Here is a 72,089-nt window from a genome sequence, read left to right as displayed (position 1 = left end):
TATAAATTCAACTCAATTAAGTACATATTGATTAAGCACTTAACATTTCACCAGCACATTCTTCAATCACGTGGAAAATATGGAGTGTTGACAATAAAAATCATAAATAATATAAGATACAATATAAGTTAATGTGAAGAACACATGGCACAAGCCAGTACTTTATGAAATTAATGGGTTCAGATGGAGTAAGTGGAGAGTAGGTTTTCCAACTAAATACAATGCTAAGGAGAGAAGTCTTAATTTGTCATATTTAGGGAATCATAAGAAAATTGGTCTGATTGAAGTGGAGGGCATGTATTAGGGAATGTGGGAGATACAATTAGATAAGAAAGTAAAGTTAGATTAGTTGAGGTTTCTTAAGATGGCTATTTAAAATTGATTTGACAGAAAGGAAAAATTATAGGTTCTTGAGAAGGGATGTGGAGTATGTATTCAGACCAAACTATTTTCAGAAGAAAGTTTGTGGGGGTTGTCTCCCTCCCGATCCCATCTTGTTTCATTTATTCTTTTTCTACCCCCCAACCCCCACTTGTTGCATCTTTACTTTCTCATATCAGGGAGATCATATGATAGTTGTCTTTCTCCGATTGACTTATTTCACTAAGCATGATACCCTCTAGTTCCAACCACGTTGTCGTAAATGGCAAGATTTCATTTCTTTTGATGGCTGCATAGTATTCCATTGTGTATATGAACCACATCTTCGTTATCCATTCATCTGTTGATGGACATCTAGGATCTTTCCATAGTTTGGCTATTGTGGACATTGCTGCTATAAACATTCGGGTGCACGTGCCTCTTTGGAATACTACGTTTGTATCTTTAGGGTAAATACCCAGTGACTCTTAATCTCACGAAACAAACTGAGGGTTGCTGGGGGGAGGGGGGTCAGGAGAGGCGGGTGGGGTTGTGGGCATTGGGGAAGGTATGTGCTATAGTGAGTGCTGTGAAGTGTGTAGACCTGGCGATTCACAGACCGGTACCCCTGGGGATAAAAATACTTATATGTTTATAAAAAAATTAAAAAAAATTGTTTTAAAAAGATGAAATGGGGGTTTCTTAGATAAATATAAAACTTAGGAGTTAATTAAGGGTAAAAATGGGAACTAATTAAGCTTAGAACTGGCTATTAAAAAATGATAGATTTAATATTGAATATAGGGTTAGATGGTGGAAATAAATAAGCTTAAAAGGGGTTATATATGGAAATAAATAAGCTTTTGTTCACAGAGCGCTAGAAAATTCAATCTAGTTTATTCTGTCCAATAGTTAAAAATATGTAAGAAAGTAATGAATACTCAGTGTCATTCTCTTGTTCTTTGAATTCACCTATTTGAGGAGAACTAGAAGGTCTTTATCACAATGAGGTCCAAATGAATTTAGGTCCTGAGGGACCAAGGTCAATATAATAAGACCAATGTAATAAGATTCTCCCTGTATATATCATGAGATATATATGAGGTATACATGATGTACATACTCTAAGAAAGTCTCAAGGGGGAAAAAGTGAATGGAATAAGTCCTTTTAGAAGAGGCAAAATTAAAAAAACAAAAAACAAAAAACAAAAAAAACTCATTGCAAGTTTAAAGGGTACAGAAAAAGACACCAATAGAAATGGACACAAGAATTAGGGGCCAGGCTGAAACTGGAGAGCAGTGAAGTCAAATCAGGAAATTGGTTTGGAGAGAAATGATGCCTTAATGGTGGTTAGGCATATGAGCGGATTTAAAGGTAAAATATGTCTTGGTGCCACATTCACAACAGTGAATGTTTCCCAAAAAATGCTGAAAAAGATTTTATTTATATTTTATTTTATTCCTTTAGAAAGTATGAGAACACAGTGCAAAATTTTTTCTTATCTGTTCAAAATCTTGACAGACTTGGATTGATATCTGTCAAGACATTTCCATTTACAGAATTAGCCATAGTGCTTCTGAATATTAACATCAGAAGAATTTAACATTAACAGGAAACTACAAAATTGAAGTGAAAACTATTCATTTCAGTTACAAGAAAGGTATCATTCAAACTCAGAGACATTCTTAGGAATTAGAGATTTCTCATATCTAGCTATCTAAGTACACAATTGATTTTTTTTCTGTGTTATTTGCCAAACAAGACTGATACATCACAAAATATTGTATTATATGAGTAAAATTAATGACAGGAAAATACAATGAGACAATGTTAAGAGCTGTTGGTCATATCATGTCTACCCATCTTTTAAAAAAGAGGAAACAGTATAGAATATACTTAGGTGGTACAGTTTGGTCTTTTCAACCGCCCACACAATATGAATGAAATTTGTTGACATGTATTAACTAGGGTTCAGTTCTGGAAACAGAATAAGGTCGAGGTTCTTTAAATAGACAGAAATTTACTTGAGAAAATGAAAAGCTTACAAAGTAATTGGAAAGGCTAGAGATAGAGGCTCTAGGCTGGGCATTGAGGAACATTTCCAGAATTTAGTAGCAGAACTACTACTCCTTCTTCAGTCAGAAAGGTGAAGAATCCACATGTCACCTCAGAATTTACTGAGTTCAGAGACACAGTACTGTAGCTACCAGTAAGGAATCAAGAAACCACCAGTGCGTGGCCACCGCAATAACCTCTCAAATCCCACAAAACAAGAACTTGGATGCTGGAAACTATCATGCAAAAATCGTGTCTTCAGAATCTCGATTATTGGCAGAAAACAACACAGCAGCAGGAAGATGACCTCCACTTGACTTCTGCCTTTCAAATCTCAACAAGTGCATCTAATTGGCTGAACCTAATTTGCATCTGCAGCTTCAATTGCATAGGAATCTGGGGACTCTGAAGTGCAGAAATGCACACTATAAAGTGGAGAAGAGTTGCCAGTTGGCCCCATCCACAATACTGTGATTCAAAGACTTCAGAAATTTCTCATCCAAGGTCACAGAACTAGCGAGTGTTAGAGCAACAAACTTGAATTCAAAGATTCTGGCGACTTGCCCAGTGCTCTTTCCACTACATCAGTCTACAGCACTGATTACTCTCTGAAGACATTTGCCAAAGGAGACATATTTTCAAATCTTGTGCTAATTATATTTTTCACTGAAGCATTAATTCAGGCATCTGTGAATACTGTTACCTTTTAGTCTTATGTCAAATCTCTTTCTTCTTCCAGACTCAGACTTAATCTTATTTTACAGTACTTACAGTTAAACCAACACTGCAAGGGTTTAATACCTTTGAGTATTTTTCTCAGCAGGCTTGCTGCTTAATCCATTTAATGTCAGAACAACACAGACCTTCTTATTAAAATGGGAGAAAGGACATTATTAGAGACTACATCAGTGGTTTTCTTTCTGCGGGATAAAACCCACCAGTATGGCAATATTTGTTCCTTATCTTTATTTTAATTTGTGTTTTCTGCTGTCCATGTAAGAAAAACGTTTAAAAGGAAAAGACCTGGGGTATCAAATCCTCTTGAATTTTAATCATACATAAAAGAAAAACAGAAAAATGAAAATCCTCTTAAAGAAATCTTCCTAAGCTTGTACTTCAATATTAAAATTAAAAATAGAGAACATGTAAATAAAACATTTGGAATAAGTGGAAAATTTATAATGCATCAGTAATATCTCAGTAGTATCAATTAAATTGTAACTTTCATGCCAAAAGCTTTTTAAAGGAACTTTGGAAACATTTTTATTTACACACTTAATGATCTAAGTACAGAAATTTCTTACCTATACATTAAAAGAATATAAATTGCTAGATATGGGTCTGTTTAGAACTAACAACACAATGTTAAAATGAAAAGAAGGGGTTAAATTCATGTTACTATGTAAAAAATTCAGTTCTTGCAAAGTTAACATGTAACTCAGAAATATTCAAGGATAACTAAAAAGTCAAAGTTTTCATTTTATATCTTTTGTCTAATTTCTGTCTATAGTGAAAGTTCTTTATCAGGATTCAGATGACCATTTTTACTAATATGGCATGTGTTGACTTTATTTTTTTGGTGATGGCAGTGGTGGCAATTTGTTTCAAAGAATCGTGTGAAAAGTTGGCAGAAATCTGAGCGCTCATGAAATCTTAGTTTAAGCAATATGGAAAAACACAACATCTAATAAATTAAATATTTGAAAATCCTGGTTTCTGAAGATAAGGATTGTTTGCATTACAAAATAATCTAGTTGGCATTTCTTTAAATACTGACCAATTCCAAAATAATTGTTTGATAATTGTTGGTTGCTCTTTTTTAGAAACAGATTTGCTTTCCGTGATTCTCTATTTGTTGATTTAGATAATCTCCGAAAGGATTCAACCCCAAGCAGGGACTAAAGGAATTGAAGAGATCTGTTCAAAACTGGGAATGAACTGAAACCTTCCAATCGGTTTCCATCAGGACTCCTTACCTCTTATAAAGGCATATGGGAAATCCATCTATGTTCAGACAGGAAAGAAACTCAACTAAAGTTTTACAAGAGAAATTCTTTCCCCCTGCCTTAGGAGGGAAGGGTGGAGAGCCTGCTATTATACGAGACTCTCCACCCTTAGCCATAGCCCCTTGATTCATTATGTAACCAGATCTCCTTTATCATTGTCAACTTACCAGTCAGGTGATGGCAGATTTTTATTATGCTTGGTATAAGGTTTGACTGAGGGTAGTCCTAAGAGCCTTACTTATCATTCTTGTTCTGCTAGCATTAATGTGAAAAGATTTAGCTTGGTGTGCAAGCTAACATTTTTCCCCAAAGATTTTTTTAAAACCTATTATTTTAGCATATAAGACTTATAGATATAAATCGTGACTATTGATGCATTATAAAGTCATATTCAGGGAGTATATGCTATATAATTGATAAAAAAATTTCAAATTTATAGCATAAGAACAAGTAAAACAATATTTGTGAGGTATTAGAAATTTAGAATAGACTAGGATGAGGATAGAAATGAAATTATTAGCATTTTAGTATGTATAACTAACAAATACAGTAAAATGATTTGTAGTTAGCATAAACCAGCTAAATTCTTGGAAAGCACAACTAATAACATATATGCCTCAGGCCACAGATGCTACAAAATGGGGATCTTAGTCTTCGAGGTTTGTTCTCACACTGAAGTGCAGAAATTTCATATGAGTCTTTTTTCACTTATCTTCCATCTGTTTCCTGGACTATCAAGACTTAGAACAAGATCTAAAGCTTTATCTTGGGAAGAGCTGAGTGATTAATATATCAGTCTTGGCTTCATCTCTCACTGAAACTATTATTAGGCTTCAAATAATTATTTTGTTTCTGAATTCTAAACTTGAGAGTAAAAGGTTGTTTTTGTCCTTTCTCTTTTTATTGTGAAAATTTTCAACATATGGGAAAGTTGAAAGAATAATACCACAAATAACTATATACCCTTCACAGCTGTATATGTGTATGTCTAAATATGTGTATCTGTGTGTGTGTGTGTAATTTTCTTTCTTTTTTTTTTTTTTGATAGATCATTCTTGGATAAGTTACAGACAGGATATTTCACACTTAAATGTTACAGCATGCATTTCCTGAGAATAAGGATCTTCTCTTACATACAATACAACTATTATCGCCCCAAATCTTGATACCCACGCCACAACCTACACCATGAAATCAAAATCTGTGTAAAGAAACTCTAAACATTAGTATTTTTTAAAGTTCCAGGTAATTATGATGCATAACAAAAGGTTAGAACCACTGTCTACAGATGAGTAAATCCAAGTTAAACGTTTTCCAGAAAGAAAACACTGTTTTTTTTCTTTTTAATTATGCATAAGAATAAGCTAGTCTTTCAAGTTCAGCAGGTCTAAATTATAGATTTTAGATAAGATTGGTACAATAATTTATATTTTCTTAAGTTTTTCTTAGCATGTTTAATATAACTTTAAAAATATGTCTTAAAAAATAAAAAGTAAATAGAAATATCTCTTTAATATAAATGTATTTGATCTTCATTTCAATTTCTTCTATATGATCATTTAAAATGCATAAAATACATATTATTGTAGGAATCCAAAATATATTTATCTGTAAATTTAAATGGCTTTAAACAAAAATATTTATATATTTGTATGTTATTTAACAAATATTATAAATCAGATACGAATCTTAGCATATGAAATATAAAACTTCTTAACCTATCCTGTAGTCAAATTTCACATTTGTAAAGTTCCAACAAGCAAAAGTCAAAATCTAAATGGAATGTTTGTTAAAAATAAAAAAATAGAGGGGCACCTTGGTGGCTCAGTGGATTAAGCCTCTGCCTTTGGCCCAGGTCATGATCTCAGGGTCCTGGGATCGAGCCCCGCATCGGGCTCTCTGCCAGGCAGGGAGCCTGCTTCTCCCTCTCTCTCTGCCTGCCTCTCTGCCTACTTGTGATCTCTTTCTCTCTCTCAAATAAATAAGTAAAATTAAATAAATAAATAAATAGATAGATAAATAGAATACATGTCAATGTTTTAAGAATGTTCTTTCATATACCAAAACTCTTATTGTTTCTTACAATAAAACATTATCCCTAAGTAAACAAAAATAATTTTCACTCATAACAAATTATTCCTACATTTTCCTGTTGGTGTTAAGATCGGTAGTGGTCCAAAAGGTATTTCAAAAATTCTTTAATACCTGTTAATTACTTTTTTGTTTTTGGCTCAGACTTATGACATTGTTGTGGAATAACTAAGCAAGGAAAGAAGGCATAAAACATTTAGAAATAGCCATTAGATATTTATGTCTGCTTTCTGATGTTAGAATCAAAACACTTGATATATATACTGATTATTTTTAGAAATGAATCAAACTGGTTCACAGCGACTTAAATATTTTTTATTGGAATAGAAGTCATAAGACTTGCATTCTATGCTATGATAAGCAAGATATAACTTTATCTCTCTGGGCCTGAGGTTTCTCCTCTGTTAAATGAAGGGTTTAGCTCTGTTACAGATTCCCAGACTTTCCCAGTTCATGGTATTCTTAGTGTGTCAGTAATTTTTTCACAGCATCACAGGGTAAAAGAAATTTCTTATAATTCCATTTATTAAGCAGTATGTCCAAACTTATTATGTATGTCTATCCTAACCTCTTAGTAGCTATTTTAAAAAAATAATGCACATAGTTTTTAAAATTTTTATTTCATTCTTTTTTTAAAAAATTATCTTTTTTTCAGTGTTCCAAAATTCAATGTTTATGCACCTCACCCAGTGCTTCATGCAATATGTGCCCTCCTTAATTTTATTTCATTCTTAATGAGATGTGCACATGTGTCAGACATGTTACACATTCTTAAACCTTGGAATTGGGCTGGTAGCCACAACCTTCATTTCCTATTTCACAGTCATTTTCTTGAGGTCCTTGTGTTTTATAACTACAACTTACAAAAACCCAGCATCACAAAGATATGATGTCATTGAGTGAAAGAAGTACTGAACTACATGGGTACTTGCATGGTGTCCAACCGATGTCATTGTGTTGGCAAAATGAAATGAATGAATACATGTACTGTGACAGAATAGGGTTAGCATTCAACTTAGTTATTTTCCTTTATTCTAAAACAGCTGCTATTTATAATACCATTCCTAAAACTTAGTTTGTTTTCTTATAATACTTAGCAAGAAAAAGGAACTCATAGACCTATAGCTGCACCTGAAACCTCAGAAAGTAATCTCATATAAACTAAGTAAAAGGCTAAAGTCACTTCAGATGAAGCAGTAAAATATTCATAAACTCTTCCAGGCAAATTATTTATTATAAGAAAGAAATCATGTTATTTCATAAAAATTGCTCAGAAAATTTTAAAATCTGACTGATGGCTACAAACCACACTTTGAGAAATATGTTCAACAGTGGTCATGTTAGAGGTAGAAAGTGATAGTTTCTAGAAAATGGCTACTCTTTTTTTTTTTTAAATTGAATTATACTACAAAGACTGATTTCATTGACATACTAAGCAAAAATTGTCAAAGCAATGAATGGTGTTACTATTAAAGTGAAATAAATTCTGATAATCTTATTCTTATGATCTATTATACAAAGATCAGTTACTAAACTAAGACTGTAATATGTATAGCATCACAGAATTTCTGCATAATGAAAATAGTCCTGAAGTCAAGCAGAAAATTACAGTATGGAAGCAGGACAGAATAAGAGAATGATTATGCCAAGCAACTAATAACTTTAAAAAGGGTAGACATTTTGTAAAAACACTAAATTAATATCAGTTCATGGGATTTAGTACATTTAATTTATCTCTTTTCTAAAAGAAGCTTTAAGCTACACAATAAATAAATTAAATTTCAATATGCATTTTTACCCCTGAGGTTCTTATGCTAGGAGGAAATTATTTATTCACACTTTATACATTTTAGATAGAATGGTGATGGACAGGAATACAAGGATGAAGGAAAAAAAGAGAAGGTAAAATAGAGACATCAAAGTTCCCTATATGCACTGTCATCTTTGGTTCCCTCCTTTGCCTTAAACTGAAAGTTAGCTATGGCTGAGGCTATTATCTTCAGAACGGTGCCTAATTATTTTCTTTCATCACACATCCAGGATATAGGGTTGATGTCCACCTAGTTCCCTGTTGCCATTTTCCAAATTACTTTTACTTCCTAGACTTGTAAAATTAAAACAAAAACTATCAACCACACAACATACCTGGCTTGTTTGTAGATCCTGCTAGAATACCAGCCTCATCACATCTCCTTCATCTTTCTGATCAAAAATTACCAGCCTACTACATTTCCCCCACTGTCCTCCTTTCCCCCAGCTTCTGTGGAGTAGTGGTTCTCAAATTTTATGTACACTTAAATTACCTGAAAGAACTTGTTCAATTCAGATTCAGACTCAGTAAGGACAGTAAGGACAGCCAGAGAGTCTGCCTTTCTTATAACTCTCTAACAAGCTGTGAACTTTACTATGAAGAGTAAAGCACTGGAGGAGCTTTTTCCACTATTACCTAATCTTCTATATACTCCTAATTCCCCTATTCTGCTGTGGCACTCATTCCTTTCGTCTTTACTATTTTTTTTTTAAAGATTTTATTTATTTATTTGTTAGAGAGAGAGAGCACAGGCAGAGGCAGAGGGAGAAGCGGACTCCCTGCTGAGCAAGGAGCCCGAGGTGGGACTCGATCCCAGGACGCTGGGATCATGACCTGAGCGGAAGGCAGACGCTTAACAAACTGAGCCACTCAGGCGTCCCTGTCTTTACTATTTTTAATATCTTCCATTGCTCCTTATCTTTCTTATACAGTCAATCTCAATCCCTCCTCTCTCTCAATCGCTTGAGTATCTCCCATTAACTAACACACACGCACACACACACATTTTACTCCTGTCCTAGCTACCATCCTAGGTCTCTCCCTTTCACAGCCAAACTTAAAAAAAAAAAAAAAAATTGTCTGTGTTTGCTTATGCCTTTTTTCATCACAAATCCAATTCTGTGTCCACCAACATAATGCTCACTACCAACATAATGTTCACTAAAGTCATCAATGACTCCATACTGAGAAGCCAACAGACATTTTCAGTTCTCATCTTATGTGACCTTATCAACATCATTCAATACTGTGAACCACTCCTGACATTTTTCCACTTTGTTCTCCATGACATGGTGATCTGCTTATTTTCCTGTTACCATTCTAGTGATTCTTTCAGTTGGTTTTTTAGGTCCATCATCTTCTATTTAGCTATAAGATATTAAATAGAAATTCTTTTTTTTTTTTTTTTTTTTTTTTTAAAGATTTTATTTATTTATCAGAGAGAGAGAAGGGGAGAGAGCAAGCACAGGCAGACAGAATGGCAGGCAGAGGCAGAGGGAGAAGCAGGCTCCCTGCCGAACAAGAAGCCCGATGTGGGACTCGATCCCAGGTCGCTGGGATCATGACCTGAGCCGAAGGCAGCTGCTCAACCAACTGAGCCACCCAGGCGTCCCTTAAATAGAAATTCTTTAGAGACTAGTCCTTCTTTCCTAGCATATATTTGTATTCTAAAACCTCCATGCTCTGTCAACTAAATGCAAATAACTTCTAAATTTATGTCTCCAGCTTAAATGACTGCTTTGAGTCACAAACTTGTATATTCTATGGCCTACCTGACATCTTCCCTTAGATATCTCAAAGGTACCTCAAACATCAGAGATCCATGCTAAATTAATAATTTCCCAAAAATACATGCCATGTAACATAGCCAGATACATAGTCCAGAAAACTATTAAGTTTTTGATATTTCCTCTTCCCTCACTGTCATATGCCCACTCTATCCTCCAAGACCTCCCAAATATCTATGGAATCTATTCAATTTTCTTCATCTCCACCATCCTCTCCCCTAGTGTCAATAATTGTCATCTCCGGGGTAGTCTACAGCAAATGGTTTCTTAAGGAGTATTACTCGCATCCATGCTACTCTGCTCCTCCCTCTGTAATCTGTTCTACACCCTGTAGATATGATGATACTTTTAAAAATATATATATTTATATTTTTTAAATAAACATATAATGTATTTTTATCCCCAGGGGTACAGGTCTGTGAATCACCAGGTTTACACACTTCACAGCACCCACTATAGCACATACCCTCCCCAATGTCCATAACCCCACCCTTCTCTCCCAACCCCCTCCCCACAGCAACCCTCAGTTTGTTTTGTGAGATTAAGAGTCACTTATGGTTTGTCTCCCTCCCAATCCCATCTTGTTTCATTTATTCTTCTCCTACCCCCTTAATCGCCCATGTTGCATCTCCACTTCTTTTTAAACACAAATTTCACCATTGATGCCCTGATATTTTATTAGTCCCTCACACCTGCCAAGCTCCTTCTGACTAAAGGGATGTTGCTTGTACTGTTGCATTGGCTTGGAATGCTCTTGCCCTATTTTCTCCTAGGTAACTCTGTTTCTCCTTCAGATCTCAACTCAATTACCATTTTTTGGAAAATCCTATCTTTGCCTTAATGAATAGATCAAATTCCCTAAAAGATTACAATATTACAATGTTCCTGGAAAGCATGGTACATGTCTGTTTTTTTGTTTTTCTTTTTGTTTTGTTTTTCTAAAGATTTTATTTATTTATTTATTTGACAGAGAGAGATCACAAGTGGGCAGAGATGCAGGCAGAGAGAGTGGGGGAAGCAGGCTCGCTGCTGAGCAGAGGGCCTGATGTGGGACTCCATCCCAGGCCCTTGAGATCATGACCTGAGCTGAAGGCAGAGGCTTTACCCATGAGCCACCCAGGCACCCCTACATTTCTATTTTTGTTCACCATTATGTCCCCAGTACTAGCACAATTCCTGACACAAATTTGTTACCCTCAAAATAGCTCTTGATGAATTAAGGTGTGGAGAGATTAATATCAGTTTAAGAATCCCAAATAGTATGCCATTTGAGTTGGGCACTCTATTTCTGTGGAATAAAGTGGAGGGAGATGAATTAGGGATATTGCAAAGAATAAAAGATAATAGCATTTGCTGTAATAATTAGAACTGGAAGGGAAGTTGGCGATATTTCATAGGTGATCTACAGAATGGCAGAGCCAATGATAAAGCAGTTTCAGCCAAACCAAACGATAAGTTCAGTTTACTGATGCACCGAATTTGAGGTTACAAACTCACCAGGTGGAAAAGGCTTGAGGACATACAAACTGTAGGAATGGATATGGTGGGAGATATCATCTAGACATTTTAGTCTGGATATCCTTCTGTCCCTGACAGGTAAACATATTTCTCTCTTTGTGTTCACTATCCTGGTCATCAGCACAGACTCAGAAATCTTGGAGACATTTGAGATCGATGTCTTCTATTTCCTTATCCCTTTCTATCATCATCTATTTGTTCCTTCTTCTTTCTGTCCTACTGCCACTTCCCTGGACTTTGACCTGGACTGTTTCAGCAACTCTCTTACTACTCCCCCTGCGTCCAGGCTTGCTCTCCTGTAATGGAGTTTGCACGTTCCTCCCAGAGTGACTTGGCCAGACACCACATGGTCACTTCCTGCTGACTATCTTTAAAAGGTTTCCACTGACTACAGGACAAAATCTAGAGTCTTCATTAAGGCTTTGTGATTTGGTCCCAGAATTCCTGAACTTCACTTCCGGCTCCTCTGTCCAATCTACCAGATGACTTATTATCTCCAAATGCTGCGTGATGTCCTTCTTCCTGGCTTCCTTTCCGTCCCACTGAAATCTGACTGTAGAATAATGGAAGTTTTTCTGGCTGGGGAAAAGATACTATATTGTCTAGCATGGGGGCAAAACAAAGCTAAAGCCCAGGGAAACTCTCAGCCTTCAAGTTCAACGGGTATGTGGCCTCCTGAATGAAGCCTTCCCCTCTAGGAAAATATTTAGAGTCCCATTGGTTATCTGCCAACTGGCTCTAATTCTTAGCCAAAAGTTTGCTGAGTCACTCTCACGTAGGTGAAGTTAAGCTCACTATTTGGTCTGTCTGTGTTGCGCTACTCAAGCTACAAAGAGTTTGGCTACTACATAATCTGTTGTCACACCTCTTTTCTGGACTGCAAATGTTTCCACAGAGCCCACCCCCTCGACCTCAAGAAGATGGCTACTGGAAGGGAGGGCGGGGGCGCGTCGTTACGTCTTCCGTCATCACACGCAGGGAGGGTGGGGCCCTCAAGGGAATGGACTAGAGGGGTGGGGCCAATAGGATGGGGCGGGGCTACGATGTGCTGGGCGGAGCCCGAGAGGGGTCGGGGGCGCGTCTGCTCTTCAGCCGGTGTGTGCGGCGGCGAGAGGCGTCGCAGGGGGAGTCCACTCGACGCTCGGTCCCGACAACGTGACCAGGACCAGAGACAGCCGCGTAGCCGAGCGGAAGCTGGTGGCACCAGAGTGCGGCCAGAGTCCGAGTTCGGCAGGCGGGAAGCACCCGGCATAGGGGAAGCCCCAGGAGCAGCGCGGCGGCGCCTCCCTTACCCAAGGGGCCGCGGCGACGGTCACGGGGCGCCGCGCCAGAGCGCGCGACCCAGGCCAGGACTCCAAACAAGCGGGCCAGGCTCCTCCTCCTCCCCCCGGGCCGCCTCACCTGCGGACAGCGCAGCGCCGCCTCCTCCCGTGCAGACGGCACCTGCGCCGCTTCGCTCACGGGTCTCCGCCCCTCGCCCTCCGCTCCAGACCCGGGTAACGCACCTGGCCGCGCGGGGCTGCTGGAGCCCCGGTTCGGGGCGTGCGGCGTCTGAGCCACCGCCTGGGGAGGACGCAGGTGGAGCGGGCGTGACTTCGTGGAAACCGGCGCCGGCTGCTGCAGTCGTCCGGGTTGCTGCCGGATCCCGGGCACCGGGCAGTATCGCCCGCTCCCGGGAAGGAGCCGCCGCCGGCTGGGCACCATGAACAGTAGCAGCGCCCACATCACCTATGCCAGCCGCAAGCGGCGGAAGCCGGTGCAGAAAACGTGAGTGTCGGGAGCGCGTCTCCTGTGCTGGTGCGGGGTGGGGGTGGGGGGCGCTACCCCGCCCCCAAATCCTCGCCGTCTAGAGATTAGGTTCATTCCTGATACAGTCTGTGGAATCGAGATTTGGAGGCCAGCGGAGAGACCCAGGCCTTGGATTTTTCAATTTTTAATTACTGCATTTAAAAAATTGCGCGCCTCCCCCCGTCCCCGACGCGCACGCACCCTCTCGCACCCCCATCCTTCTGCACCCTTGTTCTCTTTTCTGTGTTCCTAATTTGTTGACAGGTCTAGCCTGCCCTATGGGGCTGGTGGATTAGTTAACAGAAAACCGCCTTGAAATCCCCTTCCACTTTTAATATCCTCATGGGTTAGGTTAAAGTACGGTTATTATTCCCATTCCTTGGTAGGGGCCAGATGTTTTAAAGAGCTAAACACGTGCCGTCTGTAAGAAAGGCTCTGAGTTCCTGTGAAGATATTTTTCGGTCCCTGCAACTGGGTTTCTGCTGCGCTTCTATATACTTATTTGGCAGTAATTTTGTAGCGCTCAGCGTGATCTATCGGTAAAATATATAGAGGTGGTAGCGGGGATGAGTGAGTGTGGTGGACAGGATATAGTGGGGGATTTGTATGTTCAGCCACCCTTTGGGGGAACTTCCTTACACTTTAGAGGTGATTTTAGGGTGTGTGAATTGAAAGATTTGGAGCTGGAATTATTGAGACAGACGTTTGCATTCCTAGCATCTTTTTTTAGTTACCTTTTCCTCCTGCTTCCAAGTTTTGTCAATTCTAATTGAGCTATTAGAAACTTAGATATTTTGTTTGTTTTGGTGAGATATTTGTGTAAGATGGTAAATACTTTAAGATAACGTTTCAGAAAAAAAATCTGTGCTTGACACAGATTGACTGCTGGGAGTTGGCTGTATTCATGTGTTTATTATTAATGATGATCTTTGAGTTACTTAACATTTTTCAAATTTTCATAAACCATTTTAAGAACACAAAGGTTTACTCAGCACAAATCAGAAGTGTGCATTTTGCTTAAAACTTAATTTAGGTTATTAATCCAGCTCAGAAAAGTAACAATTTAAAATTTTGATTTGGAACCAGTAATTTGATTTGTCATTTTCATTATGTGTCATTATTCTGGAGTTTTAATTTCCTTTTAGAATTTCAGTTATCATAGTTCTTCAGATTTAGGGTTGGCATTAACAGAGGACATTAACCTATAAATATACTGATTAAAATTCAAAGTCTTATCCTGCAGTGGGGCTGACATTAGGAATACTGCCTAGTCAGCAGTTTTGTGTCTTGGCAGTTCTGTGACATGTGTTTTGTGGAGTGGTTTCTTATATAAAAATGTATTCGCCTAACTTAACCCTGTCTTTGATGGTTATTTAAAATTGAGAGGTATCCCAAATGCCTGTTCTATGTATTTATTAATACAGTAGTACACTTAGCATAATATAAAATAGAGACATCATGGGTTTTATATGTATGGTTAGAAAACTTGAACATCTCCCTGGTGAATTTTTAGGTTTCAGTCATTGTTGTAACAAAGTATCTAGATGACTTTAAAAAAAATCAAAAGCCTTAGTATTGTATTCATTATAAAGTTTAACAACTTTGGCTTTAATTAACATTTTATTAAAGATCTTCCCTTTAAATATATTACATTTTTTATTTGTATAAGATGTACCTTTCATTATTTTATCTTAACATTTTAATAGACTTCCTAAAACCTTTTAATATATTTGTATTTAATAATCTCTTATAATACAGTGTAACTACAGCATTTTCCACATTCACCTTCATTTTATTTTAGTTAGTATAGATGTTTATCAGATCTTTGTTGAGCGCCATGCATTGCTTCTAGTCATATAAATACATCAAAATGTCACTACATTGCTTCCTAAGAAAAGCCTACTACTGGCATTTACAGAATCAGGTGAAATTGATTATAACTTTTTACCTGAATGAAAAAATGGTTCACTCTAGAAGGCAACTAATCAAAGTTCATTTTAGGAATGTAGCCATTAAACCTAATATTAAATTTGATATTAATTTTTAGTTACTAGTTTTTAGCTAATGAGGTCTAAAATAGGCCAGCATTGTCAGAAAAACAGATAGAGTCTGAGCTGAAAATGCTATAGAGATCTATTTAATTTTAATCCCTTAAGTGAGAGTCATTTTATTTTAATGAAAAAATGTGCTATTATAATTATAGGACTGTTACTTAGACAGTCATTTTAATATACAGTTCCAAAAATTTTGGAATTAAGTAGGTGATAACTTTAATCTAAGTTCTTCCAGTCCATCTTCAGTTGAATTTATCAAACAAGATAAACTCCCTCTAGTGGCAAATCTCACATTGAAAATTATCTAATTGATAGGAAATATAACTTCTGTGTGTTCAATTTAATGCCACTAAAGTATCTTGTACATAGTGGTATAACTTCTGTGTGTTCAGTTTAATCCCACTAAAGTATCTTGTACGTAGTGGATGCTCACTAAATGTTTCCTTTCTTTTTGGAGTAATTAAATTAGGAAATTAAAGCATATGAACCAACCTTGCACCAGACCCATGTTCTAAAAGCATTTTCATAAGATACCCTTAGCAATGGATTCTTTTGTAACTTTCCTTAAAGTGTTGCTCTATATGTAATAACCATGCTTGGAAGGCAGACAGTTGGTTTTTTTTTTTTTTTTTTTAACTTAAATTTTTTCCTGTTTTATTTTCTTTGGAGATGAAAGTATTTTCATTTGCTTACTTTGGTTAGTTAACATTCTTAATTTGTCTCATCAAAATAGGTTAAAAGCACACTATTGAGTTAAACAGAATCTTTTTTCTTAATAATAATTTTATATATTTTTATAGTTTTAAAAATTTTATTACTACAGAGAAAGTTTTAGTGGAACTTCAATTTACTGTATTTCTAGAAAGGTATTACTGATCGTTGGTAAATAATAGGTGTTGAGTAAATACTATCTACGCTTAAAAATGATAATCACAGTAATGGTGGTCAAAATAGCCATCATGAAATGTCAGAACTGGTAATAACTTCTTAGTCTTGGATGATTCTTTTTCCTTATTAACATAATAATGTTATATAATACAAAAGAATGGTCTTTCCTGCAATATTTGCTAAATTGCTGTTCTGTTTAAGTCCAATGAGCCTCATTTATATAATACTTAGTAGAATAAAATTCTGTATTGTTTTACTAAAAATGTTTTATATAAATGTACTATGATACCATTCTAAATAGCTTTTAAAATAAAAAGATAAGTCTTTTGAATTACATAATTATTGCTTCACCATCATTTTTCTCTCAGATGGTTTAACTTAGTTTGTACATAGTGACCGTAGAGACTCTTACATATTGGAACTGTGAAATGAGTAAGTGAAAGTGTTCAGTTATTAGCATTTGTGGAAAATAAATAGCAAATAGAGGGAAAAGTGAGAAATAAATTGAAGGAGCTTTAGGTCTAAGTTAAAGAATAAGGTCTAGTTTCCTTGCTTTTGTAGATCTGAGCAAGTGATTGACCAATAGAGCAGGACAGTCAGCACCTATACTACCACTTTCACAACTAAACTTAACAGAACAAAAGCTTGTTATACACTGTAAAGGTTGTTAATGATATAAATGAAACGGAAATGTAAAAATCTATTCTTTAAAGAATTTCAGCTTACGTTATCATAGAACAATCAGTTCTCCTGTAAGAGGCAGTATATGATTATGTTCTCAGTTATGGTTAGACTGAAAGGTGCTACTCCACTGACAAATAAACTTACATAGTACGTGCTTAGCATTGTATGTAGTTAGGACAAGTAGTTAGAAATCAGTACTATGCAAATCTCTAACGATAGTACATTTCTGCTTCCACAGTTCTTTGAAAGTGGATTTTTTTGCACAGTGGTTTAATTATCAAAAAGCTACTGTTTGTTAGGACTTACTGTAATATTTGTGTGCATGGTGCTTTATATACACTTTATTTTAAAATGGTAGTATGAAAGGTATTATTATTTGTATTATAGATGGAAATCTGAGGTTCAGATTCGGCATTGTCGGGTAGTAAATGAAAAAACCTGAGTTTGAATATCAGATTTCAGGTTTTATGGCTCCAAAGCTTATGTTATTACCAACTTCACAGTATTGCTCATGTGAATAAGTTTAGTGATACATAGGGCACACCTGTATATTAGGGATTTCCTGAATGTCCAGTGTTTCTCCTTACATACTTAGTGTTCTGAAATACATGACTTACCATTTCCCAGACTTTTGTTTAACTCCACACTTGCACTCATGCTCTTTCCTCTTAGTCTTTTCCTACAATCTTCTTAATTTACTACCTCCCTCCCTCCCTTTAAAATACTGTTTTCAGTGGCTGCATAGTATTCCATCATGTGAATATTCCATAACTTAACTGTTTTTCCTTTGGGAGTAAATTCTGTTATTTCCAATCTTTTAATACTTTAGTATTTCAGAGAATACTCCTTAGATACATGAATTTCAGGCAAATCTTAGTTGTTTCCTTAGAAAAAATTCCTGTAAGTGGAATTTGGAAGTTCAAAGTTTTATATGTATACTTTCAAGGTAGAGCCAAATGTGCTCTGAAACATAGTGTCAAATTACTCTACAGAAGATTTATTCCTATTGGTTATATGTGTGAGTGTCTGTGCCCTTGCATTTTTGCTTTAAAATGTGGTTTGTCAATTTCATAGGCAAAAAAGACAGGAGGGATAGGTAATTGAACATAAATGTTGGAAATGTAAGTGTGTATGTGTGTGGTATGTTGTAGTCATAGTAGTTAGTAATAGTATAAATGGAGATTTTTCTTCTTGAGGTATCCTTTACATATTGCTTTGCTTTGTCTTATATTTTTCAGTTGTTCGTTGGCTTTCCCCCCTATTTTTGATTGAATTTTTTTTTGGCAGTGTATTCCTATTAATACATGCACGGTTAAGAAAGTCAGTAAATTTAAAAAAAAAAGTCAGTAAATTGTGTATAATGCTTTCTTCTTTTTAGCATATCAGGTATTATCTGTTGATCTTTTATTGTGATAATTAATTAGTGTTCTTTCATTTCTCCTTTGCCCTCATCTTTCTTCACCCTCCCAGTATAACTTTATCACTATTTTAAATACACTTTTGATGCTTCATTATTTTTTGACTGTAAATATTGTTTACTGCTGAGCTAAGTAATATGCTATGATTACATTTTCCTTCCTCCTGTTCTATGTTATCATTGATTTTGTTTCTACCTATTTTTCATCTTCTTATTAATATCTGGGTTTTAGTTCTCTGTTAGGTTTATTGTTTCTGTCTCATGTTTTCCCTGTCTGGCATGACTTGTTTGAAGAGAAGGGTCTTTGTAGAGGGCTATATGCTTTGTGGTCATGAAGCTGGAAGTGAGTTACCTGTCTTTTAAGATCTGATTTACATGTCACATCTTCATGAAACCTGCCCTCATTACTCTACCTGCTCTTACTTTTCTCAACTCTTGGGCATCACTTTTGTGGCAACTGGATTATTGTATGATACATTGTGTTTGATTTTGCCTTATTACAGTGCATCTCCTTCTAGTAAAAAAGATAAATTCTTTAAGGTTAGGTCAGTCTTTTATTTGTCCTTGTGACAACAAGAGCTTCCTAGTATCATGCATATGGATATTTGGGCATTGTTTACTAACTTAACGACTGACCACTTACAATTTTTGTTTTAGTGCTTTAGGTATGGTAGATATATTTTATGTGTGTTCCAATGGAAATTTTTTTTTAAAAAGTATATATATATATTTTAAATATTTTATTTATTTATTTATTTGACAGAGATCACAGGTAGGCAGAGAAGCAGGCAGAGAGAGAGGAGGAAGCAGGCTCCCCGCTAAGCAGAGATCCCAGGACCCTGGGATCATGACCTGAGCCAAAGGCAGAGGCTTTAACCCACTGAGCCATCCAGGCGCCCCTTAAAGAAGTATATTAACATAAGAAGAGGTAAAGGGCAATATTTGCAGTAAGTTTTTTCAGGATTTTGGGAGTAACCAGGATTTCTAGGGCATATTTCATGGTCTGGTTTTCACCTATAAGGTCCTAGAGACTGTAAAGTATTTGTACGTTATTGCCTCTTGCCTCAGAAGAAAGGACTTATCACAGCTATAGAGTGACAGCAAGAGAGTGACTGAAGAAATATGACTCATTAAAAGTGGCTTCCAGCTAGAATTCTCCAAAGTTTTTATAGATGTTTTTCTCCCCATCTAGAGAAATAAAATATTCACCTGTATTCAGCTTGCCAGTGAAATTTTACTTCATTTGTGTTAAAGATCACTTCTCCAACATTACATTAATCATATAATTTAAGACATCACACATTCAACATTTACATTCAGAGATAAATAAGTGCACACTGAAGCCATGGGGTGGAAATGATGAATGAATGGCTTGAGTATAGTCACTAGGGTACAGAGATTTACTGAAGAATATTTCAATTGGCTGTTGGCTTGAGTGAAGAGTATTACCATATCACATGGAGAGAAGGGGCTGCCTAAGTTCTGGAAAATATGAATGAGAGACACTGGAAGTAAAGACAAACAATTTATTAGTATATGGAATAAGACATTTGGGAGTAGATTAAATCACTGAGAGGAAAATGCTGATAGAGCAGACTCAGTACTGCAGTAGGTAATCTCTATTAGAAAATGTTGCTTTAATCTCAAAGGATTACTAAAGCTATAAATGTATAAAAACAAACATTTACAGTTAAATGTATAAAAACAAACATTTACAGTTAAGGTAATTTTTATGACTAAACTGGGTCAAAATTTTAACTTTGCGTTCTGCACTGGGCACTAGAGATGCCCCTAAGACATTCTACACTGGGATATGAAAAAGGCTTTAAAGATGGCGCTCAAACTGGCATTGGATGTGCTGTTGGGCTTGTTAACAGCAGTACTAACAGCACACAGGGCTTTAAAACAGAAGCACGGCAGGCAGTCAACTAGAGTCTTGATTTCACAACAGTTCTGATTTGCAGGTTGGGACAAGGTTTCTGAGGTAAAGTTTAAAAAAACATAATAGCTCCTTTGCTATATCAACATCAGTGGTCTCTATTTCAAAAGATAGCTACTTCAGATCTTTCAAATCTAATCTTATAGGGATGTTTGTTTGTATTTCAGATGTGGCTTTTTATTTAAATAGATGCTTGGCACTATATTTTGGCATAGATTTAAAGGCAGTAACAAAAGTAAAAGTACTAGTGTAACCAAAGTCGAGTGTAATGGATGTAAGTTTACTCTCTATATTTATTAAATGCATCTTTAAAATGTATAGATAAGGATGAAATAGTTTCACAAAATAGTTCTGAATATTTCTTACAAAATCAGTGCAAAAGCACGTCATGTCTGTTACTTTAGCTTTTACAACAGTGTATTTGAAATGCCATGCCCTCTGGATATTTCTCAGCTCTGACCTTACTTCTTTTTCTGTACATTTGATTTTGTTATATAACTTTTAAAATATTTTGCCCTGGATATTTTCCCTTTTTCTTATAATTCATCCTCTGTTGTCTTTGCCTGTGCCTCATCCTCAGCCTTATACCTAAATTTGGTATCATCAAGGTCTGTCCTCAGGTCTCTTTCTCTTTGGTGTACCATCCCTTAGGAATATAGTTATTACCTCAAGCGACAAATTTCAGTTTAGTAACCTCTCCCTCATTCAGTGTTTTCCTCTTCCATACTTTCTGTGCCCCATCAGCAAACGTTTGTGTCTTGGTATACAGCAAACTTCATGGTGGGCACAAAGTGCTATGTTTAAACGTCTCATGCCAGGCCTTACTATGTGTACTGTCACTGCCTTTGGTGAGGCTCTGATTACTTTTTTTCTGGATGCTTCTGATCAGCAGACATTAATTGAAAGTTCACTCTATGTCAAGTACTGTGCTGAGCAACAGAGATACAAAAATGATAAAAGCTACGTAGTAATAAGAACAACAAACAAGTATATGTAACACCGGTTATGTAACTTAGGAAATTTGATCGCATGCTAAACCTTCCATAATGTGCATAATAACACACGGGAGCTGTGGGCAGTTTGACATCTTTCAGAGAAGTGTTTCGCCCTAGCTCAGGTTTGAAGTCCACTGGGAGCCAGCACAAGATAGGCAGCAGTACCATGTGGAGGAATATCTTGAGTGCTCTTTTTCTTCTCTGTGTCCTATCAGTTTGTCTTGCCTCGAGGTTTGTTACTGTCTTCTCCCTGATGTTTTATAATCATTGCTGGAAAGCTACCAGGAGTGCAAGATTTCAGTTTCAGCTTGTTGGAAATGCTATCTGCACAGGATATTCCTTAATGGAGTGGTTGTGTAAGACATTTGCATCTGATGCCTAAGGTACAGAAGTAGTACAGGAGGGATGCGTTGTGAGTAGGGCAGGGAGGACTTCACAAAAGTGATCGAATTGAGCAGGGCTTTGAAGCTAATGGAAGAGAACAGGAGAATTCTGGAGAGTAGCATGTATGAAGCACCAAAATATATATTGGTAACAAAGTAATTTCTTCCCTCTGGCATATAATGGACAGGAAAGGATTTGGTTGGAGGAATGAGGCCAGACGACAGTGGACCTTAAAAGATCCAGAAGCATTTTTTTTTTGCTAGGCTAAGGAACATGGACTGTGCAGAGCCACTGACATGGATTTGATTTGAGGAGTGACATGGATTTGTATTTCAGAAAGCGGTGCTAGTTTGGGTGAGAGCTGCCCTGCATTTCATCCTCTCCATAGCCAGAGTCAGCTCAGTAAAATACAAGACTGGTCATGTAAATCCCAGCTGAAAGATGAGTCCTAGATACCAAAGTCTAACTTTATACCATTTCTGGGAGGAAATTTGCTGTTTGCTCTGTCTTCAACATTTTTTCATCAGATACCCACAGGGCTCACTCTTTGGCCATAGCTATGTCAGTACTGCAGCAGAACACCAGAGACCCTTCCCAGCTCTCAAAACCAGCACCCTTGTCACTCCTTAATTCCTTCTCTTGCTTCTTATTTTTCTTCTTAACACTTACCAGCCCCCAAAGTCTTATGTTTGTTCATTCATTTATTTATTTGTGTCTTCCACTGAAATGTAAGCTTCATGAGAACAGGAACTTTAGTATGCATTGTTCACTGCTGGGTCATCTGTGATTGGCCCACCGTAGGCGGTCACTGTTGCCAGAATGTGGCCTAACTAGCTTCCCCCTTCTCCTCTCTCTTGCTCTTTAGGCTTCACACTCCACACAGGGAACTTATCACAGTTCATCGTTTCTCGGTCCTCCCTCCTCCTGAAACTTCCTTCATCTTTAAAGGCCCATCTCAGATATCAACTTGTCTATAAAAATCTTTTTTCAAACCTTTGCTCACATACTTTACTCCTATCATAATTTTTGAATATGTAGGAGAATGTCTTCCTTGACTACGCAGGATATGATAAGTACAAGGAAATATTTGTATTAACAAGTGATCAATCAGTAGAGAATTATGAGGTCGGCATTCATTATAGGTAACATTTGGAATTCAGTTGAAATTAATTGAAGAAGTTTAAGATAATTTGAATTTGAGTATAAATGTAGTATGATTAGGGGAAAATACCTAGAGAAATAGTCACTAATTTCTGTTAAGTATGCAGTTATACAAACAGTCTGGAGAAAGTACCTGATTTATTTTGTATTTATGCCATATACTTTATCAATTTTTTAACTCTTATTTTTGTGGAAATAACATAAATGGTAATAAAAATAGAAACAGATAAGTTCTAGAAATTATTTGTTAGGGACAATATTAAAATACTTAAATTTTATATTGACTTATTAATATATAAAGTATTCACCATATATGACATTGAAAACAAAGTATCTAGAAATATTTGTGATTAAATCAAATTAATAGCACTATATTCAAGCCAGTTTCTATTTTTAAGATACTATAATTTGAATTGTTGAAAATGTCTTTGTTTTCTCAATAAAAACTAGGGTGGGGGAGTCTTTGTTGTAAGAATACCCTGCATACATTTTTATTTTATGGCAAATGGAAAGGTGCAGAAGCATGATCTACTTTGCTTTATAATATCTTCTCTATATTTCAGTATGGATGTCTGATGATCTGTAAATTCATTTTAAATAGTGGATATCTGCTGTGAAAACCTGGCTAAGCCCTTTGTGTGAAGTTACCCAGTTCTAAGCTCAAGTTCTACTGCTAACCATAAATATCTTTTCTCTCTTATGAAAATCATGCTAAGTGTTGGAGTTTCATTGAATTTTCTAATTGAGATATTAACTATGAGAGCTAATATTTATTTGTAATTATTGACCAGTCCTAAAAGCAAAATTTGTGAGTAATCACAGTTAACATCTGATATCTGTTGATCAATGAGTATAAATAAACAAAGTCAAATTTTTTTTTTTCAATGTTGGAGGACCTCATTAGATGCTGGATGACCATCTGGAGGTACCAGAGGGCTTTGAATACTTGTCACTTGACACTGATGAAAGTGTTAAATAGAGGAAGTTGGGGGTGATAAAGATAAGCTTTTTATTTAGGGTAGCTCTTATCTATCTACATCACAAATTGTTCCAAGATGCTTCTTGTAGAAGATAGCAAAAGAAGCATAATTTTTACATAATTTATTACAGATTTCTTTTTTTTTCTTTTCATAACAATGGCTGGGTTTGAAGAAAAATACACTAGGATTTGTTATTGGGAATCATGATACCACAAATGTATGAAGTAGAGGAAGTATAAGATACGTAAGATGTACTCAGCATTTTCTTAAGATTCCATAAGCTTTTAATAAAACATTATGAAGAATTTTACCCACCCCCTTGTTTTTCTTAATTAAGATATGAAAGGAGTATTTTGAGAGGATTTATGTTAACTTGAAGTAGACTTTAGGTGTTTGTTTTATTAGAGAAATATTTAGGAGCTATAATACAACAGAAATTTTTGCTCTATGTAGTTTAATGTGGTATTTTGTTTGTTTTTCAGTGTCAAGCCAATCCCAGCTGAAGGAATCAAGTCAAATCCTTCCAAGCGACATAGAGACCGACTTAATACAGAGTTGGACCGTTTGGCCAGTCTGCTACCTTTTCCCCAAGATGTTATTAATAAGCTGGACAAACTTTCAGTTCTCAGGCTTAGTGTCAGTTACCTAAGAGCCAAGAGCTTCTTTGATGGTAAGAAGTTTTGTTTATTAATGTATGGTAAAATTTAAGTAACAAAGCCAAACTTTTAGTATTTCTAAAAATAAGTGTTCCAGATTCATTCATCAAAAAGATGCTGCCACTTAAAGGACATGTGGTGTCATCCTTTGAAAATCGTATGTTTGAATGTTATGTCCCTATTAATTTGTCAGATTCCAGTTCTCTTTCTTCCAGTTCAAATTTTGAAAGTTTCTCTCTCTCTCTTTTTTTTAATGGACCAAAACACATACTATAACATATTTTTGCTGATTTCTTTCAATATGTTTTGTGTAGATATTTCATTCTTTAAAAATTAGGTATACTTCTACTTTATGTTAACTGTGTAATTTACTCCAGGAAAATGTCCTTAAATTTTTTTCCACCGGAAAGAACATATTATTATAGGAGTCAGTAGAATTGGATTTCACTTTCCATTGTGCCAATGACAAACTATTCAATTTTAATCAAACCACTTCGCTTCCCTATACCTCATTTTACTTAGCCCTGAAGTTAGTAATTTGAGCTAGGTGGTTACCTTTTAACCATATGTTATTTCATAGTACTTTAAATGGAAGTTTTTGTTTGAAGGCAATATTTCAGTGTATCTTCTCATGTAAAATAATTCCTCAGTTTCTCCTTTTATCTGTTTATAAGTAAGACATAGTTTTTTTTTTTTTTTCTTTCAGGAAGTGTTCAGTCTTTTAAATATATCATGTTATTTTACAAACAGCAGTAAAGAATTAATGGTAGAAATCTCAGTGGCCTGTCAGGGCTTCTCAGACTTTAATGTGCTTACAAATCATACAGGGATCTTGTTAAGATGAAAGTTCTAATTCTGTAGGTAATTTCTGGTGGTAGCCAGAAATTTTGCATTTCTAACAAGCTCTCAGATGCTGCTGCTACTGTTGCCCTAGACACATTTACAGATGCTTGAATTTATAGTTTGTGTTTAGAATATTGCAAAACAGTTAATTCCCTTTAGGTTTATATTTAAATGGTTTGAGTGCTTAGTCTGGACATTTTTTTCCTTTGCTTGCTGTGTATGTTCTTTATCTTGGATCAAAGCCATGTTGTTTAACAGTTGTGGTTTGGGCAATATACATTGATATGAGGATGATCCTTTCAGGGAAGATTATGCGGTTCAGGGTTTTATAGTGTCACTTAATTTTTTTCTGACCTATCAAGTCTTTGAGTTTTCCGTTTTCATCTACACCAGATTCTTCATCTTGGAGATGGATTATGTGGTATTCAGTGGTGTGCATGTGTATGTTTATCAACTAAATAGTCATTTTGTGATAGCTCTGGGACTAGAACCCTGGTTTCTAGATGTCCTGTGTTGTTTTTCCGAACCATAGGACAGTTACTTCTCTTTTCTAGGAATCATTTATATAATGAGTCCTGAAGACTTTCCCCTGATCTGTGGCTCTCAAAGTGCCATCCCCAAACAAGCAGCAGTAGTGTCACCTGGGAACTTGTTAGAAATGCCAGGTCTTGGGCACCACCCTAGACCTGCAGAGTCAAACTCTGGTCGAGTGTGGGTTAGATGCATGTGGCAGTTTGGGAGCCCCTATTGTAGACTGTAACCTCGAGGCATTCCTGGCTTTGTGGAATGCTATCCTAACCCTCAGCATTTCTTCATGTGCGGTGCTCATGGCTTGATCTTTGGGTGGAGGGGTTCCATGACATGTAGGATGTGGTCCCTGCCCTTAGAGATTTTACAGCCTAGAAGCCAGAGAGATGTTATTCCTTGACTCTGGTAAAGATGAATTGATGTTAGTCATTTTGCCTTTTTCTTTTTCTGCTCCTCTGTAATGGGTTATCAAACTATAAATGTTAAAAAGTGAAAAAAAATGTATTTTTTGTGCTCTGTTTAAAAGTGATGGATCAGGATTGAAGCAGCTTAGCGAGTAGCCAGCTGCCATTTAAGTATTAAAATCATTACTCTTTTCTAGGCTGTGTGTGTGTGTGCGCACGTGCTTGCGCTAATTAAGATAATATATGCATATTTAATGTATAAATTTATATATATGCATATATATGTGTGTATATTTTTTTCATGGTTAGACATGTCTGTCCTGTTCAGTACCTCAAGTAAAGGACATTCTAAGCCTACCTTATAAAGAATGCAATAGCTTAGCAGGGCTCATTACGGAGTTCTTAGGTATTAAAAATTATTTCCTTAACTTTTCATTAATGAGTTTATTTTTTCTGGTTCAGTGTATTTAACAGAAGGATCTTATTACCCTGTATGTGTCATTCCTTCATCAATTATATTATCTTTAATTTTACGTCCTTTGCATTACTGATGTTTTAACTACATTATGTAAGAGAATAACATGGAAAGCCTATAAAAATTAACAGATTCTCGGGCATGTTCCTCTTATGCTGATTCTGGGTAGTTCCTATGTAGAACCAGGGAATCTGCATTTTTCATATGCATCCTAGGTGAGTCTGAGGCACTGATTTAACTTGGCTTTGATTATGTCTGAATATTTACTTGATTATGTCTGAAATTATGTCTTAAAATTTTTTTTCTTTGCCTTCAGAAAGACAAACCGAAATGTATAAAATTTTGGGAAGACTGTAAATGTGTTTGCTTAGGTTTCAGTGGCGTACATACCCTAAGTAGTTTCATAGGTTGTTCAATACAGGTACAGAATTAGGTGGAAGGTGAGGGAAATAATCAGTAGAAAAGATCCCATAGTCTTCTCCAGACCTCCGTGATGTAGGAAGGCAGTGCGGTAGTTTGTAAGGACAAAGACAACAAATTTTTCAAGATAATTCCTAAGACCTGCACATATACTAAATGGTGCAAACAAGGAGACTTGGAGCATGTTGACTGATGAGGATTTTTATGTGTAGTTAAAGCCAGTCTCCCACTATTAGGGAAACAGTATAGCGAAGTGAAGGGAAGCTCTAAGTGAATAACAGGATGCAAACAGGGGGTGTGTGAATTCCTGCGGAAAGAACAATATAAACGAGTAATCATACAATCTTGTTAGAAAGGAAACTCAAGTTTTACTGTAACAATAGATATTTTTCCAAGAAAATACATCTATTTATTGCGAGTTTAAATAATCCAGGTTGGGTGGATCTTCTTAAACTCTGGAGCCGTGACCTTACTGCTCTGACGGTCTGAAAAGAGCACTTCTAGTTTAAGTACAATAATATCTATCCATTTCTAATTAGTCAAAACATTGTGAGATATAACTTTGAAGTACTTGAACAAGATTTAGGTATTTTTCAGTTATGGTAAAGTAAGAAGCAATTTCCTTGTAATTTGATATTACACTTTATTCTAAACTGTGGGTGCTGAATTCACAAAAAAGAAAAAGGGAGAAAAAGATTTCTGTTCTCTAATAGTTCTAATAGTGTCTCAGCAACTGTGACAAATAGAGTATGGGAAACCCTTTAGAAATGTACCTATTCAATATTATTAATGCAATACTTATGTAGCATTTTCAAGAGAATAAGAAGATCTGAAGTTTTGTTAGATACTGGTTTTGGTTTGAGCTGAAGAACTAATTGAGAAAATCTTTGGATGTTTAATCCTTGAAAACTCTAGAACTGTGTATCTTCTAGATAATGAAGAGACTCTTCAGGGAATTATTTTTTACTTCATACTCTGTTTATGCTGCAGATGAGCTAATCAGTATAAAATTCTTCATTTTTATATTATCATGCTGTGGTTTTTCTGGTGTACTTAAAAGTACTGCGCCTGTTTCACTCAATATAATGGAAACTCCTTAGAAATATTATGTGTAGTGCTGTATCTTAAGCACTTAGAGCAATGTCAGACCCATGGTAGGCGGTCAGTAAATATTATCTCAGTTTCACTAACTTACATCTGAAAGACAATGTAAAATGCAAAAATTGAAATTCTAGATTATGTACTTAAAAATATAGGTCTAGAACTTACTGTAAGACATTAATATTTTGTTCTTTCCAGATAATCTGTTAGTAGCCAATTATAGTTATTCATTCCATCAGTTATCTTCAACTCCATTTATAAATAAACAGATGTGAGAAATATTTTGTGGAATTATAGCCGTAGAATTTTGTACATGGCCTCTGATTGGCTGGCTCGTACAGTGAAACGTGTATGAGGATTTAAGGATGCAAATGTGAAAGCTACATACATCTTTTTAGGACAAATTAGTATCAACTCTTACTGTTCTCAAATCAGTACTCCCTTTTGCATTCGTTAGCTATCTCTTTGCTCCTTTGCCTTCTCTTTACGGGTATTATCTTGTTCGTGGTTCACTGGTTGTTTTCTTCTTCGTTGGATGCTCCTTTTGTACCTCCCAGCAGTCTGGCAATCTTGGTACTTTTAAAATTTTTGTCAGCATAGATGGAATGTGCAAATAGACTGTGTTTTTAAAAAAATCACTCACCTTGTAAATTTGATAGGTTAAAAATTCCAGAATAAGGTGATACTTTATTTCTAGTTTCTGCACAGTGGACACATGTAGACATGTTTTAAGGATTAATAACCTCAATATATTAATAAGGAGAGACTAATTAAAATAGCAAAAGCTGTTTAAGTTCTGTTAGTTTCCACAGTAACACTGCTTTTCTGTGTTACCTACTTTTTTCCCCTGGAAGACTTCTCGAAATTACGTATCTTTGAGGTTTCTCCGTAGAGCCTTTAGTGTTTTTTTTAGAAAATAAATACCCCAAATCCAAAATTGATGTTTTCTGATGTTAGTAATTAAACATGGTAAAGGGCCATTTTTGCCTCTCAAGACCGATTAAGTTAGTGCAGACCTGAAGACAGTTAAATGACCAAATGGAGTTGTGATCTGACAAGTCAGTGTGGACTTGGGTCCTGGAAATACAGGCTGAAAGCCTAAAATCTTTAAAATTATTTTCAGACTTTTTCACCAAAATCTAGAATGTTAAGATTAAACCTTGCTTTGTTATAAAAAGAGAAGTGGAGCCTTAAAGTCACGAAATAGGTTTTGTTTTTGGTTTTGGGGTTTTTTTTTTTTTTTTTGCACAAAATGAGTATTAAACTCAAATACCATGTTACCTCTGAGAGGGAAGATATCTAATAAGTTTAAATAATTTAATGACTATGATCAATAATAGTTTATTTGGGGAGACTAGGATTTGGGTGGTTATAGCCCAGCCTCTGAAATTGGTTGATACAATGGGAAAGGCTTGTTTCCTCCCGTATTGTGTCTCTTAGTGCCAGGTCAAACAGCGGGCATTGGGCTTGTTGACCAATCGGAATCAGTATGGTAGTGTTTATTCTTAGAAAGAGCACTTGCAGCACATAAAAAAAATTGGGTTAAATTTCATTATCACTTTTTAAAACATGCATCATTATATAAGTGTTTGTGTTTAAATTATTTTACCTTTGGACAACATCCCCAAAATTAAAAACATGGGTATGGTTAATTCATATCTCTGCTGAGACCCAAGTATCTAATGAGGTAGAAAAGGCAAAGAAGTTTTCTTTTAGTGAGGCAATAGTAGGGATCAGTGGCATGTAATATTTGTTATTTCAGTAAAATATTCATAGTACATATCACACCACTAAAATTTAATTGTTACCTGTGAGGTTTTTTACTTCCTCCATTATATCTTAGTCATGGGTTATTCTTTGTGGCATCTTTAGAACCGAGGTCTATAAATTTAATCTGTGGTAAGGAAACTTAGAAACAAGAAAGAGTTCATTTTGTCTAGGTTTTAGGAAGCCTGACAGAAGTGAGTTTGGGGACCTGAGTTTCTAATTCCCAGCTCCTGCCTTTATAGGGAACAGTTTCTGGTTAGTTTAAGAACTAGGTGACAGAGGAGAACGACATCCGATTCTTACACATACTTAAAACAATCATTACACATACTTAAAACAATCATTTTATAAAGTGTAATATTTACTTATTGGAGTGTTCTAAATTCACGAAGTCAAAAAATGCTGAGAGGGGACGATGACAACAGGTAATTTACATGATGTGATGAGCTCACATTTATTCGATCTCATTGTTTACCAGGGATCTTTGCTGACTTGATTTTAAATTTAAAAATTATCGGTGCTCTTTTCTTCATCTTCCTTTTTAAAGTTATTTAACAGTTCATTTCCAGTTCATTAGGTTTTCAAAAGAGAGCTATTGTGTTTATTCATCTTCAGCTTGTGTGTTTCTCTGGATTTCAATCCTGTTTTGCTGTGTAACCCAGAACACTATCTTGAGAAACATACATGTGAAAAATGAGTTTGAAAAAGCAGAGAAATGAATTATATAAAAAGCACTTGTGAAGTTGAAGCTTTTTAAAGTTTGGTGGTTTTATATGTATGCTTTTCATTCGTGGGATTTGTATGCTACTTTTATCTGCATTGCTATACTTGAAAGTCACTGTATACCAAGTAGTTTACAAAAATTTTGGTATCAAAGTATTATAGCAAATATGATTTCTTAATTCTAGAAATATCTGTGGTGGTTTGCCTAAAAGATGAGCACATTCAAAATCATCATATAGTATTGTTTCATCTATCTCTGGTATTATCTACTTTTTTATAATTGAGCCTTTTCCCCCCAGAATTCATATTCTAAAGCATGTAACTAATTATAACATTCATGACAGCCTCCATAACTAAAGCTATAAAATTTATAAATTCTTTTAAATTCTAATGCATGGCCTTTATTCTCAAATCTCTGCAAATTGAAACATGGTTGAATAAAAAGAATAGTAGAATATTCTTATTGAGTCTAGTTGAAGTTGTATTTAAATCCTGGCTCTTACATTTAATAATATGATCTTTTTGGATAAGGAATTTAATTTCTCTTTTCTTCAAATATTCTAATGTAGATTCATTAGGTTCTATGAATTTTTTTAAAATTTACTTTTAGAGCGAGTATGAGCAGGGGTGGGGCGGCAGAGGGAGTGAGAGAGAGAGAATCTCAAGTAGGCCATGTGCTCAACACAGAGCTGGGATGCTGCAGGGTTGATCTCATGACCCTGAGATCATGACCCGAGCTGAAATCAAGAGTCAGATGCTAAACCAACTGAGCCACCCAGGTGTCCCAGATTCTATGAATAAATTTAGTATTTTATATAGGATATTTTCATCACTGAGTATTCGTTTGCTTTGACAAGTATTTCCATAAAACAAGTAGTTAATTTGTTTGATTTTTTTATGTGGCTTTGTGATCTGGTTAGTAGAAATCTACAACATCTTCCTGTTACAGTGTTTTAGAAACTGTATTCACTTAGAGCACAAACAAGAGCCTGTGGTGAAATGCAGTTATGTTACCACTAAACATTTTATGTAGTAGTCATGTTTATGTCTTATTTTTAAATCATGCTCTTACACAGCTTTTCTACTTTTTGATCAACCTTTTAAAATCAGTAACTGAAATTCATTTATTCATAGATGGAGATTTAGATTTTGGAGTCATTGTAATATAGTGGGAATAATACTCTAAATTATGAAAGTGAATAAAATATTCCAGAGGAGAGCAAATAGAATAACAGGAAAGATATCAGAGATGAGATGTTTTAAGTATGAACAGAAGTTGAGGAAAGCAAATCTGTGTGTATATAGAATATAAAACTGTGCTGAGGTGATAGTTTGCATAAAGATGCCTTCATTTGGTGTTTCAAGTTCTTAAATTAGGGGGTCAAAAGAAAATTGCACTTGAAAGTATAAACTAAAATGAAATTAAAGTCCATACAAAAAAATCTCAATACTACAGGAGTAGTTATTATGGTCCTTGATTGTCCATAGAAGCCAGAAAACCATTTAGGTATTTGCAGTGGGAAGTTGAGAAAGGAAACAAGCGTCACATCAAATCAATTTAACCTAAAATTGTATTGGATTATTCTGGTTTCTTCTAGCCTCAAATTTTCTCTTATTCAGTGGGCGTGCCTATTATGGTCAGTTTTACAGATATACTTTTGTCAGCTGGATTGTTGGTAGTGCCTGGTGTCATATGTCTTGGTCTATATGTTACGGAGGCAGCATTCCTTCTCTTTAACTTAGCACGGTGGAGGGAGATTGTCATAGAACAAAAGCACTGACAAGCAGGAGACGTGGAGGCTAGTCCTGTGGCCTTAGAGATGACCTTTAACCTCACTGTTGCCCAGGGTCTTCATCTTATCAGCATGGACAGTAAGAATGCTTGTGTGCCCCATGCTTTAAGTTTGTGGTGGATTTATCCTAAAAAATGAGATGTGTGAAATCAATTTTATAATTAAAATTATTATATAAATTGTAATTATTTCTTGTGGAATACTGATATTTTACTTGTTTTAATGGATAAGTTTGTGGTCATTGTGGAATGCTTAGAGGCCATTCAGACCTGGTCGTCATATCATCTGACAATCTCTTGAATTAATTTTGTATTTTGATTTAGAGATGGAAACTTTGCTAATAAACTTTTTAGCCTTCTAGCATAATATGTAATAACTTATTCCCCCATATTGTTTTCTTTTTCAGAAGTGGCACACACTTAAATCTAGACAATTTATTCAGGGAGAGGTGACATGGCTTGTTTTGGTGAGGCTATAAACGCTGGGCAGAGGGCCTACTTGCTGTATTTGTATACATACAGAATTCTGATTCTTTGTGTCAGGCTTAAATTTTGTGCTTCTCTTTTGATCTTTGTAAAATTGGCATTGAGTTATTTCCTGAAGACATTCCTATTAATTAGAGCACTCTTTAAGTAGAGGAATGATAATTTTAGAAAATAATAAAGCAGTGAGATCTGTAACATTTCTAAGTTATTTCCAAAACTGTGAATTTCCAAGATCATGAATTTCTGATGTCACTGATTCTTAAAACATGGCACCTGGTCCTCAGCATCACTTGGGAACTTCTTAGCAACGCAAACCATAAAACCCCACCCTAAACCTCCTAAATCAGAAATTTTATTTATTTATATGTTTTTTATTTTATTGCGTCATGTTAGTCACCATACAGTACATCATTAGTTTTTGATGTAGTGTTCCATGATTCATTGTTTGTGTATAACACCCAGTGCTCCATGCAATACATGCCCCCCTTAATACCCACCACTGGGCTAACCCATCCCCCTACCCCCGTCTCCTCTAAAACCCTCAGTTTGTTTCCTGGAGTCCACAAGTCCACAGTCTCTCATGGTTAGCCTCCCCCTTTGATTCTAACCCCCCCTTCATTTTTCCCTTCCTGCTCCTAATGTCCTCCATGCTATTCCTTATGTTCCACAAATAAGTGAAACCATATGATAATTGTCTAGGTAACGCAGAAATTTTAGAGTGAAGTGCAGCAATGTGTTTTAATAGCCATAGCCTTCCTGTTGATTCTAATGTCTGAAATTTTGGGAGTCACTGCTCTACTTGATTAAAGTCTGCTGCAGAATGCAGTTTGAATTCCACTCTTGTATATGTGGAAAGCTCAGTGCAACTCCTTTCCCACTGAAAAGGTAAACTAACTGCTCTTGTTGGTTCTGTTAATTCAGTGACCTAACACAGTTGCGTGGAATTGTGTATAATGAAATTTGAAAGTGGGAAAATGTTAAACATCTTTGGAAGTTGGTTTCCACTTAATTGAGAGCTGGAATAGGTCTAACTTTTAAGGACTTACTCAGCTTTAAGATGATGTTTTTTAAGATTTGCTAAAAAGACTGTAAACTACGGTTATGCAACCTATATTCAATCATAAAGATATAAACAAACATTTGCATTTTTGAAAGCCTGAATTTAGTTTCATTCTGCCTTGGTGATTAGAAATTTCTAGGTAGGAAAAAAAAACAAAAAACCTCTTAATATCATCAGAAACTATTGTGTAAACTGTATAGACCTAATCTTTGTGTTTTAGAAAACTTAGGCTATAGTGTAGTCTTCTTTAGTTTCAGACTCTTCCTTCTTCCCCTCAAAAGAACACTATATTTACAAATAAATAAAAACTTTGTGTTGAAATGAAATGTCTCTCTCTTACCCCAAAGCACATAGAAAAACCTCTCCTTAGGTACACTTAATATATTATTTAAATACTAATTCATCCTGGACTAAGCTAGGACTGTTTTCTTTATTTTTGAGAAATATTGTATTACTTAACTCTTTCTAATTTATAGAGGTTTATGTGGTTGAATTTTATAGTGATAGCTTTGCTTTCCTTTATGCTTCTATCACTGAGGGAATGGAATTTAACTTTTTCTGCCAGAAGTAATAAAGGAGATGATAAATATTATTATAAAATAAATTTAATTTGTATCAACACAAAGAGATTTAAAAGTCTTATGCTTTTTCCTGGCACAAGATATTTACCATGTCATCTTTCTGTTTAATTGAAAACTATAGTAACATTCAAAATATAGTTTACCACATGCCAGTATTTCTCCCTTATGAAATTCTCTGTTGAACGATTCAGAGCATGTTTTTCAAAGAGGAAATAGTTGGCTTGTAGGGAGAGGTGGAAATCCAAGCTTAGATGTATAAGGAAGGAAAATGCCATATAGCAAATGGATATGGTTAAATACTTGTGGGAGAAAAACTTGAATCAGTCGGTAAAATGACCATTTGATAATGCTGTGATAATATTTACATTCTAAATTCCTTCATCGGTTAGATCAAATTCTTGTATAGTTGCTTCACTGATCTCTCAAAGAGGGGAAATAGTTGAAATATTTCAGTGCTTTATTATCTTAATATTCCACAGGCTGTCTAAAGTCAGATCTTCATATTTTGGAAGGTAGAGTATTCTTGCAGATGGGGAGGATTTTATCATATGTCTGTTTGTTATAGCAAATGCTTCTCAAGTAGCAGAATTGGCTGTGACTTATTTTCAGATACTACATTTTTTTCCTATCAAATGTGAATTTAATTCTAGTGATGTAATGTTTAAAGTATCCTGTGCAATCTGATTATGCATATAATTTTTATAATAACTTACAATTGTGAAGTACTTTCAAATCTATGTTGTATAGTCGTCATAGCAGTCCTAATAGATTCTCTTTTTAGTGTCAGCTTTTCTTTCTTTTTTAAAAAATTATTTTTATTAACATATAATGTATTATTTGCCCGAGGGGTACAGGTCTGTGAATCATCAGGCTTACACATTTCACAGCATTCACCGTAGCGCATACCCTCCCCAATGTCCATAACCCAACCACCCTATCCCTACCCCCTTGCTCCCAGCAGCTCTCAGTTTGTTTCCTGAGATTAAGAGTCTCTTATGGTTTGTCTCCTTCCAGATCCCATCTTGTTTCATTTTTTCCTTCCCTACCCCCAACAATCCCCTACCCTGCCTCTCAAATTCCTCGTATCAGGGACACCATAATTGTCTTTCTCTGATTGACTTATTTCACTCAGCATAATACCCTCTAGTTCTATCCACGTCATTGCAAACAGCAAGATTTCATTTCTTTTATGGCTGCATATTATTCCATTGCATATATATACCACATCTTCTTTATCCATTCATCTGTTGATGGACATCTATGTTCTTTCCATAGTTTGGCTATTGTGGACATTGCTACTATAAACATTCAGGTGCACATGCCCCTTTGGATCACTACATTTGTATCTTTAGGGTAAATACCCAGTAGTGCAATTTCTGGGTCATAGGGTACCTGTATTTTCAACTTTTTGATGAACCTCCATGCTGTTTTCCGGAGTGGCTGCACCAGCTTGCATTCCCACTAACAGCGTAGGAGGGTTCCCCTTTCCACATCCTCACCAACGTCTGTTGTTTCTTCACTTGTTAACTTTAGCCATTCTGACTGGTATGAGGTGGTATCTCATTGTGGTTTTGATTTGTATTTCCCTGATGCTGAGTGATGTTGAGCACTTTTTCATGTGTTTGTTGGCCATATGGAGGTCTTCTTTGTGGAACTGTCTGTTCATGTCTTCTGCCCATTTCTTGACTGGATTATTTGTCTTTTGGGAGTTCAGTTTGATACAATCTTTATAGATTTTGGATACTAGCCCTTTATCTGCTATGTCATTTGCGAATATCTTCTCCCATTCTGTCAGTTGTCTTTTGGTTTTGTTGACTGTTTTCTTTGCTGTGCAAAAGCTTTTGATCTTGAGGAAGTCCCAATAGTTCATTTTTGCCCTTGCTTCCCTTACCTGTGGTGATGTTTCTAGGAAGAGGTTGCTATGGCTGAGATCGAAGAAGTTGCTGCTTCTGTTCTCCTCAAAGATTTTGATGGATTCTTTTCTCACATTGAGTTCTTTCATCCACTTTGAGTCTATTTTTTGTGTATGGTGTACGGAAATGGCCCAGTTTCATTTTTCTGCATGTGGCTGTCCAATTTTCCCAACACCATTTGTTGAAGAGACTGTCTGTTTTCCATTGGACATTCTTTCCTGCTTTGTCGAAGATTAGTTGATCATAGAGTTGAGGGTCTATTTCTGGGCTCTCTATTCTGTTCCATTGATCTATGTGTCTGTTTTTGTGCCAGTTTTGATGATGTATATACTGTTTTGATGATTTACAGCTTTGTAGTAGAGCTTGAAATTGGAATTGTGATGCCACCAACTTTGGTTTTCTTTTTCAACATTCCTCTAGCTATTTGGGGTCTTTCCTGGTTCCATATAATAAATTTTAGGATTATTTGTTCCATTTCTTTGAAAAAAAATGGTATTTTGATAAGGATTGTGTTAAATTGTGTGGATTGCTTTAGGTAGCATAGGCATTTTCACAATATTTGTTCTTCCCAATCAATGAGCATGGAAATTTTTTCCATTTCTTTGTGTCTTCCTCAATTTTTTTCATGAGTACTAGTCTTCTGAGTATAGGTTCTTTGCCTCTTTGGTTAGGTTTATTCCTAGGTATCTTATGGTTTGGGGTGCAATTGTAAATGGGATTGACTCCTTAATTTTTCTTTCTTCTGTCTTGCTGTTGGTGTATAGAAATGCAACTGATTTCTGAGCTTTGATTTTATATCCTAGTGTCAGCTTTTCTTAAAGATTTGAGGGTATATCAACTCAGCATATAGCCCATTATCTCTATTCTGAGCTGTAAATTGTGGCTTCCAGGCATTACTTAGGTACTGTACATCTTATTTTAGCTCTAACAAGAATTTGGTATCATTGTCGTCACATTCAGATGAAGACACTACAGGTCACAGGTGGTTGGCATAGGGAAGAGGTCCAGTAGTTGGTTAGTAACTGCTTGAACATGTAGGATCAGGCTACCTGGGTTTAATTTAGGCTCTGTTACTTCAAACTCTGTGACCTGGAGACAGTTTCATAACCCAAGTCTCAGTTTCACTGAAAGGACAAAATAATACCAGTCTCATAAAGTATTATTATAAAGATTAATAAGCTCTAATATATGGAAACTTGCTGGCATACAGTATGTGCCCAGTAAGTATCACATGTTATTACTAAAGAAATTATTTAAAGTCACTTAGATGGTAGGAAGGATACTGGTGACAGTACCCCACATCATCTTACTCTTCTTTTCCTTTCTAATCAAGGCAAGAAATGTATACATGAAAGTGGCTAGTATTAAGGTGGTTTTAACAATTTTAATAAGGTCAAGAAATAGAGGAAAACTTCAAGGAAGGGCAAAAATTGCATAGTTTGGGTCAAGAGGTCCCAACATAAAACAAGATTACATAAAAGTCACATTAGTGTATTTTTAAGTTGAGAATGCAAAGGGAATTCATCTTTCCTGGACTCATCTTTGCACAGTATTTACCTAAATCCTTTACTAATTATTAACCTTGAAAATATAAGAACAACAGAAATATTTTTAGAAGAACTCCGTAGTGATCCTTCCTGAGTATGCACTTGTCACTTTTCCTGCTTAACACATTAAATATTTAACCTCCCAACATTTACACCTGTAAGCACTGTTGTTTAAAAAGTTCTCTTTATTTTTTCATTCAAGTTCCTGTGATACTTTAATTAAATCCCATTGTGCTACTTAATGTTTCTGACTTTCTTTTCTAGTTCTTTATTTCCTAACTTATATTCCCAACTAAAGGCAGAGTCTGTCTGATGTCTTATTATGTTGACCAATATCCCCAATACAAGGCCAGAAAGAAATCATTAATTACTCTGAAATGAATGGTCTTAGTGGTCCTGTAACTCTAGTTGGAACTGACATTGATTCTATTAACTAAAGATTAATTTTAAATGATTCCTGGTAAGATAATTTTGACATTTTAAAATTTGATACTAGTAACATCTATCCATTTTTACAATTATTTTGCTGCTTTTTGCAGTGTGAGGGATTGGGTTTTGTTGTTTTCTTTTTAATGATAAATCTTTCTGGTATTTGCTATAACACTTAAATGTTGCCTCATACTGGAGCTTTTGGAAAAGTAACAGTGTAGTTAACCCTGACTTTGTGAGGTTTTAATGGATTCAATGAAATTTGCCCATTAGAGAGCAAGCAGCAGCAGAACAGGAAGGGAGAAAAGCTCTTTTTGTCTTCTTTTCAGTGAGAAATATATTAAGCATTTCCTTTGGTCTTGATTAACTGTTAGATCAATTTATGTACTTCAAACTATTTTTTTGGCCTAAGGAAATATGTTCTCTGGCCTTTTGAAATTGTTATATTCAGAGGCCAAACTTTTGGCCTCTTCTTTAAAAGCGGTGTGTTTCAGGTTCTGCAAAGGCAAGAACTTGGCATAAGATTACAGTGTGACACATGCACTGATTTACCAGAAAATAGACTTCACCATGAACATGTGTTATATGTGAGGCTTTGCTCAAACTGAGAGAAACTCTGGTTATTAGTAAATCTCGTTTTTCACCGAGCCAGATTATCTTTGGCACAATAAAAATCTAATGAAATAAGTCTTAAAAGGAATGTCAAAGTCCATTTTGTTTAATGATTTCTCTTATTTAAATAGTGAAGGTTAAAAAATAGATAAGAAAATTGGAAATATATTGTAATTGTATTGAAAAGGTTATACTTTATAACAAGATAGTCTACAGGATCTGGGAAATACTGCTAATAATTAAAGTTACCATTTATTGAACTACTGCTGAACTGCTGTATGCCAGGAACTTCACATATATTCTCATTATTTTTCACAATAACCTGGCAAGATGGTTTTTTGCTGTTTGTTTTCAGTTACCAGTTCAAATATTGGGACATAGGCTCAGAGAGCCTACACATTTAGTAAGTTGCAGAACTAAGATTCGGACTTAATTCTGTCGTTTACCAATATTAAATGAAATGATATTTGAGAGTTCTTAGGAAAATTCTAAGTAAGTACATAGTGGCTGTTATTACTCTTCAGAGATGTTGCCTCCTGGACTAGACACGCACAAGCAGGTACCCACATCCACACCCATGTGCAATGAAGAAGAGAGATGGGAGGGGAGGAGAGAAAGTCTTACAACCTGCTACCTCCAGAGACATCCCGCCAGGACATCAGACTTTCCCTTACATACACAACCCACAAGCACTTAGAAGATAATAATGAAGAATAAACCACTTTAGAAGATGGAATATGTAGGAATAATCATAAAAATTAATGTTCAAATCTGTCTTGAGAACAACTTTAAAATACTCTGCTGAAACAAAAAATGCAGATTTGAACAGAAGGAAACACATACGTGTTCTTGGATAGAATGATTCAAAATCATAAATAGTTAATTCTCCATGAGTTGCAGCCATCAAAGGAAATGAAATCTTTCCATTTGCAATGACATTGATGGAACTAAAGGGTATTATGTTAAGTGAAATAAGTCAATCGAAGACAAACAATTATCAGATGATCTTATTGTTACGTGAAATTTAAGAAACAAAACAGGATCATAGGGGAAGAGAGGAAAAAATAAAACAAGATAAAAGTAGAGAAGGATGGGCGCCTGGGTGGCTCAGTGGGTTAAGCCGCTGCCTTCGGCTCAGGTCATGATCCCAGGGTCCTGGGATCGAGTCCCGCATCGGGCTCTCTGCTCAGCAGGGAGCCTGCTTCCCCCTCTCTCTCTCTGCCTGCCTCTCTGCCTGCTTGTGATCTCTCTCTGTGTCAAATAAATAAATAAATAAATATTTTAAAAAAAAAGGTAGAGAAGGAGACAAACCATAAGAAACTTTTAATCATAGGAAACAAACTGAGAGTTGCTGGAGGGAAAGGGGTGACTGGGTGATGGACATTAGGAGGGGACGTGATGAGGTGAGCAATGGATATTATATAAAACTGATGAATCACAGACCTGTAACCCTGACACCAGTAGTTATATAAATAAATAAATAAATAAATAAACAAAAACAAAAAAAAAAAACAAAATAAATCCACCTTTAAAAAGAAAAGTGATACCAACACTTCGGAAAAAAAATTCTCCATGAGTTGATTTATAAATTTAACAAGCTTCTAGTAACAATACTAACTGCTTTGTACTCTAAGCTAGACAGGAGGATTCTAAACTTAAAGGAAATATATTTCATAATAAGGCTGATGGCTGATTCTTTCTCCTCACCACTACAAGGTCACTGTTTAGATCTATATTTAGATACTTAAATCTTTTTTACAGTTTATGTTCTGAGGAACCTTATTCTCATAAGTAAAGGAATAGGAGTGGAAAGAGTTTTTTTTTTTTTTTAATATTTACATTTTATTAGTGTTATTATTTGACATAATTATATACAAAAAATTAGCAATGTTAATTAATGCTGCACTAATGCAATCATAATTACTTCCATTTATTCTAGAACATAGTGAATTTATAAATTTATTTATTTGGAATTTGAGTGACTTATTGGATTCACATTTTTTTTTAATTTTTTTTTCAGTGTTCCAAAATCCATTATTTATGCACCACACTCAGTGCTCCATGCAATACGTACCCTCCTTAATACCCACCACCAGGCTCACCTAACCCCCACCCCTGCCCCTCCAAAACCCTCAGTTTGTTTCTCAGAGTCCACAGTCTCTCATGGTTTGTCTCCCCCTCTGACTTCCCCCAACTCACTTCTCTTCATCTCCCAAAGTCCTCTGTGTTATTCCTTATGCTCTTTCAGAAAGTGGTTGATTTTCTCTTTCTAGAATTGCTGTTCTTCTTCTCTTCAGTCTCCTGTTGGATTTGTAGGTGTTTGCAATCTTTAGATAAGCTGTCTAGCTGATCTCCTGCTACCTGATGTAGTCTCAGCCTGCTACTTCTCCGCCATCTTGACTCCTCCCCGGGAAGAGTTTTTATAGTGTCACCATGCAGTTCTTTAAAACTCTTAAGTTATATGCCAGAAATCATAATGAACTCATCACCAATGATTTTTAATAAATTATTTTATTATTTTTTATAAATTAATTATTTGTAATTATTTTTAGCAATCTGTCCACTGATTTGGAAACCACTCATTGACAAAGGATTATTTACTTAGTACTAATGGGCAACAATATTTTAGATTGTGTCTTTGTGAGGTATATAGAGATTTTCCATGATAGTCCTTTGAAATCAGTTATTTGGGTAACTACTTACTATTATCATTGCTTTTCCCTTTTCTCCATAGTTGCATTACAGTCCTCCCCAGCTGACAGAAATGAAGTCCAGGAAAACTGCCGAACAAAATTCAGAGAAGGCCTGCACTTGCAAGAAGGAGAGTTCTTACTACAGGTAAATTCTGGTAAATAGAGTTTCTCATAATAAAGACATGGTAAATGAAGGATTAATGAATCAGTCTTTTAGTTACTCTAGTTTATTTAGAACTCACCCAGTGTTTTATGTCACTTTTATCCTAACTGCAATAGTGGTGTAATGCTAGTATATGAAAAAATGTAATTGTACCAAATAGATTAGAAGTCTACTTAGCAATTTCCCTGTTGTATTTCTTTAACTAGCAAGACCTCCTACATTATTTTAAAGGTTCTCATTTAAGACATTGAATTTACCTATGCTTTTTCAGGAATAAAGCTTTATTAAAAGAGTTAATTGTATTTAATATTTCAAAATTATTCTTAACCTCAATTTTATTTTTCAATGCATTTTGTAACTGTATTGTCTCTTAGCTATGGGGTCTGTCTTATCAACATGCTAAAGATTTTCTCAATAACTAGAAGCCCTAATTTTTGTTTTAGAACTCAGAGAATATTTTAATTTTTTTAATTTTTAAAAATAAATTTAATTTTTATGCCCTATTTCTTGAAACTAATATGATGCTTGATTCTGAACTAAAATTCTCAGGTATTTATTTTGTTGAAAAAAAAGATGGAATGGAGATTTGTGCTGTGATATATTCTATTACTCTTACGTGATCATTTTTGGTTCCACGCAGTGAATGGAGTGAAGAACCTAATTTGCCAACATGACAAAAGTAGCCACAACTTTTAGTAACTCCATTGATGCATTCTGAAAATGCTTATGTGTAACCCAACAATTTGTAACATTTTTTAATTATTTTTATAATCATGAAAATTAACTCTTGTCCTCATTAGGTTAAACAAATTAAATATATTCAAGTATGAGTCTTCTTTCTATCCCTGGCTGAGGATTTTTAAGCATATAATAGCTTGAAACATAAAGACTCTTATTCAGGTCATAGGAAGACATTTTTATAATAGCTGCTTTATGTGATTAAACACACACCTTGGGTTATAAAGTAATAAGGAAGTCCTTTATTTCAAGTGAAAATAAACAAATATGGAATGCTAAACATTTGGTAAAGCTGTTTAAATTATGGGCCAATGATTTTTTTCCCTCCTAGAGTATTTAGGCAAATTATAAACATATTCTACGTCAAGGACAGAGAATAAAAATAATGCTAATGCAAGACTGGTATCTTTTTTAATTATCTAAAAATTGGAAACATCTAGATATTTAAAATAAATGCATCTGTTATGAATTATATTGGTTATCACTTGTAAATTGGTTTCCAATAGGAAGCATCGCATATTATGTGATTTGCTAGGACCATGGTTGGCTGGATCTCTTCTGGAAGAGATGATCAAAAACACTGTAGACATATGAAAATGGCATATTTCATTACATGCAGTTGCTGTAATGGCATCTAACTTCATACTTTGAACACACGATTATCAACTGAGTATCCCTGATACTTAGAGAATGTTTCCAGAGATACAGTATACCACTTGCATTAAACTTTAAATGACAAATCATTTCCTTTAGTTTTAACAGAGGAGGTACATGAAGAAAATGTTAGAGTTTTATTAAAAACTTAAAATACTTTCAAGCTTAGCTTAAATTTATTGCTGTTCTATAAAGAATAAAAATGAAAATAAAAAGACTTTTGTATCTTTTCATTATCCACTATTTATTTTAGTCATTTTCATTTATTTAACCATGTTCTGCCCAGTGCTGTTTACTACTGTGCCTAGCAGAATCCACAGCTTCATTTTTGAGTTAACAGCAGTTGAAACTGTAAATGACACTATCAATTGCAGCTTATTTCTCTTATATTAAATAGTAAGTGAGCCTCATTATGACGTTCAGCTAAGTAGGGCACATCTTTTTGACTAAGACTAAAGAATGATAATCTCTTTAATATGTAATGACCATATTCTTTCTGTTCATTTACTAATAATTCAATATAAGTAATAACCTTGTTCCATATGGTGTTTAAGATCATTTGAGATATACATAAAATTGGTGTATGTATATTCTTTTTAAAGGCTTTTTGGTTAATTTCTGACAATTAATATTTGTCTAAAAGTGTGCAGTATTGTACCTTAAATTATCTTTGTGCTTTCTGGCATGATGAGCTTATAGGAAAGTACTAAATTCATTTGACTCTTTGAACAAGAATCACACTTTACAAAATAAAATGCAGGGACACCTGGGTGGCTCAGTCGTTCAGCATCTGCCTTTGGCTCAGGTCATGATCCCAGGGTCCTGAGATCAAGCCCCGCATCGGGCTCCCTGCTTTGTGGGAGGCCTGCTTCTCCCTCTCCCACTCCCTCTGCTTGTGTTCCCTGTCTCGCTCTCTCTCTGTCAAATAGATAAATAAAATTTAAAATTAATAATAAAATAATATGCATACAATCAGTGGCTACTTTTCTCTACAAAGAAGATATTTTCAGAAAGAAAAAATACAAAAATGGGTGTAACTGTTACTGCCAACTGAAATTTAAGACAATTTCATTGTGAAGGTGTTAATTATTAAACACTTAAGTTTCCGGTGGGTGCCACGACCATTCATCCTGTACTATATTTATAACTGCTGAAAATCCAAGGCAGGAGAAAGAAGAAACCAATTTTTTATTGAAGTTACTGTGATTGAGCGTGAAGTTGAGCTGTACGCTTTTCCTTATCTAAATCAAAAGGTATGAATCGATCCCTCTCATTCCACAGTAGATGGGTATGTCTGTGTTTATGAGATGTAATCATTTTAACCATTTTGAAGAGAAGAGTTTCCAGCAGTAAAAATAATAGCCTTAACTGAAGTCAGTATTTATGAGTAGCAACATTGTTATTTAGTCACATCACTAATTTTACAGTTTTTTTCCTTGTAGGCTCTGAATGGCTTTGTGTTGGTTGTAACCACAGATGCTTTGGTCTTCTATGCTTCTTCTACCATACAAGATTACTTAGGGTTTCAGCAGGTAAGCGTATTTTTCTCAAGCCATGTGAAAAAAATTTTTTCCATAAAATTAACTCTCCTTTTTTGTATCATATGTTTTACAGATATAAATGATAATTTGTATATATAAAATATCTATTAAAATATGCTATAGAATAAAATTATCTATTTGTAGCTGATAATTTTTATATTATTAATAATTTTCTTAAATATTTATGAGATTCATGGATATTGTGTTTCATATATATAAGAAACTTTCATGTTAGGGGCAGATAGGCTCTGGATGGGCAGGGCATGGGGGGAAGGCTGGCAGACAAGAGAGTATTTGCTGTCACACTGGTTATGGATACCAGAGGGCATGTGGCCTCAATGAAATGAGTGAGGTCATATGTAAAGGTGCAGGTAAAAATACCATGGCTCATACCTTTCATTCTGACTTAAGCTGATTAGGGAAGCTTTCCTGAAGGAAGTGGTATTTAAGCTAACCAGTTGAAAGCATAAGATTCAGATGGGTAGACAGTTGTAAAGGGAACAACAGGAAAGAAAGGATGTAAGTACTGTAAACAGTAGACTAGAAAACTTGAAGAGATGAACGTGTTTGGTTTGTTTAATGTTATTGAATAAATGGTGCATATGTGGAGTGGTAAGGTATGTGTCATATTTAAAGGACAAGAACATCTAATCTGAGAACAGTTTTTGTAAGTGCACCTGAATGCTAGCTATTCTTACATATCAGTTATTTTTTAAATTCTAATGTGTGTAAGACTCACTTGAAGAACTTCATATAAAACTCTAAAATCTTTGGGCCTCACTTCCAGATATTCTGATTTGGTACGTCGGAGTGGGACCTATGATTTTATATTTCTGACAAGCTCACAGGTCATGCCAAAGCTGCTGATTTAAATAGCAGTGTCTACTATGATTTATGTTTATAAACTATGTGATATACACAGTAGAAACCTCCAAGAGTTTTTGTTAAGGGAATGTGTGTGCTGCAGTCTGTGTTTTAGATGAGGACTCTGGCAATTGGGTAATGGGTGGCATCAAGATGGTTTAATGCTAGATTAAGTTCACGGGGAGGTTTGAGTCTAGATGGCTAAACTAGATAGATAGTGGAACCTGGCCTGCTACAAAGCCTGACTTGCTGAGAGGCAAGAGGGGGAGGAGGGTTTTTGAGCTTGTCAAGGCATAATCCATCACTCTCTGGAGTCTACCAGAAGTAAAAATTTAATATAAAGAAAATCATTAGAGGACAGTTAAAGAAATACATAATACTTCTAAGCTTCAGAGAAGTGTAAGATGACTGGATTTTCAGACAAGGTTTTGTGAAAGAAATAGGATTTAGAAGAAGTTAAAAATAGAGCTGCCCTACAACCGAGCAGTTGCACTACTGGGTATTTACCCCAAAGATACAAATGTAGTGTCCGAAGGGCCACATGCACCCCAATGTTTATAGCAGCAATGTCCACAGTAGCCACATGGTGGAAAGAGCCCAGATGTCCATTGACAGATGAATGGATAAAGAAGATGTGGTATATATATACAAAGGAATAGTACTCAGCCATCAGAAAGGATGAATACTTAGATTGACATTGACATGGTTTGAACTGAGCATATCGTGCTGTGGGAAATAAGTCAATCAGAGAAAGACAATTTATCATATGTTTTACTCATACATGGCACATAAGAAACAGTGCAAAGGATCATAAGTGAAGTGAGGAAAAACTGGGAAGTCATCAGAGAGGGAGACAAACCATGAGAAACTCTCTTAATCCTAGGAAACAAACTGAGGGGTTTCTGGAGGGTTGCCGGAGGGTTGGTGGGTAGAGGGATGGAGTAACTGGATGATGAACATTAAGGAGGGCACGTGATGAGCACTGGACGTTGTGTGCATGTGATGAATTATTGAACTCTACATCTGAAACTAATGATGTACTATATGTTACCTAATTAAATTTAAATTTTAAAAATAGATATTTTTTAATATATATATTTTATCAATAAATGGATAAAAAATGAGAAGTTAATGTGTTGCAAGTAAGGAATAAGGAGGTGACCTACTTGACTGAAAAGCATTCATGTAGGGAAGTGATAGCAGATAACTTTTGGCTGACCAATCACAGTGCTCCCCTCTCTCTGGCTGCTCCCATCAGGATGTCTGGAGAGCTTTGTGACCATTTGATATGCGTTCCTCACCACTGACAAGCACCCAATAATCCAGCTACATTTTGAAATTAATTTAGTAACCTACATTGTTTTAATCAGTACTTTAAAAAAGTTTCCTGGTATCTTTTTTCTTTTAGTCTGATGTCATACATCAGAGCGTATATGAACTTATTCACACTGAAGACCGAGGTGAGTTTCAGCGTCAGCTACACTGGACATTAAACCCTTCACCATGTACAGACTCTGGACAAAGAATTGATGGTAAGAATGCAAAGGAAAGTGCGGTGATTTTAAAAGATCTATTTATTTTTTTTAGAGACAGCGTGCCAGTTGGGGGAGAGGCAGACAGCAGAAAGAGAGACTAGACTCCCTGCTGAGCAGGAGGTCACAGGGCTTGATCTCACACTCTGAGACCACGACCTGAGCCGAAATCAAGAGCCGGCCATTTAACGGGACTGAGTCATGCAGGCACCCCTCTGAGTAGAATATTTTATAAAAATCACTTATACTATTGAGAGAGATTGGAAGAAATGTATAAGGTTGATACTCAAGTATGTATAAATTGTTCTGTCTGTAAAATGGACCAAATACAAAAGCAAACTAGAATGTGCAAGTATACAAAAACTTTTCTCAGTGCAATGCTTTTACTTTAATTTTTTATTGAAGTATAACTACCATACATACAGTGCTTTTAGAAGTCTCTGAAAGTCTTAAGATGAAAGGCATTGGAAAATACAGATATTGTTGACAATAGAAATAAAAACAAAACTGAATAAAGTTCTATGCAGTAAAAGCGATACTCCGTACATTTTGGTTTCTTTTCATTGGCTACTCTTCTGAAAATTAGTGATCATTCGTTTTTGTGTTCAGAATAGAATCCAGTTTAGAAATTAACACAGATTTCAGCTATCCAAACATTTGATTATACAGCAAAATGACATGTAAATTTGTGTTGGTATTATTTCTACAGAGGCTAATGGCCTGCCACAAACAGTAGGCTGTTATACCCCAGACCAGCTTCCTCCAGAAAACTCTTCCGTTATGGAAAGGAGCTTCGTGTGCCGACTAAGATGTCTGCTGGACAATTCATCTGGTTTTCTGGTAAGGTACAAAATCTTATGATACTGGCAATTACTATTAAGTTTCCGAAAGCGAAAAAGGAAACTGAAACCATTTTCTTTGGTTAGATTTGAGTTTGGTTTTTAAAACTCCTTTATAAAACAATTTCATAATGGAAAGCAACTTAGATTACTTTTTTCAGATTTCTAGTGTCTTCCATATCTCAAAATCTCAATCTTTGGGGATGTAGTAACAAAGACAAGTGAAATAATGTAGAACCTTGTATTTTGCCTATTTTTAAGACTTTTTATTGTAGAAGACCAAGAAGTTTGTAGTCCTGTTTAGCAGCAGGTGCTTACTCTCTTTGGATTTAGTCCTTGCCAGACAGAAAAATCACCATGGCCTTCTCTACACAGCTGCAGTAGCTGGCATCTAGAAAAATGGTTGCATATTCGTGATTGCAGGATCGCCACACGGTGCGAGCTGCCGGCGTGCAGCCTGAACCGCTGCAGCAGGACACTGGCAGTGGGAGTGGTCTTTGTCTTTAAGACAGTGCTCTCCACTGGGTACAGGAGAAGACAACAGCAAGCATGATGCATATTACTTTTGTGAATTATCAGGAATTTGAGATCCATAGTAAAATCTTAAACAGTAGCAAAAAGTGATTTTGGTGATGTGTTTATTTCTGAAGATAATTTGGCTGACCCAAAAGTACAGTTATGCTTGGAGATGGTTTTCCTAGATCAGTTAATAGATCTTCTCAGATGGAATTTGTAGCATTGGGTCTTGTCTTCTTTGTGTTGCTATCGTATACTGAGTCAGAATCATCCTTTAGCCTGGTTAATACATTTTTAAGCAACTAAACGGATCATGTTCCCATTTAAATTATTTTTGTTTCCTCTGTCTTCTAAGAGTGCCCTTTACTGTCAATAGAGTTCTGAATTCTTGGTGTGATTTTTTATTATTTATTGTAGTGTTTTAATTAAATTACATTTTTATCTCTACATAAAAGTTTACCATGCGTTATGAAATAGACAGTGAGCTCTGGACTATAGCTTATCTGACTTTGAAAACTAGTGTGTACTTGATGACTTTATCACCGTACATTCATCGAGGAACAACGTACCGAATGCCAAGTGTGTGGGGACTGGGCTAAGTGTAAAGGGCAGAACGGTTGTGAGCTCGGAAAATGACAGGGAATTTTGTTGTGGCAGTTCCCTCGTCGGCCCTTTGAGGATAGTGTTCGGACTACCTTTGGGGATAGTTGTAATGGGCTTCGTGTGGATAAAGTCTTTTATGACAGCGTTAGTCAGCCTCAGGAACTTCTACAGAATCACCAAGAATACTGGAAATGGCCATGATTGGGCCTTTTGAAATGAGCAGTTTTCAAGTGTTCATTGTAACGAACTGGTTTTGGTTTTTTTAAGGCAATGAATTTCCAAGGGAGGTTAAAGTATCTTCATGGACAGAACAAGAAAGGGAAAGACGGATCGCTACTTCCCCCGCAGCTGGCTTTGTTCGCAATAGCGACTCCCCTTCAGCCGCCGTCCATCCTTGAGATTCGGACCAAAAATTTCATCTTTAGAACCAAACACAAACTAGACTTTACACCCACTGCTTGTGATGCCAAGTAAGTAGAACTCTTGCAGTTTCATTTCACTAAATGTATATTTTGTTGCAGTAAATCTCTCTTAGCATGTATGACACAGAGTGTAGCTTATAATGTTTGTTTGTTATTATGTGAACTGTTCCTTCTTACTCTCTCAGTATAGGCTTTTAAAGTAATTTCATCAGGCTCACCAATCATCTTACAATTTTTTATAATACTTATCACAATTTCTGTATCATAGAGATGATTTGCTTATATTGGTGAGATTCAGTATCCTCATGACTTTTACTGTTGGTTTGCTTTACATTTTTAAAACATACAAACTTTATTTGATTTTTAGCCCTAGAAGTTTAGTAACTTCCAGAAAATTATGAAGTGGACTGTGATAGAAGCCTTCACCTTATATCAAAAATGTGTCATTGTTTTTCTTCTAATACGCGATTACAGACAAGTTTTAAAAATTTTGCCCCTCAAAATGGAGTATAAGCATTATCCATTTTTATTAAAGATTTTGTTTTATCTACGTAATTTGTTCTGTTAGATTCATCTTTGGCCGTGCTAATTTTCATTTTCTTTATTCAGAAGAAGATCATCTAAAACTGAAGTTAGCAGCCAGAAACAAAAGAAAGTAGTTACATGAATGAGATTGACTCCTTGTACTTGCTAATGTAAAATTCTGAATGTCAAGGAAAACATAGTGCAGAAAATTGCATATAACCAATTTCTTCCATTTTTTTTAAACAGAGGAAAACTTGTTTTAGGCTATACTGAAGCAGAGTTGTGCATGAGAGGATCAGGATACCAATTTATTCATGCTGCTGATATGCTTTATTGTGCTGAGTACCATATACGGAGTAAGTTGTATTTCCTTATAAACATGCCTGAAGACTGGCATACATTCTTGTACATACTTCAGAGTATTACACAGTGTTTCAGGCAACTATTTGAATAAACTTAGACTCAGTGTCATACCATTATGATTAATCTGAATTACACTCGTTATTAACTGCTGTACATCTGCCACACAAGAGTATACAGTAGCTTAACTACTATGAAAATGACCATTTTATCCAGTGTTTTTCTCCATTTTAATAGTATTTTAATGGTATCACTAATTTATAAATTTGCTAGTATATATTAATATTTTATTACACAATTTTAAAGCATCAGTGACAGAAATGTTCCCTTTTTAAATGAAAATAATTTTTATCTTTTTATTTTCCCCAAACTGGATACTCTCTCTCTCTAGTTTCATGTGTTAGAATTTTCTGACCTAATCATCCCTTTAACCTACTGAATGATAAATTTAGTCTGAAACAGGAAAAAAAACAGTTCTGAAGAACTGTTTCCATGCATTTTAATATGTTTAAGAGTTGTCAAGACATTTATCTTCGGTGATAAATGAAATATATTCAGAAATATGTTAGAGAGGCTTTGCTTCAGAGATTTTCTTTAATATGTTGATTTGGGGTTTGATAATTTTTGTATTTGATTTTAGTGATTAAGACGGGAGAGAGTGGCATGATAGTATTCAGACTTCTTACCAAAGATAATCGATGGGCCTGGGTTCAGTCTAATGCACGCTTAGTGTATAAAAATGGAAGACCGGATTATATCATTGCAACTCAGAGACCTCTAACGTAAGTATGCAGACAGAATGTTTCACGTCTTTATTTTATTTTTAATAATACTTTGGTTTATAAATTCTCTTACATGTAAACTTCCAAATAAATTCTATGAGAATTTTCTAGCAAGTAAAAACTGAAAAGATAATCTGTATAGAAAGAAGGCATAATGAAGGACATTGACAAGATAGAATTGACAAACTTTACTGAACAACTAAATATATAGAATTATAGAAATAAACAATGAAAACTCTAGGGTTATACTCTATGAAAGAAGGACAAAAAGGTAGTGCCAAGTGAGAAATAAAGAATGCTGTGTCTACTATATGCTTTCTAAGCAAACAGTAGTTTCTGAGTTTCTTACATATTATGTAAATTGAGTGTTTTGTCAAATACCATATTGCAAATATTTTCTCCACTCTAGAGAGCTGATGTTTGTATTTCCTTGAGGTAAGTATCAACATTGATAAGTTTTTTGAAAAGGCCATCTTTTCCCTGCTATACTGTATTTTAATTAGGGGATTCTGTCTGTGGTTCTGTTTCTGGGTTCCAGGAGCCTAGTTATCTTTTTTCACACCAGCAGCACATGGTTTTCATTGCTCTGCCTTTATAGTAAATCTTGATCTCGCAGTGTATGCTCTCCATCATGTTTGTTGAGGATTTTTGATTGTTCTCCTTCAAGATTGTCCTCTCTGTTCTTTATCCTTTTTATTTCCATACATATTTTAGAAATCAGTTGTCACTTTTCACCAGAGTATCTGTTGAGATTTTGGATGGAATTACATTGAAACTATAGCTTATTTTGGGAGAGTTAACAGTGTTATAGTATTTTTCCAACCTGTGAAGATGGTGAATGTATGTATGTATATAGGCATATGGGCACATGAGTATGTACCTATCTTTGTTTCAATAATGGGTTGTATTTTTCCTACCCAAGTCTTCCATATTTTTCTTAATTTTACTTCTAGATATTTGGTCTCTTGTGATAGTATTCTAAATGCTCTATGTGTATAACAATTCCTAATTGTTGATTTTTTTAAATATTGGCTTGTATTCAGTGACCTTCGTAAAATCCACTTTTTTCTCCTAATTTGTCTGGATTATTCCAGATTTTCTAACACATACTATGTATGTAATTTTTTTCTTTTTAATCTTCAGACATTTGTTATTTCTTAAAATTCCTTTATTGCACTGGTTAGGCCCTTAGTAAAATGTAAAAGAAATAATGATACCAGGTTTCATTTTTGTCTTCTTCCAAGCCTAAGAGAGAAATCCTTTAATATGTTACTGTTGAGGATGATGTGTGTGGCAATGTTTCCTTTTGCTATTTGTACATACATACATTTTTTTAATTTAAAAGTTTTCCTTCTCTCAAGTTTACTAAATATTATCATCATGAAAGGGTATTGAATTTTGTCAAATACTTCCTCTGGATTCATTGTCATGATGATGATTTTTCTCTTTTGTACTCTGTTTTCTTTTTAGTTAAGACCTATAGTGATTAGGAAACATTTCCTGATACTAGAAATTTGTGCTTTCTCTCTTAATATTGCTAAAAGGCCATTGTTTTTAGTCTTCTCAAGGATCCAAATTTGTTGATTTTTCCTATTTTATGTTTGTTTTCTACTTCAGTTAGGTCTTCTTATTTCCTTCTTTCTCTCTTTGAGTATAATTTGCTATTTTTCCAACCTTTTCTTTAAGGTATTGATTTCCCTTTAAGTACAACTTCAACTATTGTCTTAATGTTTTGATAGGTCTTGTTTTTTCCATTCATGATTTGTTTAGAAATATAGAGTGGTATGTACTTTATACGTTGGGGTTTTTCTAGTCTTTTTGTTACTAAATTTTAGGCCAATTTCACTGAAGTTAGACAACATTCTCTAATTTCATTTCCTTGAATTCTGTGGTAGCTTATTTATGATCTAACATATGGTCATTGTTGGTAAAAATCCCATGTGCTTTCATTAAGAATGTATGTTCTGTTGCATGTATGGTGTTCTTCATATGTCAGTGGTCTAGTTTGTGCTGTTCATATTTTTATTATTTGAGTTTTGTATTTGCTTGTTCTGTTAGTTATTAAGTAGTTATTTGTTGCATTTTCTCATTACTAATGAGGCAGGACGTCTTTTTATCTCTTTCTAGGGCATTTTCCTTCCATGAATTTTCAGTTCCAATCATTTGCCTGTTTTGTACTGTGTTGTTTGGCTCTCTCTTGGATGTCATCAGAGCTGTTTACTTAATAATATGGATATTAAATTGTGTATATTTATACACACACTATAGTATAAATATATGAAATTATAAATATGACATATTTTCTCCATGCATTGAACTTGATTTATGAATTCTTTTGCTATGCAAGATTTTTAATTTTTAGGTCAATTATCCCACTGTTTTCCGTTAGAGACCCTACTAAGTTTTTTACTTAGATATGACTCTGCCCTCTCAGATTTCTAAAAATTTAAGTATAATTAACATGCAATGTTAGGTTAGTTTCAGGTGTACAACATAGTGATTCAACAATGTTATACATTGTGCAATTCTCACTGTAAGTGTACTTACCACCTGACAGCATATAAAATTATTACAGTATTATTGACCGCATTCCCCATATTGTACTTTTCATCCCCATGATATATTATACCTGGGAGTTTATACCTCTTAATCCCATTCATCTGTTTCACCCATCCTCCTACCTCTTTCCTTCTGACAACGACCAGTTTATTCTCTGTATTTGAGACTGTATGTGTCTGTATGTGTTAATTTTGTTTTCTAGACTCCACATAAGTGAAATCATGTATTTATCTTCCTCTGACTCATTGCATTTAGCATAATTTCCTCTAGGTCCACCCATGTTTTCACAAATGGCAAGATTTCATTCTTTTTTAAGGCCGAACTTTTTTTTTTTTTTTTTTAAAGATTTTATTTATTTATTTGACAGAGAGAGATCACAAGTAGACAGAGAGGCAGGCAGAGAGAGAGAGAGAAGCAGGCTCCCTGCTGAGCAGAGAGCCCGATGTGGGACTCGATCCCAGGACCCTGAGATCATGACCTGAGCCGAAGGCAGCGGCTTAACCCACTGAGCCACCCAGGCGCCCCAGAGGCCGAGCTTTTTTAAGAAGATACCATATCTTCTGTGTCCTTTCATGTAGTGATGCACACTAGGTTGCTTCCATAATTCAGTTATGATCAATAATCCTGCAGCAAACATAGGGGTGCATTTATCTTTTCAAATTAGTGTTTTCATTTTCTTTCGGTAAATACCCAGCAGTGGAATTACTGAAGTGTATGGTATTTCTGTTTTTAATCTTTTGAGGAACCTCCACACTGTTTTCCACAGTGGCTGTACCAATTTACAGTCCCATCAACAGTACACAGGGGTTCCCTTTTCTCCACATCGTCAAATCTTGTTACTTCTGGTATTGCTGATTTTAGCCATTCTGACAGATCTGAGGTGATACAGCATGGTAGTTTTGATTTGCATCTCCCTGATGATGTTATGCTGATAATCTTCTCATGTGTCTGTTAGCCATCTGTAGGTTTTCCTTAGAAAAATGTCTCTTCACCTCCTCTTTTTAATCAGATTGTTTTTGATGCTGAGTTGCACAAATTCTTTATGTATTTTGGATATTAACTCCTTATTGGATATATCATTTGCAGGTATTGTCTCAAATTCAGTAGGCTGCCTTTTCCTTTTGTTGGTGGTTTTCTTCACTGTGCACAAGGTTTTTTTGTTTTGTTTTGTTTTGTTTTGTTTTGGTATAGTCCCAATTGTTCATTTTTGCTTTTGTTTTCTAATTTCTTCTACTAGCCTCTTATAATCATATGTATTTCTCTATTGCCTGCAGTTACTTTTATTTCTGTAATGTCTGCTGTTTATTTCTGATTTGGTTTTGTTTTGTTTTTTCTTGTTCCTGGCTAAACGCTTATCAATTTTATCTTTTCAGAGAACCGGCTCTTGGTTTCAATAATCCTTTTTATTATTTTTATAATCTCTATTTCATTTATGTCTCCTCTGATCTTTATTAATTTCCTTCCTTCTACTAACTTGGTTTTCATCTTTTCTTTTTCTAGTTGCTTTAAGTGAAAGGTTTTCTTGAACTAGGCCTATATTGGCATAATCTTCTTAGAACTACTTTTGCTATGTCCCACCATTGTGTTTCCATTTTCATTTGTCTGTAGATAATTTCCTTTTTCCTTTTGTTTTCTTGGTTGACCCACTGGTTGTTTAATAGAATGGTGTTTAGCCTCCATGTGTTTGTGATTTTTCTAGTCTTTTCCCTTATAACTGATTTCTAGATTCGTAAAAACAATATGCTTGGTTTCTGTCTTAAATTTATTGAGTCTCCTTTGTGACCTAACATGAACTTGGAGAAAGTTTCATGTGTGTGTTTTGCTTCTTTTGGATGGAATGCTGTGTGTATACAAGAAGTCCATCTGGTCTAAGGTATCATACAAAGCCAGAGTTTCCTCATTGATTTTCTGCCCTAATGATCTATCCATTGATGTAAGTACAGTGCTAAAGCCCCACTGCTATTTTATTACTGACAATTTCTCCTTTTAGGTTTATTAATGTTTACTTTATATATTTTAGTGCTCTTATGCTAGGTACATAGATGATTAGTTATTGTATCTTTTCTTTAGATTGGTCCCTTTATCATTATGTAATGCCCTTATGTCTTGCTCTAGTCTTTGTTTTAAAATCTATTTTGTCTGATAAGTATTGCTACCCATCCCCCCTTTTTCCCTTTCATTTGCATGGAGTATTTTTTTTTTCCATCCATTCACTTTTAGTCTGACTTTCCGTTTAGGTCTGAAGCTAATCTCTTGTAGGCAGCATATTAAAGGATTTTTTTTTAATTTTTTATTTTTTATAAACATATATTTTTATCCCCAGGGGTACAGGTCTATGAATCACCAGGTTTACACACTTCACAGCACTCACCAAAGCACATACCCTCCCCAATGTCCATAATCCCACCCCCTTCTCCCAACCCCCATCCCCCCAGCAACCCTCAGTTTGTTTTGTGAGATTAAGAGTCACTTATGGTTTGTCTCCCCCGCCAATTCCATCTTGTTTCATTGATTCTTCTTCTACCCACTTAAGCCCCCATGTTGCATCACCACTTCTTCATATCAGGGAGATCATATGATAGTTGTCTTACTCTGCTTGACTTATTTCGCTAAGCATGATATGCTCTAGTTCCATCCATGTTGTCGCAAATGGCAAGATTTCACTTCTTTTGATGGCTGCATAGTATTCCATTGTGTATATATACCACATCTTCTTGATCCATTCATCTGTTGATGGACATCTAGGTTCTTTCCATAGTTTGGCTATTGTGGACATTGCTGCTATAAACATTCGGGTGCACGTGCCCCTTTGGATCACTACGTTTGTATCTTTAGGGTAAATACCCAGTAGTGCAATTGCTGGGTCATAGGGCAGTTCTATTTTCAACATTATGAGGAACCTCCATGCTGCTTTCCAGAGTGGCTGCACCAGCTTGCATTCCCACCGACAGTATAGGAGGGTTCCCCTTTCTCCACATCCTCGCCAGCATCTGTCATTTCCTGACTTGTTGATTTTAGCCATTCTGACTGGTGTGAGGTGATATCTCATTGTGGTTTTGATTTGTATTTCCCTGATGCCGAGTGATATGGAGCACTTTTTCATGTGTCTGTTGGCCATCTGGATGTCTTCTTTGCAGAAATGTCTGTTCATGTCCTCTGTCCATTTCTTGATTGGATTATTTGTCCTTTGGGTGTTGAGTTTGCTAAGTTCTTAAAGGATTTTTTTTTTTTTTTAATCCCTTCATTCACCAATCTTTTGAGTGGCGCATTTAGGCCATTCTGTAATCAATAGGGATGTACTTATTGCCATTTGTTCTTTTTTTTTTCTTATTGTTTCTGTAGTTGTGCCCTCTTCCTTATTTTCTTGCTCTCTTCCTTTGTGATTGATACCTTTTTTTAGTGTTACACTTGGATTCCTTTCTCTTTTTTCGTGTGTATGTATCTAATATACATTTTTAGTTTGTGAGGACCTTCAGATTCACATATAACACCCCAAGTATATACCAGTCTATATGAAGTTGGAACATGTCACATAAGCACTGTTTGTACTACCCCTCCCATTCTTCCATCTTTTGCAATTACCAATTTTATAGATAATTGATTTTACCACTTTTGTCTTTTAACAATCATAAGGTTAAATCAATAATTTACAAATGATTGATTGATCAACCTCTACTATAGGTTTCTCAGTGAAATTTTTTCCTTGCAAAATTTTCTTCTGTTATGCTTTATTCTTTTTTGCTTAAAGCACTCCCTTTCACATTTCTTGTAAGACTTGCTTAGTCATGATGAATTCTCTTTTGTTTGGGAAATTCTTCCTCTCTTCTTCAATTATGAGTGATAACCTTGTTGGGTATTCTTGCTTATAGGTTTTTCTTCTTTTTAGCATTTTGAATATCCCATGAGGCTCCCTTCTGCAAAATTTGTGCTGAAAAAGCGGCTGACAGCCTTTATGGGGTTTCCTTTGTATATAAGTAGCTGCTGCTACTCTTGCTGCTTTTAACTTTGATAGGACTTGGTGTGGAGCTCCTTGGGTTTATTGTTTTTGAGACTGTCCTTGATGCTGTTTCCTTCCCCAGCTTAAGGAATTTTTCAGCTATTATTTCTTTACATATATTCTCTGCCCCTTTCCTCTCTCTCTTCTACTGGGATCCCTATACTGTGAACAGTTGTGTGCTTGATGTGGTCACAGAATGCCCTTAACTCATCTTCTTTTTCTTTTTGCTGTTCGACTTGGGTGCTTTCCATTGCCCTGTCTTCCAGGCCAGTGATCTATTCTTTTGCATCTCCTACTGTGTTGCTGATCTCGTCTATTTTTCATTTTATTTATTGTAGTCTACTCTTATCTCTTTGTTGAACTTCTCACTGAGTTCGTCCATTCTCCCAATCACCTTGAAGTCTTTAGCAGACTATTTAGTTTGTTACTGCTTTTGCCCTACTCTTTTATTTGGAGCGTATTCCTCTGCTTTCTCATTTTTGACTTTCTAATTAGGTAAAACAGCTCCTTTCCCAGTCGGAGTAACCTGTAGGAACCTCTCTGGTGTAGATTGCAGGTCTCTGGCACCTTCCATGGAGTGACTGCTGCTGTAGTGGGCACAGAATCCTGGGTTGCTCTGTACAGGGGGCACGCTGGCCAGGATGGTTAATTCTTAGTTTGTTTTTATATTTGGATCTTTATTCCATTCAATTAATTTTTTCTGCAGGATGTCAGGGACAAACACTTGAGTGTGGAAATAATGACTGTACTAAGTTTTGGGGCAAATTCTAAATCACTTCAATTTGTCTAAAAAGTTTTATAACACTGGTCATTAGGAAAAATGTATGTCAATATTAAGTTCATGCTCCCTACTAGCAAACTCAATTAGAGTGGGTTTTGCTTGCTGTTTTTCTTTTAAATTTTTTATGTTGAAAACTATTCCTAATATATACCAATTTCTTTATACCCAATTTTAGAGAGGAAGAAGGAACAGAACATTTACGAAAGCGAAATACGAAGTTCCCTTTTATGTTTACTACTGGAGAAGCTGTGTTATATGAGATAACCAGTGCTTTCCCTCCTATGATGGATCCCTTACCAATAAGGACTAAAAATGGTACAAGTGGCAGAGATTCTGCTACCAAATCAACTCTCAGTAAGGATTCTCTCAATCCCAGTTCCCTCCTGGCTGCCATCATGCAACAGGATGAGTCCATTTATCTCTATCCTGCCTCAAGTAGCACACCGTTTGAACGAAATCTTTTTAATGAACCTGTGAACATATGCAGTAATTGGCAAGACACTGTCACACCAATGGGAAGGGATAGTATCCTGAAACATGAGGAAATAGGTCATTCTCAAGAAATGAACCCAACACTCTCTGGAGGTCAGTCAGGGCTCTTTCCAGACAACAGAAATAGTGACTTGTACAGCATTATGAAACAGCTAGGCATTGATTTTGAAGATATCAAACACATGCAACAGAATGAGGAATTTTTCAGAAGTGACTTGTCGGTTGAGGATGACTTCCGAGATATAGACCTAACAGATGAAATCCTGACATATGTCCAGGATTCTTTAAATAAGCCTACCTTTGGGTGCTCGGATTACCAGCAGCAGCAGTCCGGGGCACTGAACTCGAGCTGTATGGTACAAGAGCACCTGCGGCTGGAGCAGCAGCAGCAGCTCCAGCCCCACCAAAGCCACAGAGCAGTGGAGCAGCAGCAGCAGCTCTGTCAGAAAATGAAGCACATGCAAGTGAACAGCATGTTTACCCAATGGAGCTCTAACCCGCCCGTGCCTTTGACTTGTCCTCAGCAAGATCTACAACAGTACAATGTCTTTCCGGACTTAACTGGGACCAGTCACGAGTTTCCCTACAAACCGGAGATCGATCCTGGGCCATACACACAGAACTTGATTCCCTGTCAGTCTGTGTTACCACAGCATTCCAAGGGGACACAGTTAGACTTCCCCATTGGGAACTTTGACCCATCCCCATACCCTACTACTAATTTAGAAGATCTTGTCACATGTTTACAAGTTCCTGAAAATCAAACACATGGACTAAATCCAGAGTCAACCGTAGTAAGTCCTCAGTCCTGTTATGCCGGGGCCATGTCCATGTACCAGTGCCAGCCAGAACCGCAGCCCAGCCATGGGGCTCACATGCCCTACAACCCAGCAATGCCGGCTCCACAGGCATTTTTAAACAAGGTAAGGGTTTTAGCAGATTCTGAATAAACTCTTTCTGGGATTCTTCTCACATTAGAAATATATATGAGTTATAAACTTTTTATGTCTGTGACTACTTTTTTATAAGCCAGGACTTTTCCAGTATTGCTATGTTACTAATACTAATAGATTTTTTTTAACCCAAATTGTAAAGGAAAAACAAGTCAAGGGCTAAGGCAACATGAATATGTCCATAAGTTACCAGGTGAAGTTAGTGAAAAGTTTTTGTTTAGGATCCTTGTGTTTCTCTTTCTTCTTTTTAACTATATGTCCTTTAAAAATTCAGAGTTCAAAAATATATTTGCATTTTTTAAAGTAATTTCTTTAGGGGCACCTGGGTGACTCCAGCTCTTGATCTTGACTCAGATCATGATCTCAGGGTCATGAGATTGAGCCCGGAGTTACACTCCATGCTGGGTGTACGCGTGCTTAAGATGCTTTCTCTCCCTCTGCCCCTCCCCACCCCCTTACACTCATATCCTCTCTCAAAAAAAAAATTTTTTTTAAGCTCAGTCTTTTTAAATGGGCTATCATCAGTATAGTTGTGCTTTCTTCAAATGCTTTTGTCCTTGCTGATCCCTGAATTCACTGCTCATTTCCTCAGTATTCTCTGGCAGTATGCCCATGTTATCTGCCAGACCCTCAGTTTATCCTTTAAGATGGAATGTTTTCTTCTGACATTTTTTAAAAAAGCTTAACTCATTGGTTTTCTCTTATGTGGTCAAACTTGAAACTGTATTTTCATTTTATTTTTTAAATTTTTACTTTTTTTTTTTTAAGTAAACTCTGTACTCACCCTGGGGCTTGAACTCAAACAACCCCAAGATCAAGAGTTACATACTCCACTGAGCCACCCAGACACCTCTGTATTTTTTTCAAAGTGTCATTAAACTCTACCAGCAATCACACTTTAAATTTAAAAGTAATCACTTAAAAAAAAAGTTAACAATGATGATAGCTGCTCTCTATGGCTCCCTGGGAATGTAGGTTTACATTCATGCTTTTCTGTTAGAAAATATTTAGTTCATTTTAAAGTTTAATTAAGTAGGCTTCTGAAGAAAATCCTGTTCCAAATTCACTGGTCTCTATTTACTATGTATTAAAGTTATAGATTAGCAACAAAGATTCAAGTTCATATTTGTAATCATTTTTTTATGACATCTTTCATACATTTGGTCTGTAGATGAGCTTTGTAGTAGGAAGCAGCAGTGGAAGTTTTCCCTTTGATATATGTCCAGTATATCCTCCTTCCCAACATCCTTCAGTTACCTCAAAATCTAGTTTTTGGTTACAATCTACCTCACAACCTTGCTGTGATGTGGCATAGATGGGTAACTGGAGTAAACTGTTGACAACCTGATCATTGAGTTTAATTTTTTAGTTAATCATAGTTTAAAATTTCATTACCATGCGTTCTTCATTTTCTCCCTCTACTTTGTATTACTTCTTGATGAATAGTAAGGTAATAGGAAATCTCTGGACCTGTAGAAAGTTTTAAACTTTCCTATGTTCACATTATGTGTCTATTGGACAGTACTTCTTATGACAACATATTTAAAGAGAATTGCTGACATGCATCGTGTTATGACTGATAAGAGTCATTCATTCAAAGCTTACCATTCTCTGAACAGTAGTGGCTTCCATTTGAAGATGCCACATGGCTACCATTCATTGAAGCCCTAGACAATGGGACTTTTACTGTATATTTAATATATGTTCTGGAGGACATTTTAAGTCTAATGTTAACATCAAGCCTAATGTTACATAGGCTTTATCTGAAGCAGCTGAAGGTACGATTTCAACCTATTTGAGAGTTTCCACAACTTTCATGATGTTCTAGAATACAAAGGTTCTAGAATCTATATAGCCTTGCTGAACTCTCCCCCAAGAGCATTACAGACTAATTAGACTAATTTTATTGTAAGAGGATGAGAGCGCAAATTTTATTTGGTAACTTAATCTGTAATTAGGACCATTTTAATAGTACTTGTTAAAAGCATGTAACAAAAAATTGGTTTCAGAAATCCTACCCCTTTCTATAATATTTTAAGAATATTAAGACATCTCCATCAGAGCTGACCTCTTAACGGGAAAGTCCTAGTTCCTTAATTTTGAATGCAGTTCATTTATTGGTACCCAGAACTTGACTATGATGAAAGCTGGGTAAAGCAAACCTATTTATATCAGAAAAATATAACTGTGAGTCATAACTGGTATTCTCTGATCCATCAGTTCCTATCCAAACCAAAGTCAGTTTGTTCATCAAATAGTCTTCTAATGTATGGAATGCCACATCTGAGCTGAGACCAGTGTATCACACATCTGTACCATCTAATAGAGAAGCCAAAGGTTATAAATGTAACACATAGTATGGGCTCGGTTGGTCTTCACTGAATGACTTAAAATGTAGCAACGGTAAAGAATTTGAAGTTTAACTATGCAAGGCAATTATTTTAAAAATGCATTTCACCATTTTGTACCATTTAGTAGCTTAAGATGCTTTAAAGATCTAGTCTAATTGATTGTACTGCTATTTTTGTTTTACAGTTTCAGAATGGAGGAGTTTTAAGTGAAACCTACCCAGCTGAATTAAGTAATATGAACAACACTCAGACTCCCACACATCTTCAGCCCCTTCATCACCCATCACAAGCCAGACCTTTCCCTGATTTGACATCCAGTGGATTCCTGTAATTGCAAGTCCATTTTAAGCACCTTGGTTTTTGGAGGAGTTTGCAGAAGATTACAGAATAATAAAACTGTCAGTGTTGGTCATCAGCAAGTTTACATGGAGGCATTGTTGTGTGTTGTTCATGCTCTTTTTCCAAATCAACCTTCAATGTTTTTAAGAGTTAAAAAAAATTATCAAAAATACATATCCTATGGTCATTAAAATAGAAAGTGTGCTGCCACAGAGGCTGAGATTCCATCTCTATGTCACGTGGTTCGGAGTACCAGAGAATATACAAAACTTACTTAGGGGAACTTGAGGACACTCTTTAAAAAGTATTTCATCTTTTTCTCCTGACAAATTTCTGAGTTTTCAACTTCTAAATTGTCAATACACCAAATACAAAATTAAACTCTTTCCTTTTATCTTTAGCTTTGGCTTGTATCTCAGATATTAAAGTAAGTGGTTTGGTGCTGTTATAAAAGATAATCTCAGTGCTTCCCTCCTTCATTGTTAATGTAAGTGCCTCACAGTTTTTTATACCTGTAACACTGTAGGATGTATATTTGATAGAAAATATACTTTTTTAAATAACATTCTGCACACAAATATTATTTGTATTTCTTAAATTCAGTCATTTTTATTATTCCAAGCATGTTTTAACTGCACTACTCACCCACTTTCTTCAGAAAAAGGGCAAATAATGATTAAAAAGGTATTTATTTTATAATCTAGTTGCTTCTAGACTCTAAAGGTTGGTCTGTGCCTTATGTTGAAAAATTTTGGAAGTCAAATGTGTTTCCGAATTATAAACATTAAGACCACAGCACTAAAATTTCAGCAGTGTTTTCAGATGAAAAAGATATACTACCGTTTACCTTTACTAAAGTCTCCATGATCATTGAATGTTGCAATGTGGAAAATCTGCTTGAATGCAACGGTGTTTATTAACTTGCAATGAGGAGAGGTAGCTTTATTTCTAGCTCTTTAATTAATCCCCATTTCAATGTGTATAAATTCTTTAAAAACTATTTTAGATCTAGAATGAGCTTTAAAGTATAGTATATTGCCTTTTAAATTTCACTTCTTAGTACAGTGGAAACTGTTTTTCTCATATTTGAGGAGTGTTAAGATTGAATATAGCAATGTTTGATGCAAAGTATTGTTATGAGTGAAATGAATGGTGCATTTATAGTTTATAATGAACAAAATTATTTGTAAAATATTTTCAGTCATTCATTTAAAAAGTCTATACCATATATATGTACCTAATTTGGGTCTTACATATTTTCTCGGTGTGTCTTTTTAAGAAATCATATAATGAATTTTACTTTGGTATTAAGACAACCATGCAGTTGTCTAAACTTCAAACATGTTGTTTACATGATATAATGACCTTTATTATTAGTAAGGCAAATTAATCACCCTACTAACTTTACTGTCCTCAGGTTATTTTTTTTTAAAAAATACCCTTTTATTTAAATGTGACACCTGAAGGGCAGACACAAATTGCATGTATAATATAAAAACATTACGGAATCTCAAGCTGAGATATAGTATTAAAATACAATATTTTTCATTTTTAGTAAATTAATGTATATAAAAGTGGGTTCAGATGAAATATGTCAGTTCTATGCATCTTTGGTCAAAATTTTCAATCTGTAGAATCAATTTAAATGTTAAAAAAACCCAAAATTATCTAAAACATTTCATAATTTGTTCTCAGCATGAGGTATCATTAAAGATTTAGACCAGGGTCTGCATTAATATTCCATATTTTTTTTTACATTTAAGCCTTTCATTAAGAGTCTTCATTTAACCATTTCTGTTAGTCTTTTCCACATGTTATTGGTTGAATTATTTAGCAGAAAAATAGGATTTTAAATTGTGAATAGAATAACAGTTATGCACTTATACAGTTAAAAAATTTAAAGCAATAGTGTATATTTTTATCATATAAAATGACTAAAATGTATCTAATAAAATCACATTAAACCAAGTACACTTTTGTCTATATTGCTAAGTGCCAAACAAAGGATGCTCTGTGTGTACCCGCTCTAACGAGGGATTTGTTTCTATATGATGTGCACTTCGGAGGATATGGATGTGTCTAACTTGAACTTCTCCAATACCAGGTTGTTCTTACAGTATCTCAAGATTTGTCAGTGTTCCAGTGTATTAGGAAGCTTTCAATCATTACCATGCACCAACTCCTTTCTCAGTATTACCAAGTTCTATGTAGATGTTTTCACAGCTTTTCTCTTTTCTTCAAAATGTTACTGCTTACCTATGCCATGCATACGTTTTTGTTTAAAATATGATTTGTAACATCCTTATTAAACAAAATTGTATACAATAATATATGGTAATAAAATAATCACTAAGTATAAATAATATGCTTTAATGTAAATTCTTTCTGGTCCATATAGAGGAAATGAGCATGTTTAGTTAGAGTATTCTAACTATGTTAGCTGAAAGCAATCTACACTATTTAAGGATACATTAAACAATAATTTATAAACTTACTAGTTTCTGCCCCCGGATATTTTAGCCTTCACCTGAATTTATATTTTTTATAAATCACTCTTCAAATCACTTCATAGATTAAATAAAGTACTTCTGAAATAGAATGTTCTTTTAAATCTTGTATTAGTGTTATGGATATAGTGATATTAATAGCTCAGATTAAATTTTAAAATTCCATTTTCATATTTCAGGAATATTTGACAGATTTTTAAAACAACTTGTCATGTGCTTAAGTATGGATCAAGCCTATATCCTCTAACAGACACAAATGATACAGTAAGACTTCGGCATTAAATTCCTGACTGTTAAAACATTCAACAAAAGTTCTGCAGTTAGAATTACTTGAAGAAAAAAGCATGAGAAAATGAAGTTTTCATTCTAACATTTTTTTTACGTTAGTCTTATGTTCAGCCTTTCTAATTATTAGGTTCATGTATCAAGATGTTGACAGAAATCCCTAACAAGTTAGTACCATACTTAATTGTGAACATTTTAGAAAGACTGAGTCTTTTAGCTAAGGGTGACATAAAATAATGACTTTAAACCATCTGACTTGAGAACATCCAGTACAAATCCAGATAATCCTATTTCTCATCTTCGCTTTCACTCACATCACTTCCATTAGCAGGAATGACTTCAGCTTGCCTCCTTTCTCCAAGCCTACCACACACTGACCCGGCAGTTAGCTACTCACAGGACTGGGTAGATACACCTCACTGATTCTTCCCCCAGTGCCTGCAGATGACCTTGCTGGCAGTTTTACTAATAAAATTGCAATCACCAAAACCACTCACACATCTCCAGGGTGCCTGCCACTTCAGCTCAATCTTCTCACTGTCCTTGATCTCTGAGGCTCATCTCTGGTATGTGAGGAGAGGCTCCCCTAACTCCAAGGTGAATACCCTTCCTTTCCAAGCCTTGTGCACAGACCATCTACATTTCCCCGTCCAGTCTTGGCTCTCCCTCTGTATAAACTTCCCTGGATGCAGGTTCTCCCTATGTCCTGGAAATAACTCACTTGACCCTGCCACATTTTCTTACTAAATTATTTTCTTCTTTTCTCTAAAACAATTTTTGATCTCCTAAAATTTGGTTATATTCTCCACCCTTCTTTTATACTGCTTTGTGGAAATTCACTTCATTCCCCCCTTGTTGTAAGCTGATTTGCTGTGGCCCAGCAACCAAATTGAACCCTCAGTGAACTTTTTTCCTTCCTTAGTTTCTGTGATACTTAGTTTCCCCAACCTCCTATCCTTTCTTTTTTGTGCTACTTTCCCCCCTTCCCATCTGGCAACAGGCTTACTTCTGACCATTTGTGATTTTGTTTCTCTCTATACTGTACCTTTGGAAACACATGTATTCTGCAACTCCTGCCTTTATGAATTGTTTCCAAATCTGTTATTCCACGTCTAAAAAAGGGGGTGAGATATAAGACACCTCATAACTGACTGACATTTGTGGAACATCCTTTTCCTCTGAAAATGTAGCAAAGCTAAGCACACAGACCCTGGAGTCACATTCCTGGCTTACCACATGTATGATATGAATTGTTGGGAAGATTTGTTACTGAGTCAGAGTTTCTACAAAATAAGGGTAATACCTGCCTCCCTGAATTGTTGGAGCAGTCAATCAATAATTTGTGTAAAAATATTTAGTTCCCAATGGCCAAAACTGGAACAATTTGACCAACAAATAATTGCATTGGATTAAAACCTAAAGAATAAATATCCAGGAGTCCATCCTCCTATATATAAGTGATTAAATAAATAAGTGAGCAAGAAGGGGTAAATCTTCCTAAAGAAGCCTGAATATTTGTAGATACGATACTTTCCAATCAATGGAGATTAATACCTCCTCCTCCTGGGTAGGGGCTAAACTCAAGAACTTGCTTCCCAAGAACAAGGGTAGAAAAAGGGGGTGACATGATGAGTTTATAGAAATCTGGCAAGCACTGCTTAATGATGGAGGTTGGCATCACCAATGGTTGAGTCCCAATAAATCCCAATAAAGCTTCACAGTGGTACGCGACTATGAACGAACCTCCTAGTTTCACCCACGTCCCGTGGCTGTGGGAGACATTAGTGTTAGAGGAACCTGAATGAAGGGCATATAGGAATTCCAGATTTTTGCATCTCTAATGTAGATCTAAAATTATGCCAAAAGAGTTGATCTAAAAATCATTTTCCTATTTAAAATAAACCACATCGTTTTTTGATTGCCACATAGTAAGTCCTCAATCAATAACTACCTGCCATTCCTCTTTCCCTGTGATAGTTAAACAATCTCTTCTCAGTCAGAGGTTAAATCTTGCCCATGACATCAATCCTTCTCATTCTGTTTCTCTGATGCTTTGCTGACTATCTTGGTTTTTAGTCTCCAGTGTTCCTTTCTACGTTTACCTCCTGACATCATCCTTACCAATGATCCTCCTAGCCTTATTCCTGAAACTCCCACACATCAACTACGATAGTCTCCTTTTCCATGCCAGGCGAGGACAGCCACAAATCAGACTTGCAACATTTGTGAATGCCTCATCTCCGCGAACTTGAAATTTCAGTTTTTAATCACTATCTTCTCTTCTTTCCCAATCCTGTCTTCTTTGATTACCTCGCCCTTCTGTCTCTAGTGATCTCCAGTCCCCAGAGGGCACATTATTCTTTTTCAGTCCATCAGCCTGGACCTCGCTATCAGGAGTTCAGCAAAACTACCGCTTGTCTCCTGGAATGGCTCACTTCCTTATTGCTAATGGCCCCTCCAATCCATAGCCCTCGACGTAATACCTTCTTTTCCTCGAAAGCTGGAAAAAGTGACAACGCGGAAGGGCCTCACCACAAACTCTAACCACGCTTATGGCAGAGACTGACAGTTACCAATACTGATAGCATTTCCCCTGCCTTCTTAGTCGGAGAACCCCAGCTTTATTCTGATCACACTGAGGGAAAGTGACTACATTTTCCAGCCTCCTTTATAGAGAGGTTAGCTAATGTGAGTTTTGGCCAAATACAGGAAAGCAGCATGTGTGGGATACTTCCAGAAAGTCTGCTTAAAGAGACCTAATGTGGCAGCAAGGAACCTCCATTGCCTTTTTCCTTTCCTCTGCTAGCCAGCGCATGGCATGTGACAAAGACAAGAGCAAGCAGCTCTCTTGAACTGGGGAAAGAGAAGTGGGAAACTGGAAAGGTAAAGCAAAACTAGGATGAGCCAGGGGCGCCTGGGTGGCTCAGTGGTTTGGGCTGCTGCCTTCGGCTCCGGTCATGATCTCAGGGTCCTGGGATAGAGCCCCGCATCGGGCTCTCTGCTCCGCAGGAAGCCTGCTTCTCTCTCTCTCTCTCTCTCTCTGCCTGCCTCTCTGCCTACTTGTGATCTCTGTCTGTCAAATAAATAAATAAAATCTTTTAAAACTAGGATGAGCCAGGGCTCCTCAAGGTTTGGAGTCACAAAACCACCCCCTGTCTGCCTACCTCTGGACTCCCTCCCTCCTCTTCTTTCCCTCTCTCTCTCTTCTTTTCTTCCCTTTCCTTTCTTTTTCTTTCTTTCTAGAGAGCACATGTGCTTGGGAGGGGGGAATGGAGCAGAAGGAGAGAGAGAGAGAGAAAGAATCTTAAGCAAGCTCCATGCTGAGTGTAGACATGGGGCTCAATCTCACAACCCTGAGACTATGACCTGAGCAGAAATCAAGAGTTGGACATTCAACTGAACGAGCCACCCAGGCGCCCCCAGACCTCTTCTACAATAAAAGATAACTAGACTTCTGACACAGTTAACTCATCTTTCTAATATCTACCCCAACCCCCACTCAATAGCATCCTCATTTTCTCTCTCGCTACCATGACAATATCTCTAAATTGACTGAAAATAGTCTGATTCAAACTTCAGTTTTCCACTCTTTGACTTTTACAGTTCTTTCAACCATCCTCTCAGATTTCCCTTCTTCCATTTCCTCACATCTTCAGGGCACTGGCTTCTTCAGCATACAAGCATAACCCGTTCTCTCCTAAGAAAAAGAAATCGAACTACTCTCATTCTCTTGTTTTGTGTTCATCCTTTATATCTGAATAGAGCAGCTAGCTCAGACTCATTTGCTTTACTTCATCACAGACCTCTTATGAAATCTTCACACTCCAAACTTCATGATTCCCAATTTTATGTGTACAAATGTGCTATGGAGTCACAAAGTTTATCATCCTCGATAATTTCTTTCCTTGGGTTCTATAAGCTTGTACTTGATTTCCTTGACTTCTACTGACTCTTGGTCCTGCTCTTCCACCTTCTGTAACTCTACAGACCTCTCTTCTGAGTGCCTGCCCCAGACTTTCCATGGTGTATTTTGTACAATAGATAGTATAGTCTTTTTTTTTTTTTTTTTTTTTTTTTGACAGAGAGAGAGATCACAAGTAGGCAGAGGCAGGCAGAGATTGGGGGGCGGGGGGGGAGAAGGCTCCCCGCCGAGCAGAGAGCCCACTTCAGGGCTCGATCCCAAGACCCTGGGATCATGACCTGAGCCAAAGGCAGAGGCTTTAACCCACTGAGCCACCCAGACGCCCCTAGATAGTATAGTCTTAAATACCCTACCAGTACCTTCAACTGTCTGAATGAACCATTTTTCCTCCTAAGTCCGGTGATTCTCCATCACTTTTGTGTACACCTCTACCTCTATGCTTCTAGTAGCCTAAACCCAAATCCTTACATCTTTCCTGCTCCATTCCCACAGTAGTCAGTTCCACCGGGCAATGGAATCTTTTGCTTCTGTCCTTAAAAGATCTTAGACACTTTTGACTGAAATCTTAGTTAGGAACTCAGCTAGAATGGTGGGCTGATCCACAGCAAGAAAAGGCAGACTAAGAGAGAAAATGACTCTACATGAGATAGGAAAGGAGTATATGGGAGTTACAGAGATTGAGAGAAGTTTTAAAATTGAAAACATGTTTTTAAAAAACAAGGATTTAGCAATAGTTAGAGAGGGGGAGCAAGGAATCATTCATTCAACAAACATTTAGCTAACCAGCGCTATAGGGAACAGGTCTAGGTTGAAGATAAGGCATCCAGTTAGAATAGTTTCTCTGATTCCTTTCTGGTGGAACCCGTCTGTATCCCTAATGTATGGTCCAGGACCTTAAGGACTTGCTGTCTCTGATTTCAAAAGAACCAGAAATCATGTATTTTATTATCCATGGGCCAACTTGCATCCGTATCATTTGAGGAGTGCTATAAAAATTATACGTCTGAAGACACTCCATGCTCAAAGTCCTGAGAATCTTATTGTTAATAAGTATCTGTGATGATTCATATATATATTAAAATGTGAAAAAACAACATAGTCTTATGATGGAATTATTAGACTATGGAGGCTGCCATAGGCTACATGGTCTTTAAGATCCTGATTGACCCTCTGACTCTCACCTGAGGAGCAAAATCACCTCATTAGGTGTATTGCCCTTCTCTCCTAATATGTGATCTTTAGGATATTAATACTTGTTTGTATAGAATTTAAGTCTGCCCAATTAGCTTTCCTGTGCTGTTAGGCTTAAACTTTGAAAACTCCACCTGAGGCAGAATCAATTTTGACTTGTTTCCCCCCACCTCCAGAGCCACCACCAACATCTTGGACAGGCTCCATAGGCCCTAATGATCAGTTTCTGACACTATGCCCCCTACCTCCAGCAAAATTTTTCAGCAGGGGGAAAGACAGAATTCTATTTATGGTATCTGATGTACAGAGTCCTACATGAAACAGCTCACATTTCAAGACCAACTAGAACCGTGAAGAAACATAAATTCACATACTGAAGAATTAATAAGAATCAGCTATTAAGACATTAGAAGATAAAAGAATGGTCTGTGATATGACTGCCTACTTCAAACAGCTGACATACTAACATGGGAGGACAGCATATTTTTGTTTTTCATTGTATAAAAGTTAATCAAAGATCAATGGTAAGAGTTATAAGTTAATAGATTTTACCTTGATATAAAAAAGACTATTATTGAAAGATGCTTGGCAGCACATGGGTGGCTCAGTCAGTTAAGTATCTGACTCTTGATTTTGGCTCAGGTTATCATCTCAGGGTCATGAGATCAAGCCCCACTTTGGGCTCCCTACTAGGCATGGAGCCTGTTTAAGATTCTCTTCTCTCCCTCTCCCTTTGCCCCACCAACCCCCTGCCCCTTGGCAGAAGGAAGGAGAGAGGAAAAAAAGAAAAAGAAAGGAAAAGGAAAAAGAGAAAGAAGAAAAAGAAAAGAATGGATGGATGGATGGGAAAAATGGATGGAGATAAAATAGATGGGTTTGAAATTGAATGATCTTCCCTGTCTCTAAAAATGACAATTTCAAATTTATGCTGAGAAAATAATTCAAAATTCTGATGTCATATAAACTATCACTACTAAAATTCCTTCTGAGACTCTGATTCCTTAATTTCTATGTTGGATATGATCTTTGAGATGATGTATTTCATGGCATCTGTTTTACATCTGAAAAGAACAAAGGCCCAGAGACTATCCTGTACAAATTTCATAGTTGGTGATAAAATGACCTCACGTATCTTGAATTCTGATCCAGTATTCTTTCCCTGACACAAGAAGTTGGCTTTATTTCTACTTAGGAAAATCAAAATTCTCAGGGTACCTGGGTGGCT

The 72,089-nt window shown here is 35.9% G+C and overlaps 1 protein-coding gene across 1 annotated transcript; it reads left to right on the top strand.

Annotated features, from left to right (window-relative positions):
• Nucleotides 1-13,215: 13,215 nt before the first annotated feature.
• On the top strand, nucleotides 13,216-64,214 carry AHR (aryl hydrocarbon receptor). The gene is made up of 11 exons (XM_032304460.1): nucleotides 13,216-13,395; nucleotides 24,401-24,588; nucleotides 41,990-42,093; nucleotides 44,946-45,035; nucleotides 47,317-47,440; nucleotides 48,150-48,280; nucleotides 49,666-49,868; nucleotides 50,592-50,701; nucleotides 51,346-51,487; nucleotides 59,000-60,239; nucleotides 62,805-64,214. The coding sequence occupies exons 1-11, from the start codon at nucleotides 13,331-13,333 to the stop codon at nucleotides 62,949-62,951; spliced, it is 2,544 nt and encodes an 847-aa protein (XP_032160351.1). The 5' UTR covers nucleotides 13,216-13,330; the 3' UTR covers nucleotides 62,952-64,214.
• The last annotated feature ends 7,875 nt before the right edge of the window (nucleotides 64,215-72,089 follow it).

This window comes from Mustela erminea, chromosome 11 (genome assembly GCF_009829155.1).
Source record: "Mustela erminea isolate mMusErm1 chromosome 11, mMusErm1.Pri, whole genome shotgun sequence".
Classification (NCBI taxonomy): domain Eukaryota; kingdom Metazoa; phylum Chordata; class Mammalia; order Carnivora; family Mustelidae; genus Mustela; species Mustela erminea.
This window is presented reverse-complemented; position numbering and strand designations above follow the sequence as displayed.

Bases quoted from the DNA above. Each gene is read 5' to 3' on its own strand.
- AHR (XM_032304460.1), top strand. From the start codon at position 13,331: ATGAACAGTAGCAGCGCCCACATCACCTATGCCAGCCGCAAGCGGCGG. The intron at 42,094-44,945 runs GTAAATTCTGGT...TTTTCCTTGTAG, and splicing joins AAGGAGAGTTCTTACTACAG to GCTCTGAATGGCTTTGTGTT. The intron at 49,869-50,591 runs GTAAGTAGAACT...TTTTTTAAACAG, and splicing joins CCCACTGCTTGTGATGCCAA to AGGAAAACTTGTTTTAGGCT.